A 72,089-nucleotide genomic window follows, 5' to 3' on the forward strand; every position below is an offset into this window, starting at 1 on the left:
CCAGGCACCCTCTGGACCCGGATAAGTCCAACAGGGCCCTGGGATTTCCCGCTTTGATCATAGGACTCTACCAGTCGTTCGGAGTCCCCGTCGCACCTAGCAAGGTGATTCGGCTGCCCATCACCCGAGCTTTTAATAAGAAGTATTGCACGCAGAGACAGGCCCAGGGGGATGCTCCGCAGGCCGCAGACGTGCCGCCACCTCATTAGGCTGGCCCAGCTGGATCATTTGATACGGAGCAGTATTTGCGGCATTTGGTTCGCCAGCAGGCGGCCAACCACCGGGCGCATGTATAGACCCATGATTGCCTTTACCAGTTGAGCCTCAGCCTGCAGAGCCAGGGTTTTACTTCTTTTCCATGCCCTACTCCGGATCAGTTCAGGGCAGAGGTCGCTTGGCCCAGAGATTGGCCGGAGGCACCAGCAGAGGCACCAGTAGAGGCTCCCGACGAGGCAAATGAGGCCCGCGAGGACGAGGAGATGACCGATTTACTTGATTTCTTAGGAGGGAGCGGAGCCACATGATTGGGAAATCCCTTGATCCGTATTTCTTTTTTGTTTCCATTTTTTCCTGTTACATATCATCTTATTTTTGTTTGACTAAGGGACTAACGTTTGTTTCGTGTTGATTGACTTTTGTTTTGTACATACATATCGTTTAAGTTGTTACGTCAATACTTGTTTCGTTGTTGTCAATAGTGTTTGTAGAAATTCCGGAATCGCGTAGAATTTTTTTCATTTAGGAACGTCGTCCTAAAAATAAAATGACTAAAATCATGATAAAAAGAGAGAAGTGTAGTGAATAAAATGTCTGCGTATATAAAGAAAAAGCAAAATGTGCATAGAAGGGTTTTTATAAAAAATACGTGTAGAGAAATTCTTGTGTGTGTGAACAACGAGTGTATATAAAGAAACCGTTGTATAACCATAAGTGTGCGTTGGAGAAAAACGAAAAATATCTTTGAATGTAAATAGGGTTTGACCGTGTGACGTGAAGAGAGAGAGTTCCAATGCATATACAGAAAGAGTTTGTTATGTACAAGAGTGTAGATATACAAAGAAAATTTCTTCATAGAGGACCATAGGTGTATAATTTTGTGAATATATAAAAATGAAACAAAAAGGAAAAAGAAAGAAAAACTGCGAAGGTCGACATGTTATAGTTAAGAAGTATAAATCATTCATAAAGAGCAAACGTATCTTCTGGAAACAAGGGACTGATGCTAAGAGTTTATTTTCTGGAATAAACTGAGATAAGAATGGATGAATTCATTGAACTGATGAAAGAACATAACTTGGAAACGTTGGGTCTGTTTGTGTAAATTCCCAACCGTAGTATCACAATGCCATAAATGGGATGCTTGAGTGCCCACCTGGCTGTAGCCATGACTAATTTTGCATGTTGTTTTCAAATCATCATTGTCACGCGTGCCTTATGGAATAATATGGAAGTTCGGCCCGAAATCGACACCTTGACACCCAAATTTGTTTTGCCCTAGACATCAAGATTGGGTTCCCACAATAAAAGACCCCATTGAAACACAACCTTAGACTTTTTGAACCTTGGCCTATAAAAAAGAATCCTCATTTCTTTCCCGAAGCAAAGGACAGCGGAATCTCCTCAAGGGAGAGCGAATAGAATGCTAAAACCCGATTTCCCAAAGAAAGGGATGGGGAAAGAGAAGTGAAAAGAAAGAAAAGGAAGAAATGGAAAGAAAGAAAAAGAAAAAAAAATGAAAATAAAGAAAAGAACAAAAGAAAGAAAAGGAAGGATTCCCGATCAAAGATCGAAAGGAAGTAAAAAGGGAAAAGAAGCAATTCTCGATCAATGAAAGAAAGAGAACGGAAGATCTTCAGACCAGATAAATTTCCGGCAAGGTAAGTGACTGCCGGCAAAGGAAAACCTATTTTTGGTGTCTCTTCCCTTCAGATTGCCATTCAAGGTCGTTGTCGACTGGCGATATCCCACCCCACATGAACAAAGAGGAAAAGACCGAAACACCCAGCTTCCTCTCCAAAAACACTACCCTCGAGAAAATCCTATTGGTCCGTAATCGTACGTTTGATCTTTGATTCGATAGGAAATCATGTGCAAAATAAAGTCATGGTGCAGTTATGGTTTGGGAATAGGATAAAACACTTGCCTGTGTGAGTTTTATACACTATGAGTGATTTATTTTCAGCTTAGCCCCATGTTTCCCCTGCATGTTCATTTAAAATCTAAAAGTTGACATCCTGCCCTTCATTCTCGGTTACAAGGAAGATTACCCTTGGCACAAGTATATTGTTTCTCTAAGTTATGGTGCTCTCGCGAATGATTTATTTTTCTTTGCAAAAAGAATGTTTGCCTTTTAGGTGGAAAAACCCGGTGGACCGTTCGGTCCTGCCAACAAACTTTTTTCCGGAGCCCTATGAATGTTATTGCCTAACGCTGTTCATGTGTCCTCCACCATCGAGTCTGGAGCCCCGCGAAGTTATTGCGTAGCGCTGTTCGCCAATTCTCCATTCTCCACTTTTTTTTCGGAGCCCCATGAATGTTATTGCCTAGCGCTGTTCATGCATCCTCCACCAACGAGTCTGGAGCCCCGCGAAGTTATTGTGTAGCGCTGTTCGCCAATTCTCCATTCTCCACTTTTTTTTTGGAGCCCCATGAATGTTATTGCCTAGCGGTTTTCATGTGTCCTCCACCATCGAGTCTGGAGTCCCGCGAAGGTATTGCGTAGCGCTGTTCGCCAATTCTCCATTCTCCATTTTTTTCGGAGCCCCATGAATATTATTGCCTAGCGCTGTTCATGCATCATCCACCTTCGAGTCTGGAGCCCCGTGAAGTTATTGCGTAGCTCTGTTCGCCAATTCTCCATTCTCAACTTTTTTTTTGGAGCCCCATGAATGTTATTGCCTAGCGCTGTTCATGTGTCCTCCACCATCGAGTCTGGAGCCCCGCGAAGTTATTGCGTAGCGCTGTTCGCCAATTCTCCATTCTCCACTTTTTTTCGGAGCTCTATGAATGTTGTTGCCTAGCGCTATTCATGTGTCCTCCACCATCGAGTCTGGAGCCCCGCGAAGTTATTGCGTAGCGCTGTTCTCCAATTCTCCATTCTCCACTTTTTTTTCGGAGCCCCATGAATGTTATTGCCTAGCGTTGTTCATGTGTCCTCCACCATCGAGTCTAGAGCCCCACGAAGTTATTGCGTAGCGCTGTTCGCCAATTCTCCATTCTCCATTTTTTTCGGAGCCCCATCATTGTTATTGCCTAGCGCTATTCATGCATCCTCCACCTTTGAGTCTGGAGCCCCACGAAGTTATTGCGTAGCGCTGTTCGCCAATTCTCCGTTCTCCATTTTTTTTCCGGAGCCCCATGAATGTTATTGCCTAGCGCTGTTCATGCATCCTCCACCAACGAGTCTGGAGCCCTGCGAAGTTATTGCGTAGCGCTGTTCGCCAATTCTCCATTCTCCACTTTTTTGGAGACTCATGAATTCATTGCCTAGCGCTGTTCATGTGTCCTCCGTTATCAAGCGCGGAGCCTCCGGTGACTGGGAAATATGTTTTTGTTATTTTCCGGATCGGTTCCTTCGCCAAACATGTGTATATGTGTATGTGTATATTATATTCGTTGTTCTTGTTGTTGTTTGTATTTTGTTTTGTGTTATGCAGAAAAAAAGAAGGAGTAGAGACGAGAGTCGTCATCACGGAAAGGGCAGGACGGACGAAATCAGTGTCTTATCTTTGCTTTCCTCTTATTTCCGATGAGAGGTAAGTAAAGAGGGGAAACTGTCATACCCTAATTTTGTCCGGGGATTATTATTTGATGATATACAACCTTTGATTGGCTGCTTTGAGATACTTGGCACCCTTTGTTGCGCAATATGTGAAGTCCCGAGACGTGCCGAAAATCAAAAGGAAGCAGGCTTACGCGATCCGTGAAAATTCTGTAATGTGACGGAAATCGAAAGGAGGTGTTTTTCGCAATCCGTGAGTTTTCGTAACTTCTTCGAAAGCTAAAAAAGAGTAAATACATAATCTGTAAGGATTTGTAACCTTGCGGAAGGAAAATAAGTATCGTTACGAAATTCGTAAAGTTTAGTAACGTTACGGAAAAAGAATTACCAAAAAAGGTAAAGGGGGGTGCATTTAGTAATGGGGGTACAAATAGCAATTAGGCTCACTTGGCAACCTTGCTCGCCTGGAGGAAGCAACCTTGCTCGCCTGGGCGAGCTGGGTGGCAAGCTCCTCCCCTATTTTAAGATAACACAATTTCCACAATTCTAAAAAATAGGCTATTGTCCTTCGAGACAAACGTAAGAGGTGCTAATACCTTCCTCAAACGTAAATACAAGTCCCGAACTTATAATTTTCATTTTGACCGGTTTCCTTCGGTTTTCCCGACGTTTTCCACAAATAAACGTTGGTGGTGACTCCGTGCATCTTTCCTCCTTGGGAAAGCGCACCCGTGAGCCTCGCCTCGCTCGCCCGCAAAAGGGCATGTTGCGAGAATGCATATGCTAATAACATCCTAATGGCTTTTAATCTAGCTACAAGTGCAAAAGTTTCTTCATAGTCTATACCTTCTTCTTGGTTATATCCTTTTGCTACATGTCTAGCTTTATTCCTGATTACTATACCATTTTCATCCAATTTATTTCTAAATACCCATTTAGTTCCTATGATTGGATAATCTGAAGGTTTTTCTACTAATTCCCATACATCATTTCTTTCAAATTGATTTAATTCTTCTTGCATAGCTACTATCCAATGATCATCTATAATAGCTTCTTTAAAGTTTTTAGGTTTTATTAATGAAACAAATGCCATATTATTGCATAAATCTTTAAGAGAGTGTCTAGTTGTTACCTCTTTTGAGATATCACCGATGATGTTGTCAAGAGGATGATTTCTTGAAGTTTTCCATTCTTTAGGAAGATTATCATTTTCTTGTGCTGTGTCATCTTGATCATCCTTGTCTTCATCATCTCTCTTTCTTTTCATATTTCTTCATTTTGAGTATCTTCCAAAGTATCTGCAATATCATCAACAAACTCCTTTCTCAGGGAGGTAATATTAGTTTCATCAAAAGTAACGTGTATTGATTCCTCAATTGTCATGGTTCTTTTGTTGTATATTCTAAATGCTTTACTATGTAAGGAATACCCAAGGAAAATACCCTCATCTGCCTTAGCGTCAAACTTTCCTTGGCTTTCTTTACCATTGTTTAGAACAAAACATTTACATCCAAAAACATGTAAATGTGCAATGTTTGGTTTTCTATTGTTAAAAAGTTCATATGGGGATTTCTTAAGAATGGGTCTGATTAAGGCTCTATTCATAATATAACATGCGGTGTTAACCGCTTCTGCCCAAAAATATTTTGGAAGAGGTGTGTCATTTAAAAGAGTTCTAGCAATTTCTTCTAGGACTCTATTTTTCCTTTCTACTACTCCATTTTGTTGGGGTGTCCTAGGTGCATAAAAATTGTGTTCTATACCATACTCATCACAAAACATTTCAAAATCATTGTTTTCAAATTCACCTCCATGATCACTTCTGATGGAGATAATTTTGAGATTCTTTTTGTTTTGAATGACTTTGGCAAGTTTTCTAAATGCATGAAATGCATCATTTTTATGAGTAAGAAATAAAGTCCAAGTATACCTAGAATAGTCATCAACAATTACTAATGCATAGTAACTTCCACCAAAACTCATGACCCTAGATGGTCCAAACAAATCCATGTGTAACAATTGCAATGGTTGAGTGGTGGAAACAATATTTTTAGATTTAAAATATACTTTTGTTTGTTTACCTTTTTGACATGCATCACATAACTTATCTTTTTTCAAATTTTAATTTAGGCAAACCAATAACTATATCTTTTGAAATTAATCTATTTAGATGATCCATGTTAATATGAGCAATTCTCTTATGCCATAACCATGGATCACAATCTTTACTTAAAAAGCATCTATCATTTACAGATTTTTGTTTTAAATCAATCATGTAAACATTATTTTCTCTAAAATCTATATGTTTAATATCTTTGTCATCCTCATGCTTAATAACGCATTTTTCAGAATCAAAAGATACTTTATATCCTTTATCACATAATTGACTAACACTTAATAAACTATGCTTCAAACCTTCTACAAGCAACACATTTTCAATAGGAGTAGAAGAACTCATACCTATTTTACCGACTCCAATAATTTTACCCTTGTTGTTGTCTCCGTATGTAACATGTCCACTTTTCTTGGGGGAAATAGTTGTGAATTTGGATACATCACCCGTCATATGCTTGGAACATCCACTGTCTATGTACCATTTCTTCCTTACAGAATCTTCTTTGTTATTCTCATCAGATTTTGTCATGAGACACAAGTTGACTTGGTCTTCATCATGATCTTTGAGCAACCTGTTCCTAAAAATACTTTTGAAAGACAAAGAATCTAAAGAGGCCATTAATCTTGAAATGGTTAGACTTTCTACAAGAAACCTGCTCTGATACCACTTGTTGGATCTAGTGGCCTCAGAATAATTTTGAAGGGGGGGGGGGGTTGAATTAATTAATCCTAAACCTTTACTAATTAAAAAATTACTCTTTTAAGGCTTTTACTAAATTGTTAAGAGAATGAGGAGTAGAAGAGAAACTTAACAGAAAGTAAAAGCAGAAATTAAATGCACAGCGGAAAGTGAAAGAGTAGGGAAGAAGGAAACAAACACACAAGAGTTTTTATACTGGTTCGACAACAACTTGTGCCTACATCTAGTCCCCAAGCGACCTGCGGTCCTTGAGATTTCTTTCAACCTTGTAAAAATCCTTTTACAAGCTAAGATCCACAAGGGATGTACCCTCCCTTGTTCTCTTTGAACCTAGTGGATGTACCCTCCACTAGAACTGATCCACAAGAGATGTACCCTCTCTTGTTCTCAGTCAAACCCAAGTAGATGTACCCTCTACTTGTACCACAAAGGATGTACCCTCCAATGTGTTAAGACAAAGATCTCAGGCGGTTAAACCTTTGATACTTTGTGAATGGGGATACAAAAGAATTCTCAGGCGGTTAGTCCTTTGAACACTTTTGTATTAGGGAAAGGGAAGAATCAAAAGAATTCTCAGACTGTGTCGTTTTGAATTCTTTGACAAGGAAGAAGGGAGACACAAAAGAATTCAGGTGGTTAGTCCTTTGTTCTTTTGGAAAAGGGAGAAGAGAGACACAAAAAGAATTCAGGTGGTTAGTCCTTGGTGAATTCTTTTTGGCAAAGGGTGAAGGGAATGAAAAGATGAATAACACAAGTTTTCAAGGTTTAGAAAACCAGAAAACTTCAGAAAGCTTTTGGTATAAAGAAGAAGAAGAAGTTCAAAGAGATTCAAGGCTTGTAAAGGATTGATTGGAAAAGTAAAGTGTGAAAGAATTAATTGAATTGAAAAAGCAAAACAAAGTCTTGCTTTTATAGACTCTTCATGTCTGGTCAAGAAGATCATTTAGAAGAGTTATAACTTTTAGAAAAACTTAAAACCAATTTGAAAAAGTCAAAAACCTTTTGAAGAGTTACATCTTTTGATTTATTAAGAAACAATCACTGGTAATCGATTACCAAATAAGTGTAATCGATTACACAAAGCTTTTATGTGAAAGGATGTGACTCTTCACATTTGAATTTAAATTTCAACATTCAAAGACACTGGTAATCGATTACCAAAACATTGTAATCGATTATAACTTTTTTGAAAATAATTGGAAAGTTATAAATTCAATTTGAAAACTTTTTCAAAACCATTTTGCTACTGGTAATCGATTACAACAATCTGGTAATCGATTACCAGAGAGTAAAAACTCTTTGGTAAAAGGTTTTGTCAAAAAAGCATGTGCTATTCAAAGTTTTGAAAATCTTTTTAATACTTATCTTGATTGAGTCTTTTCTTCATTCTTGAATCTTGAGTCTTGATTCTTGAGATCTTTGAACCTTGAATCTTGATCCTTGTCTCTAGACTTTCTTCTTGAGTCTTGAATTCTTCTTGATTCTTATCTTGAACTCTTGAATTGTTCTTGATTGATCTTTGATTCACTTGAGTTGTTCTTTGATTGATCTTTGAGCTTCTTGTCATCACCTTTGTCATCATCTTTTGTTATCATCATTTTTATCATCAAAACACCTTTGAATCATCTTTGATTCATCATGAAGCTTTGCTTCTACACCCCCAGAAGGCGGTGCCTTCTGGAGGAAGCAACCTAGCTCGCCTGGGTGAGCTGGTTGGCAAGCTTCTCCCTCTTTTCCCTATAAATAGGGGGAGGAGGGAAGAACAAAAATGTTCAACCCTTCTGGAATCTGAGAATCACTTAAAATTAGTGAAAAAAATTGTTTCCGTGAAGAAAATCCAAGCCGAGGGGCTTCCGTAACGCTTCCGAGACATTTCCGTGGGTGATTTCGCGAAGATTTTCCACCGTTCTTCGTCGTTCTTTGGTCTTCAACCGGTAAGTTCCCGAAATCGAACTTTTCAATTCATTATGTGTACCCTTAGTGGTCCCCACTTGTTTCGCATGCTTTTATTTTCATTTCATTTACTTTCCGTACCCCATTTTGACGTGCTTTAGTCATTTATTTAAGTCATTTTCTCGCCGAATCAAAAAATAAAATAAATTTCCACCGATCATTGGATTTGTAACATCTTTTAATTTCTGTTAAAATGAAATCCGACCGTTCAATCATGCCGTAACCACATTTAAAACCAAAAAGAGAGGCAAAATAATAATATAATAATCAAAAAATATCTTTTAGTAAAAATAAACAAAAAAATCTATCGGACGTTTTTCTTTGGGATTTTTCCTTCTTAATTGAAATTCACCAATAACTAAAGTGAAACTAAGGCTAAAATCAACTCACAAAATCAAGCTTTGTCCGCAAAAATCACTGAAAACCGTTTTAAGGTCCAACGCCTTAAACGATCCTCTTTGCTTTTATCGGTTAGCATGGACTGTTCGAAAGCGTAAAATCAACACATCACTTCACTGCCCTTTGGAAAGAACTACGTAGGTCTGATTTCCTCTTCGATGGAGGGTACGTAGGAGCAAAAGCCCCGCTTTTGTCGACCTCAAAAATAAAGAGACAAAAAATTTTATATACATGATTTCACACAACTCTAATCTAAGGCTGTTGTCCTTTGGGACAAACGTGAGAGGTGCTAATACCTTCCTCAAGCGTAAAGATAACTCCCGAATTTGGAATATTCTTTATGACCGGTTTCCTTTGGTTTTTCTAATTTTTTCCTTTCAATAAACGTTGGTGGCGACTCCGCACATTTTCCTCCCATGGAAGACGCACCCGCGAGCCTTAACTTGCTCGCCCGCAAAAGGGTAGGTTGCGACAGTTGGCGACTCCACTGGGGACTTTTTTTAAGTGAGTTAGGCCTATTTTATAAAAGAGTGGAATTATGAAACTTTGTGTGTGCGTTTTTTCTTGAATTGTGTAAAAATAATAAATGCTGTCTTTTCCACATTTTTACACCGCATTCTAAGTACCCACGGATTTGAGTAAAAAGGGGCCCTACACCCGGGTTCATGGAAATCTAAGGAGTGGAGGTGGATCTATGGTCATGCTAGGTCTCCGACTTGCTTGATAATAGTGAAACCTTGTCTTGAGCTTTCCCTCTTTATAATGTGTTGTCGCTGGTATTCCATACCGCCGCAATATTATTATCTTGAGTGATGATACCTCTAGAGAACTGCCATGTGAGATATGGATCGTTGGGAGTAGTTATTAGAGACCCATAGATATTATCCTATAGGTCCCCAAATAGGGGCATGGAGCAAGCATGCTCTGTACCATTTGTTTTCATGCATTCTTCTACGAATATCACATAGATTATAGTTTTGTTGTATATCTAGTGATATCTTGTCTCTTTAGAGTAGCGCGTCACTTTTTATTGCATACGTTGGGGCGCCGCAATGCCTAAAACGTAGTATTAAAAAGGTGGATCTTTTTCGGTCTTGTATATGTGAACTACCACTTGTTTTTCTTCTTTTCGTTTCATGCATGTGCATTGCATCATTCATATCAGAGCCTTGATTCACCCCTTTTTAGGTAAATGATGGGAACAAATCAAATCGGAAAAAGATTCTATCAAGTCAAGATTTAGGGCCTAGATGTCACCAGCCTTAAGGAGTTGGGACGGTTGATGGGACCCCTCCAGATGCAAGCCTTCCGCAAGGCTTACAGAAATATTTTAGATTTGACCATAGCAGAGGTATTCACAGAAGCCGTTGTATCCCTCACCCAATACTATGACCAACCATTGAGATGCTTCACGTTTGGGGACTTCCAAATAGTACCGACTGTTGAAGAATTTGAGGAGATTCTAGGATGTCCTCTTGGGGGAAGAAAACCATATCTTTTCTCCGGGTTTCTTCCCTTCTTGAGCAAGATTGCAGTTGTGGTCAGGGATTCGGTGAGAGAGTTGGATCGTGTAAAGCAAACTCGAAACGGCGTAGTGGGCCTACCGCGGAAGTACTTGGAAGGCAAGGCAAGGGATATGGCGAATCGAGAGGAGTGGGTCTCGTTTGAGAATATATTAGCTTTGCTAATCTTTGGGGTTGTTCTCTTTCCAAACGTGGACGGTTTGGTAGACCTAGCCACAATTGATGCTTTCCTTGCATATCACCATAGCAAGGAGAGTTCGGTGGTAGCTATCTTGGCAGACTTATTTGATACATTTGACCGAAGGTGCGAGAAGAAAAGCGCACAGATTATCTGCTGCTTACCCGCTCTTTCTGTATGGTTGGTTTCGCACCTATTCCAACAAGACATAAGGCACCCATGTCCGCTCCAAAGTCATCGCTCGTGTGTCAAAAAGAGAAGAGTAGATTGGGACCAATACTTGGCTGGGATAGGAGGCAGAACAATCAACTGGTTTCCTCGATGGAAGGAAGGAAAGGAAGGAGTTCTCTTCTCATGTGGGGTCTACCCAAACATTACGTTGATAGGGACGAGGGGTTGTATTAACTACAATCCCGCACTTGCTATAAGACAGTTAGGGTACCCCATGAGGGGAGCACCGACGGAAGAGAGCCTCTTGCCTTTCCTTGTGAGAGATTTCGGTGCGCAAAGTTTCAAGATTGTACAAAGAGTCCACAAGGCATGGGAAAACCCGTTGAGAAAAGATAAAGAACTTAGGGGCATCCGTAATGGCATCATCGGTGGTTATTATGAATGGCTGAAAGTTCATACACGAGGGTTAGATTGGCTCTCCAAGTTGAAAATTATCAACGAGGAGAACTTCGAAGCTCCGAAAGAGGATGAAGAAGTCCGACCTCTAAAAACAGAGCTAGGAAAGGCAAGACTTGCCAAAGAAAAATTCAAGTTAGTCGCTACAGACGTCCGAAAAGAGTGTGCCGAGTTACGAGAAGAAAATGCAGCTACTGCAAGAGCCCTTGAACAAGAAACCAAGAGGGCTCGCAAGGAAGAGCATGGCTGAGACAAATTCCGTGGAGCTTTGTGGGGCAGCAACAAGGAACTCAAGCTTCGAAGGGAAGAGAGAGACCAATCACGAGTACATAGCATGGTCTTAAAGGAAGAGTTAGCTGCTTGCTCAAGATCCAAGAGGAGTTTGGCCCAACACTTAGAAGCCATGGAGCAAAGCATGCTAGCTATAATAGGGCAGTACAAAGAGGAGTTAAACCAGTCTTTGGCTCATGAGCAAAAGCTAGTAGAAGACTTCGCACAAGCATATGCCGAGAAGGAGGCAAGAGGAAGGGTGATTGATGCATTGCATCAAGAAGCGACCATGTGGATGGATAGGTTCGCCTTGACCTTAAATGGAAGTCAAGACCTCCCACGACTACTAGCCAAAGCAAAGGCCATGGCCGAAGTGTGTTCAGCCCTAGAGGAAATTCACGGGCTAATCAATTATTGTCAACACATGATACATTTAATGGCCCATATAATTAGAAATCGTTAGGTTTTGTTGTAACACTTTTGTGAAATCTTGGCTAGATGAAAGCTTTTGTTCCATTTTTATAAAAAAGAGAAGTTATGAAACTCATCACGTTGTCTAAAAAAGGGTCTGGAGGTGGATCTAAGTGCTTCTATAACGGAAGTCATGCTAAAAATTCAAAAATCAATTGAAGACAATACTACGGCAGCCGCTTCCAACACAACTAGGGAAGCGAAACCGGTGCTACAGCCCGCAATGAACTCAGGCTGGGACAGAAGCACGACGGGTTTCAATCGGAGGTATAGTCCTCAAGCCTACCCTTATGGCTTGCCTCCAGACTTCATTCCCCGTACCGCTCCAGACGATTTAAGCCAAGCCCCTACCTTCGAGGGGCAACTCCCTCCTCATGGCAACTATCCTCTGCAGGAAGATGATGAAGGAGATGCCCATTTAGGCCCTCTACTTCCCCCAAGGGAACCGGCCCCCCATGAGTTACCCCAACCAAACATAATCTGCCATGCCCCGTCTCAATCCGCACCCATTAAAGAACCCGTTCCCATTTGAAAAGACAAGGGAAAGATTGATCTGCTTGAAGAGAGGTTGAGAGCGGTGGAAGGCCTCGGCAACTATCCTTTCTTGGATTTAGCCGATTTGTGTCTGGTACCTGACATCATCATTCCTCCCAAGTTTAAAGTACCAGATTTCAACAAGTACAAAGGGACGACATGTCCAAAGAGTCATCTTCAGATGTATTGCCAAAGGATGGGGGCATATTCCATGGATGAAAAGCTGTTAATGCACTTCTTTCAAGACAGTTTAGCCGGAGCAGCAGTGGCGTGGTACACAAATCTGGAAGCCTCTTAGGTCCGGTCGTGGAAAGACTTGGCAACTTCCTTCATTAGGCAGTACCAATACAACACAGATATGGCTCCTGATCAGAACCAACTTCAGAGCATGAGCAAACGGGAACATGAGCCCATCAAGGAATATGCTCAAAGGTGGAGAGACTTAGCAGCCCAAATCATCCCACCCATGACTGAGGGAAATGATCACGATCATGGTAGATACGCTGCCTACGTTATACTACGAGAAGCTGATAGGATATATGTCGGTCAACTTTGCAGACCTTATCTTCGCCGGAGAAAGAATCGAGTCCGGATTGAGGAAAGGCAAGTTTGAATACGCCTCCAACGCTGGCCCCAACAGCAATAGAAGAGCCCTAGTGGTGGGCACACGGAAAAAGGAAGGGGATACCCACGCGGTCACCACCGCCCCAACGTGGATGAAAACGCCCCAAAATGCCAAAAACTTATACCAACACAACCACCCGAACTTCTGGATCCGAGCCGAAAGTTCCCTCCTAACTCAAGTAGAAGGGCCTGCCACGACAGAAAAAGCGCATGCACAACACGCGGCTCCATCCACACCCCGGCCAGCCAATAATACGACTCCTAGCACGAGCTATGACAATCAACGACACCCCCCGAGAGACTAGTTCTCTCCTATTCCCATGGCATATTCCGAGATATGGTCCTCATTGTTGGAAAACCATTTGATGGTGGCCATACCCAGAAAGGTCTTCCAGCCACCATACCCCAAGTGGTACAATTCAAATGCCACATGTGCATACCATAGTGGAGCCCCCGGACACAACATTGATTCTTGCCTGCTATTCAAGTATAAAGTGCAACACTTAATAAATGCCGGCTGGCTATCATTTCAAGAAGAGGGCCCCAACGTTAAGACCAATCCACTAGCCAGTCATGGAGGAGCTAGCGTAAACACCATCGAAAAGGATAGACCGTCAGGGTCAAAGAGATTAGAAGATGTGGCCACATCCAGAAGATTCATCTACCAGTCGCTGCAGGCAGCATGCATGGTCTCTCATGGCAGAGACAAAAGCGACGAATGTCTATTTCATCTCGGGGAATTACACGACATGGAAACATGCCCCGCGGTGGAAGAGCTACTTCAACGGCTCATGGACTGGGGGCAGCTCAAAGTGTCCGAGAGAGGTAGGGAAGAGCCGCAGATTTGCACGCAGCCGGCAGAAAGGAAGGCTCCCCCAACTCCCAAAGCCCTAGTAATATGTTTCACTAGGAATATGACCAGCCCCAGGTCCGAGTACCCCCCGGCAGTGCCCAAGCTGATGCCATTTTCCTATCAAAGCAATAAGGTCGTCCTATGGAAATATACCCCTCCCGCTTTTGGAGAAGGGTCTATAATCGAGGTTGACTCCTTGTCAGCCAAGGTGACCAACATTACCGGCCTTAGTGGCGTAACCCGTAGTGGCCGGGTGTTTGCTCCCCCTCACTCAGCGGAATTGCCCTCCAAGGGGAAAGCACCCATGACCCAAGAGTCCGCAGGCGCAGCCACCCCCTCAAAAGAAGTGGATCCCCCGGTAGTAAAGGGAGTTGAAAAGAAGGAAGATCTCCAAGGAAGGGCGGTGACCTTGGAAGAGGCTCACGAGTTCCTTCATCTCATCCAACAAAGTGAGTTTAAAGTGGTTGAGCAATTGAATAAAACTTCAGCAAGGATCTCCTTTCTCGAACTGCTCATAAGCTCTAAGCCTCATCGTGCACTATTAGTAAAGGTCCTCAACGAAGCCCACGTAGCACATGACATCTCAGTCGAGGGTTTTGAAGGCATTGTTAATCACATAACTACCAATAACTACCTCGCGTTTACGGAGGAGGAAATTCCAGTTGAGGGGAGAGGGCACAACAAAGCTCTACATGTGTCTTTCAGATGCATGGACCATGTCGTCGCTAAGGTACTCATCGATAATGGTTCAAGTTTAAATGTGATGCCAAAGACCACCTTGGAGAAGCTTCCTTTTAATGTGTCACATCTAAAACCGAGTTCGATGGTAGTACGAGCTTTCGACGATAGTCGGTGGGAGGTGATGGGGGAAATTGACATCCCTATTCAGATAGGCCCCCACACTTGCAATGTGGTTTTTCAAGTGATGGACATAAATCCCACCTACAACTGCCTTTTGGGGAGGCCATGGATCCACGCGCTAGGAGTGGTCCCCTCGACGCTTCACCAAAAACTGAAATTCGCAGTTGGTGGACTCTTGGTGATAGTGTTGGGCGAAGAGGATATGTTGGTAAACTGCCCCTCCTCGGCACCATATGTAGAGGCAGCGCAAGAATCATTGGAAACAGCTTTCCAATCCTTCGAGGTGGTAAGTTGTGCCTCTGTGGAAACAAGTCCATTGCTACCTTGTTTCTCTAATGCGGCCCTGATGGTGGCGCGGGTAATGCTCAGGCACGGTTATGAGCCCGGAATGGGTCTGGGCAAGGACAGCCACGGGAATGCCGATGTGGTTGACATTAGGGGTAGCCCGCGCAAATATGGGTTAGGGGTATGAGCCCGGGAAACCTGGAAGAAGGAATGCACCATCAAGACTCCAGGCAGATAGGGCATGGCCCGGTCATGTTAGCCAGTGTTTCACAAATGTCGGGATAATGTTCGAGGAAGAGGTGGCGGCAATAAGAGGAGAAGCTCCACAAGATCCGCCGAGTTTCGTGCGACCGTGCCATCCCAATTTCCAACTGGGGAATTGGCACGTGACGAGCCAGTCGGAAGTCTATACCGCTGATTCAATGTAATTGGAGGCTATAGATTCCTTTCTCTTTTGTTTTGTGAAACCTACCTTATTAAATAGCAAAGAGATCTTGTTTCATATGTTCTTGCGATTCCACCTTTTCTCATGTCATTTTGCATGATTTTGTTTTTGTCTTGAATGGTATAGATATGAGGATCGATCCTTTGAGGATTCTAACAACGAGGGCTTGATAATCGATTTTGACCGAGAAGTAAGTCAAACAATAAACGAAGAAGAGGAAGAGGATGTCCTTTTACCGAAGTTGGAGAGGTTGATCGCTCAGGAAGAACCCGAAATGAAGCCTCACCAAGAGGAAACTGAACTGATAGACTTAGAGACCGGAGAGGGAAATAAAGAAGTGAAAGTAGGGACCGGTATGACCGCACCTATCCGCCAAGATTTGATAACCCTTCTTGAAGAATATCAAGACATCTTCGCATGTTCGTACCAAGACATGCCCTTACCACACATTGATATACTAGTAGATAATACGGCTAAGTTCGCCCTTTTCTCATTTATGGATGGTTTCTCAGGGTATAACCATATAAAAATGGCACCCGAAGATGTGGAGAAGACCACTTTCGTCACCTTATGGGGAACATTCTGCTACAAAGTTATGGCCTTCGGGCTAAAAAATGTTGCGGAAGAGATAGAAGTCTATGTAGATGACATGATTGCCAAATCACTCATGTGTAAGCTGTAAAGAGATATGGTAGCCTTATTCCACATGCCATGGTAGCCTTATTCCACGACATGATGCATAAAGAGATAGAAATCTATGTAGATGACATGATTGCCAAATCTCGGACCGAGGACGAACACCTCATCAATCTATGTAAGTTGTTTGGAAGGTTGCGAAAATACCAACTGAAACTAAACCCCGCCAAGTGCACCTTCGGGGTAAAGTCAGGGAAGTTGTTGGGTTTTATCGTGAGCCAGAAAGGGATAGAGATAGATCCCGAGAAAGTGAAGGCCATTCTTGAAATGCCAGAGCCACGCACGGAGAAGCAGGTTCGAGGTTTCCAGGGCAGGTTGAATTACATCGCGAGATTTATCTCGCAACTCACCCCTACCTGCAAGCCCATCTTCAAACTCTTGCATAAAAACCAGGCGGTCCTGTGGAATAGCGACTGCCAAGAGGCCTTCAAAAAAATCAAACAGAGCCTCGCGAATCCCCCGGTGCTCATGCCGCCTGTAACAGGAAGACCTCTTTTCCTGTACATGACTGTGTTAGACGAGTCTATGGGGTGCGTGTTAGGTCAGCATGATGACTCTGGGAAGAAGGAGCAAGCCATTTACTATTTAAGCAAGAATTTTACCACCTGTGAGATGAATTACTCAATGTTGGAAAGGACGTGCTGCGCCTTGGTATGGGCATCACATCATCTTAGGCAGTACATGCTCAGTCATACCACTTGGCTTATTTCCAAAATGGATCCCGTGAAATACATCTTTGAGAAACCGGCCCTCACGGGACGAATCGCTAGGTGGCAGGTACTACTATCTGAATTCGATATTGTGTATGTCACCCAAAAGGCGATAAAGGGAAGTGCCTTGGCAGATTATTTGGCCCAACAACCCCTCCAAGATTATCGGCTAATGCACCCTGAGTTCCCGGATGAAGACATCATGGCCCTATTCGAAGAGAAGCGGACGCACGAGGATATAGACAAATGGATTGTTTGTTTCGATGGGGCATCTAATGCTTTGGGCCATAGAGTAGGGGCAGTCCTTGTATCCCCAGATGATCAATGTATCCCTTTCACGGCTAGGCTGGGTTTTGATTGTACCAACAATATGGTTGAATATGAAGCGTGCGTCCTTGGGATTCAAGCTGCCATTGATTTTGACGTGAAGTTACTCAAAGTGTATGGAGACTCGGTTTTGGTAATACGTCAGTTGAGAGGGGAATGGGAAACTAGGGATCAAAAATTGATACTCTATCAAACTTATATCTTGAAGTTAGCCGAATTCTTTGACGACATTTCTTTCCACCACATACCTCGGGAAGAGAACCTAATGGCTGATGCATTGGCCACCTTGGCATCTATGTTTCAACTTGCCCCACACGGGGATCTGTCGTACATTGAATTCAGATCTCGGGGCAAGCCGACACATTGTTGTGCGATGGAGGAAGAGCAAGATTGGAAACCGTGGTATTTCGACATCAAACAGTATGTCAAGAACAAAGAATACCCACCAGGGATTTCCGACAATGACAAGAGAACGTTAAGGAGATTGGCTACTGGTTTCTTTGTGAGTGGTACCGTCCTGTACAAACGAAACCATGACATGACCCTCCTGCGATGCGTAGATGCCAAAGAGGCAAACCACATGATCGAGGAGGTCCATGAGGGTTCGTTTGGGACGCATGCCAATGGGCATTCTATGGCCAGGAAGATCCTTAGAGCAGGTTATTACTGGCTCACTATGGAAAGCGATTGCTGCACCCATGTAAGGAAATGCCATAAATGTCAAGCGTTCACAGACAAAGTCAATGTTCCGCCACATCCTCTAAATGTCATGTTCGCCCCTTGGCCTTTTTCCATGTGGGGGATAGATGTCATAGGGGCCATCGAACCCAAGGCTTCGAACGGTCATCGCTTCATTCTCGTGGCGATAGATTATTTCACCAAATGGGTCAAAGCGGCTTCCTACACCAATGTCACGAGGAGCGTGGTGGTCAGATTCATAAAGAGGGAGCTGGTTTGTCGGTATGGACTCCCTAGAAAGATCATTACTGACAATGGCACCAATTTGAATAACAAAATGATGCAGGAAATGTGCGAGGATTTCAAAATCCAGCATCATAACTCCACCCCTTATAGGCCAAAGATGAACGGGGCTGTGGAGGCTGCAAACAAAAATATTAAGAAAATTATTCAGAAGATGACAGTGTCGTACAAAGATTGGCATGAGATATTGCCTTTTGCCCTGCATGGATACCGAACCTCGGTACGAACTTCTACTGGGGCAACGCCGTACTCCTTGGTTTATGGGATGGAAGCGGTACTCCCATTTGAGGTAGAGGTCCCTTCCCAGAGGATACTAGCGGAATCGGGCCTAGAAGAATCAGAGTGGGCTCAAACACGCTACGACCAACTCAACCTTATTGAAGGTAAGCGTTTGACGACCATGAGCCGTGGGCACCTATATCAACAAAGGATAAAGAACGCGTTCGACAAGAAGGTGCGCACGCGCAAGTTCAACGAGGGGGACCTTGTGCTGAAAAAGGTGTCCCACGCTGTTAAAGACAACCGAGGGAAGTGGACCCCGAATTATGAAGGGACTTTTGTTGTTAAGAAGGTTTTCTCCGGGGGGGCCTTGATACTCGCTAACATGGACGATGAGAAATTGCTTTCGCCAGTAAACTCGGATGTCGTCAAAAGATATTATGCCTAGAGCGGCACTAAAATAGCCATTTCATTCGCATGTATAGGTTGATAGCGCTTGACCAAGAAGGGCCTAATAAAATGAGTATCTGTTCTTTTTCACCACTGATAGCGTTAGTCTTTGTTTTCTTTAAAATGTTTATTTCTTGGATCATAGGGGTGCCACGAGCGCGAATTTAAAGAAATGACCAAAAGTAAGGACATGCGCATGCATTTGCATCTTTTTATCTTTTAGGACCTACAGTAATGCTGCATGGCGCATACAATCCAGGGCATGAAGAGAGGTAAGAATTCCTTTTTTTAAAAAAAAAATGCAGGTTAGCTCGCCTGGGCGAGCACCCCCTGCACGAATTAGATAAAAAGGGGGTTGGGGTGAGTTTTCTTCACCCAAAACTCCCCCTTCACTCAAGAACTTCATTGCTCACAGAAATAGCAAGAGAGGCAGCCCCCCCAAGCTTCCATTGCAGGGTTTTTTGCTTCCGCTTTTGCATTTTGATTCGCTCCTTACAAGTAAGTGCACTCTCCTTTGGTTTTTTGCTTTCCATTTATGCCTTTTATGCTTGAATGGTATATATTTTGGCCAATTCCGTGAGACAATTTGGGGCAAATTTGTGCTTTGTTTCTTTGAATTGAGGGGTTGTAAGGGATGGCCTTAGGCCTAGGTTGCGTTCTGAAATAATGGGGCAAGTCACATTGCCCCTATTCCCTTGTTATTGGCACCCAAAAGTGTTCCCACCAAGTGCTCGGTGAAATGCCTCAATGACATTTGGGCATGGTTTTGTGAACTTTGGATTGTGGGGCTGTTTTGTGTGTATAGGGACAACATGTAGAGGTTTAAATGAATGCCCAAATTAGGGGTTTAGACCTAGGAATCCAAGACTTTGGTTTTGAGTGCAAGAAAGCATAAAAACAAAGGCATTATGATAGGGATTTCCCTTTAGGCCAGCAGCTGATTTTTGGGGCTGCACCATGATGTTTGCCTAGTTTGTTTGAGATGTTATTCACCATGTACGTGTATATATAGAATAGGTAGCAAGAGACAAATACCCTTAAAAAAAACGTGTATATTTTGAATAGATGGTCAAGCGCTTTATAAATGTACAAATGTTTGAATGTGGCACGATAATGCTTCCCAAAATGAACATATAATGTGGAATTGCCTTTCAAAGTGTAGATAGATGGCATGAAAATTCCTTTTCAAATAAATGCAAGTGTGTGCACGACATGAAATTGGCTCTCAAATATGCATGTATGTATAAATAAATGTGAATGAAACAACAAAAACCTATGTTAATTTGTATGTTAATAAAATACTTTGAATGTGCGTATGTAATTTTTGGTAGCAAAATACTTTGAATACAAACATATGTAATTTTGGCACAATGCCTTGAGCATGCATATATGAGTTCTTTTCAAAAGAATATGTGTGGGATATAAGTAGCTAGAATATTTTGAATATCCTTGTATATTGATGTAGATAGCATGATATTTTGTGCATATGCGCGTTCATAAATGTTTTTCTTCAGGGAAATGTGTGCACAAGTTTGTTTTAAGTCGAAAAGATTAGTATGTCGTTTTTGCTTTAAAATAGCATTTCCTTGTAAATTAACTTTCCAAATGTTTGTCCTCGCAAGAAATGGCTCCGAAAAAGCTTTCCGCGAAGAGATCTAGGAGAGACGCCGCGGCTGAAGGGACCAGTGCCACCCCCGAGTTTGATAGCCACCATTTCCGGAGCGTCGTGCACCAGCAGTGCTTCGAGGCCATCAAAGGATGGTCGTTCCACAGAGAGAGGCGCGTCCAGCTCAGGGAGGATGAGTACACAAATTTTCAAGAGGAGATAGCTCGCCGACATTGGACGTCGCTGGTGACTCCCATGGCTAAGTTTGACCCTGAGGTAGTCTTGGAGTTTTACGCTAATGCTTGGCCCACAGAGGAGGGAGTGCGAGACATGCGTTCATGGGTGAGGGGTCAGTGGATTCCTTTTGACACAGATGCCCTCAGCCAGTTCCTGGGTGACCCGCTAGTGTTGGAGGAAGGCCAGGAGTACGAGTTCAGTCAGAGGAGGAACAGGGCCGACGGGTTCGACGAGGAGGCCATTGCCCAGCTGTTATGCACACCGGGGCAGGGAGGCGAGTGCGGATCATGCGCACCAGCATGACCACCTTGACCCAGATGTGGATGACATTGCTGATCAGCAATGTCTTGCCTAGTGATCATAACTCCGATCTCCCTCTGCCGAAGTGTCAGCTTGGGTATGCCATCCTGACAAGGATGAGCGTCCACGTGGCTCAGTTGATTGCTGACGCCATCTATTTGTTTGCAGGTATGCCACCCACCAGGCACCCTCTAGACCCGGATAAGTCTAATAGGGCCCTGGGGTTTCCGGCATAGATCACGGGTCTCTGTCAGTCGTTCGGGGTTCCTGTCACCCCCAGCAAAGTGATCCGACCACCGATCACCCGAGCCTTCATTGAGAAGTACTGCATGCCTAGACAAGCATAGGGTGACGCACCTCAGGGCGCGGGAGCACTGCCACCACCTCCTCAGGCCGGTCCTGCTGGATCACTAGGCATGGAGCGTTATCTACAGCACTTGGTTCGCCAGCAAGCGGCCAACCACTGCGGACAGGTGCAGATACACGAGTGTCTCTACCATTTCAGCCGCAGTCAGCAGGGGTAGAGTTTCACCCCATTTGTGTGCCCTACCCTAGACCAGTTTGCGGCTGAGGTCGCATGGCCGGGAGACTGGCCCGATGCCCAGGCAGGGGAGGAGCCTACAGGATCCCCCGGTAGGATGGACGAGCCCCGCATGGACGAGGATATGACTGACCTATTCAATTTCTTGGGAGGAAGCGGAGCCACATGACCATGGGATCCCCAGATTCATATTCTTTTTTATGTTTCATCATTTATCATTTGCATGTTATTTTATTTCTATGACTTGAGGGACTAACATTTGTTTTTGTTGTTTCGATCGTCATTTGTTTTGTGCATACATTTTGTTTGGATTGTTGCGTTAGTGCTTATTTCGTTATTGTCGATAATGTTTGTTGAAATTCCGGAACCATGTAGAGTTTTCATTTAGGAACGTCATCCTAAAATAAAACGAACAAACGTCGTGATAACACCAAGAATAGAAAAAGAAAGAGGCGTTGTGAACAAAATGTCCTATCTGTATATAAAGAAAAGAAAAGAAATTTTTGTATATAAACAATGCGTGAAAAGAGTTTTTGTATATAAAAAATGCGTGAAAAGATTTTTTGTATATAAACAATGTGTGAAAAAATATTCTTGTGTGTGAGCAATGAGTGTATATAAAGAAATTTTTTTTATAAAAAATGAGTGTATATTGAAAAAGGAAAAAGAAATCTTTGAAAAGGAATAGAGGTTTTATATAGACCATGTCGATATAAAGAGAAAGAGTTTTTCTATGCGTGTGTATATAGAGAAAAAAAGTTTTTTTTCGTGTATAGGAACGTAGGTGTACAGAGAAAAAAGCTTTTCTCATAGATAACAATGGATGTATAGTTTTTTGCAAACATGCATAAGAAAAAATGAAAAAAAAAAAAGAAAAGAGAAAGAAAGACCTCGAAGGTCGGCATGTTATGGTCATAAGGAAGCACAAATCATTCGTAGAGAGCAAACATATCTTTTGGAAACAAGAAATTGACGCTAAGAGTTTATTTTCCAAAATAACCGAGATAAGAATGGATGGATTCGTTGAACCAATGAAAGAACATAATTTGGAAACGTTGGGTCTACTTGCGTAAATCCCAAGCCGTAGTATCATAATGCCATAAACTGGATGCTTGAGTACCCACCTAGCTGTATGCATGACTAATTTTGCGCGTTGTTTCCAAATCATCATTGTTACGTGCGGCTCGTGGAAATAATATGGGAGTTTAACCCGAAACCAACACTCTGACACATGAATTTGTTTTGCCCCAAATATCAAAATCGGGCACGTGCGGTGAAAAGACCATGTTGAGACACAACCTTAAGCTACCTTGAACCTTGGCCCATGAAGAGAATCCTCATCCTTCCCCCCGAAGAAGAGGACAGCAGAATCTCCTCAAGGGAGAGCGAATAACGAATGCTAAAACCCGAATTCCCAATCAAAGATAAAAAAAAGGGAGAGAAAGAAATGGAAAGGAAGGAAAAGAAAAGGAAAAGAAAGATTTCCGATCGAAGATTGGAAGAAAGTAAAAAGGAAAAGATCGGAGGTAAATAGAATAATTCCTGATCAATAAAGGAAACCAAGAATGAGAACAGAAGGTCTTCGGACCAGGTAAATTTTCGGTGAGGTAAATAACCACCGGCAAAAGGAAAACCCATTTTGAAGCGGTTCTTCCTTTGGGATTGCCATTCAAGGTCGCTCCCAACTGGCGATGTCCCGCCCCACATAAGCAAAGAGGAAAAGACCGAAACACCCAGTTTCCTCTCCAAAAACACTACCCTCGAGAAAATCTTTTGGTTCGATAGGAAATCATGTGCAAAATAGAGTCATGGTGCAACTATGGTTTGGGATTAGGGTAAAACACTTACTTGTGTGAGTTTTTATACACTATGAGTGATTTTATTCCCAGTTTCAGTTTGACCCGACGTTTCCCTTGAATGTTCATTTAAAAGCTAAACGTTGACATCCTACCCTTCATTTTCGGTTACAAGGAAAACTATTTTGGCATAAGCATATAGTTTCTCTAAAATATGGTGCTCTTGTGAATGATTAATTTTTCCTTGCTAAAGCATGTTCGCCTTTTAGGTGAAAGAACCCAGTGGACCATTCGGTCCTAAAATCAAATCAAGTCCGGAGCCCCACGAATTGATTGCCTAGCGTTGTTCGTGCATCCTCCACCATCAAATCTTATTCGAGCCCCATGAATTGATTGTCATTCATGTATCCTCCGTCATCGAGTCTGGAGCCCCACGAATTGATTGCCTAGCGCTGTTCGTGCATCCTCCACCATCAAATCTTATTCGGAGCCCCATGAATTGATTTCCATTCATACATCCTCCACCATCAAGTCCGGAGCCCCACGAATTGATTGCCTAGCGCTGTTTGTGCATCCTCCACCATCAAATCTTATTTGGAGCCCCATGAATTGATTGCCATTCATGCATCCTCCACCATCAAGTCTGGACCCCACAAATTGATTGCCTAGTGTTGTTCGTGCATCCTCTACCATCAAATCTTATTTGGAGCCCCATGAATTGATTGTCATTCATGCATCCTCCGCCATCGAGTCCGGAACCCCACGAATTGATTGACTAGCACTGTTCGTGCATCCTCCACCATCAAATCTTGTTCGGAACCCCATGAATTGATTGTCATTCATGCATCCTCCACCATCAAATCTTATTTGGAGCCCCATGAATTGATTGTCATTCATGCATCCTCCACCATCGAGTCCGGAGCCCCACGAATTGATTGCCTAGCGCTGTTCGTGCATCCTCCACCATCAAATCTTATTCGGAGCCCCATGAATTGATTTCCATTCATGCATCCTCCACCATCGAGTCTGGAGCCCCACGAATTGATTGCCTAGCACTGTTCGTGCATCCTCCACCATTAAATCTTATTCGGAGCCCCATGAATTGATTGCCATTCATGCATCCTCCACCATCGAGTTCGAAGCCCCATGAATTGATTGCCTAGCGCTGTTCGTGCATCCTCCACCATCAAATCTTATTCAGAGCTCTATGAATTGATTACCATTCATGCATCCTCCACTATCGAGTCCGGAGCCCCACGAATGGATTGCCTAGCGCTGTTCGTGCATCCTCCACTATCAAATCTTATTTGGAGCCCTATGAATTGATTGCCTAGCATTGTTCATGCATCCTCCGTTATCAAGTACGGAGCCTCCGGTGAGGGGAAAATACGGTTTTTGTTATTTTCCCAATCGGTTCCTTCACCAAACATGTGTATACGTATATATTATGTTATTTTTTGTTTGTTTTGTTTTGTGTTGTGAAGAGAAAGAAGAAGGAGAGACGGGAGTCAATTATTTCAAATCGTTTTGGGTTAGAACTATTGTGATTGAGATCAATTAAATCCCCATGATGGGCAAAGGATGGTCTTCGAGAGTCATCATAGATTAATTACGGAAAAGGGCTAAGAAAGACGAAATCAGTGTTTTATCTTTGCTTTCCTCCTATCGTCGATAAAAGCTAAGTAAAAAGGAGCAACTGTCATACCCTAATTTTGTCCGGGGACCATTGTTTGATGGCATGCAACCTTTGCTTGACCGCTTTGAGGTACTTGGCACCCATTGTTAGGCAATTTGTGAAGTTCCGTGACATGCCAAAAGTCAAAAGAAAGCATTGTTGCACAATCCGTGAAGTTCCGTAACATGATGGAAGTCAAAAGGAAGCATTGTTGCACAATCCGTGAAGTTTCGTAACATTCCGGAAGCCAAAAAAGGGATGATTACGTAATCCGTAAGGTTCCGTGACATTATGGAAAGAAAACAAGTATCGTTACGAAATTCGTAAAGTTCCGTAACGTTACAGAAAAAGAATCAGCAAAAAAGACAGAGGGTGTATTTAGTAAATAGGGGGTGCAAATAGCAACCAGGTCCACTTGGGCCTTCCAGGAAGTTCCCCTAGAAGGTGGTGCCTTCTGGAGGAAGCAACCTAGCTCACCTGGGTGAACTGGTTGGCAAGCTTCTCCCTCTTTTCCCTATAAATAGGGGGAGGAGGGTAGAACAAAAATGTTCAACCCTCCTAGTATTTGAGAATCACTTAAAATTAGTGAAAAAAATTGTTTCCGTGAAGAAAATCCAAGTCGAGATGCTTCCATAACGCTTCCGAGACATTTTCGTGGGTGATTTCGCGAAGATTTTCCACCGTTCTTCATCGTTCTTCGTTCGTTCTTCGTCGTTCTTCGGTCTTCAACCAGTAAGTTCCCGAAATCGAACTTTTCAATTCATTCTATGTACCCTTAGTGGTCCCCACTTGTTTCGCATGCTTTTATTTTCATTTCATTTACTTTCCGTACCCCCTTTTGACGTGCTTTAGTCATTTATTTAAGTCATTTTCTCGCCTAATCAAAAAATAAAATAAATTTCCACTGATCATTGGAATTGTAACATCTTTTAATTTCTGTTAAAATGAAATCCGACCGTTCGGTCATGCCGTAACCATATTTAAAACCAAAAAAAAAAGGCAAAATAATAATATAATAATCAAAAAATATCTTTTAGTAAAAATAAACAAAAAAAATCAATCGGACGTTTTTCTTTGGGATTTTTCCTTCTTAATTGAAATTGACCAATAACTAAAGTGAAACTAAGGCTAAAATCAACTAACAAAATCAAGCTTTATCTGCAAAAATCACTGAAAACCGTTTTAAGGTCCAACGCCTTAAACGATCCTCTTTGCTTTTATCGGTTAGCGTGGATCGTTCGAAAGCGTAAAATCAACACATCACTTCACTGCCCTTTGGAAAGAACTACGTAGGTCTGATTTCCTCTTCGATGGAGGGTACGTAGGAGCAAAAGCCCCGCTTTTGTCGACCTCAAAAATAAAAAGAGACAAAAAATTTTAGATACATGATTTCACACAACTCTAATCTAAGGCTGTTGTCCTTTGGGACAAATGTGAGAGGTGCTAATACCTTCCTCAAGCGTAAAGATAACTCCTGAATCTGGAATATTCTTTATGACCGGTTTCCTTTGGTTTTTCTAACGTTTTCCTTTCAATAAACGTTGGTGGCGACTCCGCACATTTTTCTCCCATGGAAGACACACCCGCGAGCCTCGCCTCGCTCGCCCGCAAAATGGTAGGTTGCGACAAGATACCAAAAGGACGAATAATGAGCCCTATGAATCTTCAAAGGCTTGAGACAAAGCATCCGCCACTGTATTGGATTTTCCTGATCTATACTTGATGGTATAGTCATACCCGAGAAGATGAACGAGGTACAGTTGTTGCTCTGGAGTTTGGATTGTTTGATTCATAAGCTTCTTCAGACTATGATGATCATTCAGAATGATGAAGGAATGACCCAAAAGATACTACTGTTATTTCTTGATGGCGGTCGTAATTGCAACCAATTTTTGAACATACGCAGATGCTAGGCGAAGCCTTAGACAAAATTGCTTGCTAAAAAATGCAATAGGGTGACCTGACTGAGAGAGGAGAATTCTCATCCCTGTACCCGACACATCTGTCTCCACCATGAATGACACTGAGAAATTCAGAAGTTGTAGAGTTGGCGCATAACTCATGGCGTCTTTCAGCTTCTGGAAGGCGGTCTGAGCTTCGGTTGTCCAAACCAATTGAGGAGTGGTCAATAGATGAGTCAAGGGGGCTGCCATGATTGCATACCCTTTGATAAAGCGGCGGTAAAAACCGATGAGGCCCAAAAACCCGTGGAGGACCCTGAAAGTCCATGGGGCTGGCCATTGTTGAATCGCATGTATTTTATCCTGAACAGGTTCAACTCTACTAGTCGACACTAAGTGGCCCAAGTACTAAATCTGGGATTGCACGAATGAACATTTAGATAGTTTGAGGAAAAACTGGTCCTGTTCCAGAGCACAAAATGTTTGCTACAGATGCTAGAGATGGTCAGTCCTCGTCTTGTTGTATATAAGGATATCGTCAAAAAACACAATGACAAACTTGTGCAAATAAGGCCTAAAAGTGTCGTTCATTGTAGCTTGGAACGAGGATAGGGCATTGCACAATCCAAAGGGCACTATGCGAAACTCGTAATGCCCATGATGGATGCGAAACATCATTTTGTTGATATCCTCCTCCTTCATCAAAATTTGATGGTACCCTTGAAGCAAGTCAAGCTTCAAGAACCACTGTGCTCCTCCCAATTCGTCCAACAATTCATCCACCGTGGGGATAAGGAACCTATCCTTGATGGTGATGGCGTTAAGAGCTCGATAATTAGCATAGAAATGCCAAGACCCATCGTGCTTCTTCACCAGTAAGACCAGAGAGGAGAAATGACTCATGCTTAGTCTGATGACTCCATTCTTCAACCTAGAATCCAATTGGAGTTCAATTTCCTGTTTCTAGAAATAAGGATAGCGATATGGCCTAACATTCACTGGTTTTGAGTTTGGTTGAAGATTAATTGCATGATTCATGTTATGGGACAGAGGTAATGATGTTGGAACTTGAAACAAATGTTGGAATTGCTGAATCATGGTCCCTATTTTAGGTATTGGTGTGGCAACTTGGATGTTTGGTTGAAGGGGGCTCAATGCGGAGATGAAAGAACTCACTAGCTCCGTAAGTTTGGACAAGTCGACGTAGCTAGTGAGCCATAATTGATTTTGCAGTGCCTTTGCGTTCCCCTTTCAATTCAATAACTCTGTCGTCAAGAAGGAATTTCATGGTGAGGTCATTGTAGTCTATTAAGACTAGACCCAATGACTTCAACCATTCTACTCCTAGTATGAGATCAGCACCACATAGCGAAAGGACATGGAAATTGACCAACAATTGCTGGTCCTGAACCTGGAGAGTGATGCCCCTGCACCATTGATGGCACTCGAGCTTGTGGCCATTGCCCACCATGACCCTTAGAGGTTGAGTGGGTTAGGTGGGCAGGCCCAATGCCAGAACTAAACATTCTTGGATAAAATTGTGGGTACTACCCCTATTAATTAATATCCACACCAGCTGACCATTTAGGTGGCCTAATAAGCGTAAGGTCTCAGGAGCCATGTGGCCTGAAAGTGTGTGTAGGCTAATTTGGGTCGGGAAGGGTTCATTTCCTTGTCCTTCATCACAAACCTCTATAGAAAGGAGCAAATCCTGAGGAGAACTATCATCGTCCTCTGCAATTAAGAGGAAGAGTTTGGAGGCGCACTTGTGACCACGACTGAATTTCTCATAGCACTTAAAACACAGACCATTCTCTCGACGAAGGGCGAGTTCTTCTGACAACAATCGTTTGAATGGGATAGAAGGAGGTTTTGGTGGTGTCAGTAAGAGACCAAGTGCTGGTGGTGAAGGGGAGGCCCGAGGAAGAGGCGGACCTGAAGAAGGAAGCATTATCAAATGTCATCGAAAGGGCTAGCGGGAGTCATTTATCTTTTCTTCCTAGAGATGGGCCAGGGTCGTAGCCTGCACCATAGTCAAAGGTTGCAAGGCTTGGACCTCCCTTCGGATTTCCGGTGCTAATCCAGAAACGAAACATCTAAGTAAGAAGGTTGGTGGAAGACCAACGATACAATTGGCAAGAGATTCGAATTCAGAGAAATACTCAGTGATTGTTCCCCTCTGTGTGAGCTTGAATAAGGTATCGGTAGGATCCTCATATTGGGAAGGGGCAAATCGAGCCTCCAATTCTTGCAAAAAACCAGGCCATGATGAAAGTTGGTCGTTCCGCGACATCCACTGGAACCATGCGAGGACCGGTCCTTCCATATAGAAGGAAGCAATCGTGAGGCGGTCGAGTTCTGGTGTGTCGTGATAAGAAAATAATTGGTTGATCTTAAAGATCCAACCAAAAGGGTTTGATCCGTTAAACCGAGACACTTCCAACTTCATACGAAGAGAGGAAGTTGACGGGTGAAGTGGATTGAGATTGGCTGTGGATAATGTCGGCGAATGCGAGCTTGTCTCCAGATAACCTTTTGACAAAGGTCCTCCAATTTGTTAGATAAGTGGGCAATGACATCCTTGATGTGATCCATGTTGGACTTGGAGCGGGAAGATTCTGCCATCATCAATGAAAGCACCAAGATGATGCATACATGGAGAGAAAGCTAGTAGAAATATCAGAACCAGGTAAGGAAGTTTGCCAAATTTATGCCTCCTTTATTGCTCAACCAAAGGTTACAAATATAGGGAGCGAAAGCAAAATAATAAACTAAGAAATGGCTCTACTAATCCACTACTAACAGAAAGATAATCCACTACTAATAGAAAGGATAAGCTAGCACTACTCTACTACAACAAGCACTAACTAACGGACAAGCATATTTTTAAAAGATCAAACTAGCATATTGCCCTGAATTCAGACATAGTCTGTTAAGTGTCTTGGAGTGATAATTCTTCTTTTGGGCCTTTCACTCGTGCCACCCTGATGCTTGACTATGGGCCTATCAGGTTCCCTTCATTAACTACCAGGATAGGTGAATGATAATTTTGTGAATGAAAATTGGCATTTGAATCAATTAGCATATACTATTCCACAATCCTTGCTAGCGATTCACATGGCATTTTCAAATGATACAAGTCTTGGATAAGAATATACAACGCACTAGAATGCTCTTGTTGACAATATATGTTGCCTCAAATCTTCATTAGTGAAGATAAAGGTGATGTTATTATTTAGAGCCTAGCTTCAAATGTTTATGATGCTATATCTGCTTCTAGTTGGCTCTCCCTTGATATGTCCACTTAAACTACCCGTGGAGATTTTTTGCATTTGATATGGTCCCTATAATTACCAGAGAATATAAGAATTCTTCTTCTAGCTCACTTTCCATGGAGCCATTACCACTAATGAGTTTCTTTTGACCCTTGATATGTCCATTTTTCGTCATATTTCTCTTGACTCTTTTGTAATAGACACAAAACTGGTTGTGAGAGCATCCTTCATCTTTTATGCGGCTATCCCGAAGCTCTTCAAATTTGGGATAAGGTGGGCATGCTTACAAGATCAAAATTTATAGTGACCGGCTACAAACAATGGATGAAGACCCAAGATACCTCTAAAGATGGTTCATTATTTTCTACAACTTGTTGGTGCATTTGGAAGTCTAAGAATGCTTTAGTGTTTGATGATAAAGACTAGTCTTGCTAGTATATCACAAACCACATCAATTTGCTTCATAATGATATCACTTCAATGTTGGGTGCCTCCTCATTTATCCCTTAGAGCACTCTAGTCAATTGGAAACCCCCTTTGGAGGGTTGCATAAAAATTAACATAGATTGTAGTTCTTTTTGGAATCCAGGAGCGTTGAGGTTTCTATTCAAGATTGACTTGGTCAGTAGGTTTCAAGATTATTTGGATCTTGTAGGCATGCTACAAACCTCTTTGCTAAGCTCTTTGCCATTCAGCAAGGGTTACAATATGTGTAACGTTGTGTATTTCATAATGCTTCATTAAGAGGTTTTACTTAAATTACAAAAGTAATTGAATTTAAATTTAAGTACTTGTAACTAATTAATTAATTATGAGGTTATGGTTTGTGGTGTATATATCGATATTTATGCTTAAACTAGATTATATTTGTGATTAGCCAATTCTATAGTGTTTGGGCCTAGGTGAGTAGACCTTGAGTAATGGGAATAAGGTGAATAAGTTTAGTTGGTTGTGAGGTACAAAGAAAGACAATAATAAGAGTCACAAACCCTTCAATAGACCTTTTCCAAATATGAACCAAAAACACTAAACACTCGTATTTTACTCTCTTTTTTCTCTCTAAGCAAACCCTTCAATGGAGAGCTTGATATCTTGTTTTCCTTGCTCAAGGGACCCTTTTCTGTTGTTTCCTTCTGTTGGTGGCTGGTTATGGTGGTAAGGAACTCCTCTTCTTCCCCTTTCATCTTCATCTTCGTGCTCTTTTATAGAGCACCCTTGGGAGCTCATAAAAGTGCTCATCTTGAACCTTGAGGTTTTAATGTTGTTTTTTCTTGTTTTTGGGGTTTGAGTGTTGTTGTTAGGGTGGAGGAAAGCCCTCTTCTTGAACCCAAAGCCTTCTCCTTTTTAATTTCTATTTCTCAAAGTTAGACCCTTGGTTTATAAAGGTAACAGAAACTAAATCTTGGTTGATCTTGATTTGGAAATTCTTGATTTAACATTGTATTTGTTCAACTGATTGTTGATTTAGGTTATTTTGGACATGCATTGAGTATTGGAATGAGTTTTAAATAATTTATAAGTGATTGGAGGGGTTAACCCTAAAATTGCGAGTTGTAGAGTATGCAGACTCGCTAGGCGAGTTGTATATCAGTGTATCACATATAATTTTACTCGTTGGGTGAGTTGTGTGATCCTATAAGTGATCTAGATGACTGAATTTAGATCAGTGATCTTCATAAAATTTGTAGCCCCGGATGTTATCTAACTAATGAATTTTGTCTCATCTAAAAATATTGTGCATAACTCTAGAAATGATCAAATTAGTGAACAAATGTGAAGTTGTCGGTAATAAGTAAAAGTTCCATATAGATTGTAATTTTAGGCATAGTATGATTCCAAAATGGGTCTTTGGGTAAACATAAAAGTTGGATATAATCTTCTTAGTTTTTAAGTGAGACAAGAACCAACTTAATTGAGTTAGTATATCTTTATTTAACATGTTTATTAGCTATGAAGATCATAGGTGCATAATAGAAAATGAATGAGATAATAATCCAAAACTTATGAGATATTTTGATAACCTTAAACATGAAGTATAAAGTTTTTATAAATGGTAGAGTGATACATATTTATGATGTGTGGTTTGGTCTAGGATTTAATTATTTCTAAGTTATCATGTTGTTGAGAAAATTATATTGATAATGAGGTAATTATGTTAATTGATGAATGTCTTGAGTTGTGTTGGTTGATTTCTTGATGATGATGATATGTGATATGGTTGAGATGATAATATTTTATGATTAGAGTTAACTTTATTTTTAGATCATGAGATTCACCTTCATATGAGTTTTTGGTGAGTTGTTTGCAAGAATTCAAGGTGTTGGAATGTCTTGCTATGCTTATTAAACTATAGGTTGTTTCATGTGTGTGATGAGCATATGAATGATAAACTTATGATATTATAGCCTCTTATAATATTGTATTGGTGAATGAATTTTTTATGACATATGATATTGATTTGCATAATCATGACATCACACATTGATAAATGACATTGCATGTGAGTAGGCGCATAAGTTAGGGGGTGCTAAAAAGGCCCTTAAGCTACTACAGAAGGTTGTCGGTGGTGGCTAATGGTTAAAGAGCCTATAGAATGGATGGGTAGAAAAATTCCTAAATAGGTTAAGGTTATTGTAACCCTTACCAGAGATAAGCCATTATCCACACTCATCCATTTTCAATAAAGCCACACTTTCTCCATAAGGTTTATTTGAGTCTCCCTGAATGGTTAAGGTGTGACTATGTTAAGGGATGTACTTGGGTCAATTGCTCAAGGTAAAATCTTCCAAGAGTAAAGAGTTAACATGATATAACATGATAGTTAGACATGTACATTGATAATTGTGCCTTGAGAATGATGTTTTACTTGATGAGTTATGGAAATACTTTGATGTCTGATGATTGATGGACTGATGATGATGACGATGTATGATTATTAAACCTTTATATAATGGTTGATGAACTGATGATTATTATGAGATGTCATGTTATGAGAACTCTAACACTCATGTTTTATGTATGATTTCTATATATTATGTTATATATGTGATGATAGTAAATCATGCTTTAATTGTTAAGTTTTATCTTCTTGTAGTATTTTTTTTTTGTAAGTTTTTCCTTGCGTTGTTATACGTGTGATTTGTGTCTGTGATGACCTTGTATCTGATGTGCGTAGGAACAAATGGTTAAGAGGTGACCCTGTGTCTTCGTAGACTTTGTAGATATGCGTACCTGGATGTCAAGATGTGTTTTCGTCTCACCACTAGAAAAATTGTTTTCGACAATGACATATCAACAACAGTTATACAAAAATCGTCTTAAAAAAAACAGTGACATTTTTGTAAATAATTACAATCTTTTAAAGACGATTCTCTCAAAACCTTTTTTGAAAATGCATTAAGACATTGATTTCTTCAAGAACCAATGTTTAAAGCAAGACTTCAATGTTAGTTTTAAAAAATGTCTTCGAAAGGATATGTTTTGACTTTTAATATTCTCACACAATCTCGCTCACTTCGGCATGCCTCTCTCTCACTCGCACTCTCTCACATTCTTCAAGAATCGTTTTCTTTGCATTTTCAAAATTCACTTGAGCTTTGCTTGCAGACTTCACAAACGGACGCTCACCACTTATTCTCATCGATCACTTTAGAAGCTATTGCACCCTTCCCAAATCCAACTACTTCGATTCTAATCCCAACCAATCACAGTTTGATTTTCCCTTTCTCTAATTTTTATTTCTGACATTATTCTTTCTTTTCTGAAGGTCACCTTGTATTATTGGTGGTTGATTAAAGCCAGAAAAACGACTTCCAAGGAAAGTGTTTAGTCGTCGCTAGTGTCTCATCGAGAAAGTAAGCCTAAGACTTCTCGCTTACCTTCCTTCGCGTTAACATTTTCACACCTCTGTTTTTTCACCTTAAAACGTGCGTGTTTAATGTATTGCCTGTGTTGTATTTGAATTTCTTCAAGCAGGGTCGTATTGCCAATGCAGAATCCACAAAATGGGGAAAAGTGGTGTCGGCCACATTGGTGGCTGTGGTTATTGCCTTCAGCTCTGACATGTCATCCCTTGCTGATCTCAATAAATTTAAGGCTGAAATGAGGGGTGAATTTGGAATAGGATCGGCTGCATAGTTTGGCTATGTAGACCTCAAGCTTGTTCTGTTTCCTTCATTCTACTTTACTATCTTCTTTCGGGTTATGAACTATTATGGGAAACAACAATAATAACTGAATTGGGATCCTTTATTGTTGTGTAGGAAAACAGTGCATGTCAATGAAAATTTCATGTAATGTTTTGTTTCAATTGGCCGTGTTATAATAAAAAAAATTACATATGCAACATTCATCTTTCCCTGTTCCTTTAGTCAATGTTCCTTTTTTCGTTGTTTCTATTGTACATCATATATAGGTACAAGTATGAGTTGGCTCGACACCATAGTTTTCATTCTTTTAATGCAACCTTGTCAAAAAGATTATACTTCTCTAGTGTAAACATTCCAAACTCAAGATTTTTCAATTTTGTAATATTTTTCAGCATCCATTGGTCCCTCAAATTGATGTTTTACTTGAGTTCTGAATTATCAATTGTAGTACTGGAGGCATTACTTGTCAGATGCAAGTATTGAACTCATAAGCATACTAGGAAACTAGCTAAATTCTTCTATGCAGTTAACGTATAAGTGTATTTCAAATTAACATGAGTTAAGCATAGTAGAACAATGCTACTTCAATTTATTCTAAATTGTCACTTCATAGCAAATTATGGAATCTAATAATGTATAAATTTGGAGTCCTCTATTCATAATCATTCTAAATGAATGATATAGAAGAGCTAACATTTTTGGTGAAAAACACCAAGATCGTCCTCTATTCATATGAAGTGTTTATGGAAAACTTTATCCAAACAGGACGATCTTGGTGATTTTCACCTTTCCCTTTCTATTTGATAAGCCTTATTTTAAAATTTTGGTAATTATATGATGTCTATAGTGATCTTGTAAGAGTCAATGTTTATGGTGGTTATTGTTCCTCCTTTTATTATGTATAGTTTGTATGTTATTTCAATTTGATATTTTTTACTTGGTCCTCATTTTTCTTGATTAGTAGGTTTTCCAATGTTTTTTATTTGGCTTTCCTCTAGACTGGGAAAGCTATGCTCTAGATTGCTTCAGAGAAGAATCTACCACTAGCACTGATTTAGGTAGTGTTATTCCTGATAATGTACCAACTAGTTCTCCAAAAATTTTATCTGATGGTAAATATTCAAACAATGTTTGTAAATGATTTGCATTTATGTTTAGTCATTTCTTATACTTGTTTGGTGTTTTATCATTTCCTATCTATCCAATCTCTATATGGATATTTTAATTGTTATGGCGTGGAAAATTGGTAAATATTTTAATTGTGTAGCCAGCCCAGAAGTAAACAACTGAAATTGCTTGTCCATCCCTATAAGTGCCAAGAAATTATTTTTCTCTAGTCAGATACAAAATGTAATTAAGCTACAAACCTATGGTAGAACGTCAGATTTTCAAGATAAAGGTTACATACACAGAAAGTGTTCCATTTGGCAGAATTTCTCCTTCTTGATCAATTTTGGTCAACGTTTTGCGTATGCTTCTAATATGAGCAGTGGATGTGCTAATTGTTCTAATTATCTATTCATGCAGTTTATATGCAGGTAGTTATACATATTAAAAAATAAAAATCTTGGGGAGTAACTGCCCCCAAACCTCAAAACCTAGATCTGTCCATGTCCATAAAAACATTGTCCATAGCTGTCTGTGGATTTGATTAAGCCAGACATGAAACTAATAGGATAGAAGAGTATTTCATAATTGGTGCTTATAAATATTGATCATACTTGAAATGGTACCTCCAAACATATATTGTTAGGAACAGATTTGGCAAGTTCTGCTTCATCCAATTTTGCTCTATTTGTTGCAGAAAAGGCTTCAATATCTTCCATGCTGGGGGAACCAGGCCTATAGGCAAAACTCAACAATTAAGCCAGGCATCCCCTACTAATTCCAGCAAGTTCAGCAACAGATTAAGCATAAATGGAATATTAATTCGAGCCACAAATTGCATTGTGTGAAACACCAAAAGGTATGCAATAAGGGAATTGTGTAGAATGACATTATGATTACAATTATTTAATGGAACTTCATTCTTTCTAGCAACCATGTTAGGACCCTGATATTGATGCCAATTTAGTATTGTTGCCAAAATATATAAACATTTGCTTCTTCCATTTGTTAGGTGATCAATTTCATATATAATTTATATTCTCAATTGCAAGTAGTAAGATTAGGTCTGAATCAGTTAATTATTACAAACCATATGCACTACATAACAACTAAGCATTGACAAACCTACAATTCCTCCTAATTTCCCCCTCATTTCTTGTAAGAACATTGATGTTTCCCATCTTAATCATAGATTTAGCAAATGAAGCAAACAAAAGTTTTTCATTAGAGGCATAAGCCCGCACCTGCTCTGTAATCTTTCCATGTAAGTCATGGATGATAAGAACATTGTATAAAACTAACAAGCCTTTCCCTTCAAGAATATTTATGAAGTAGTAATTGTCAAATCTTTTTGGTTTGAAAATCCAAGGGTGCAAATTTTTTGTCCCTTCCCTCAATAGGGCATATGGACTGCAAGATTCTCGCGAAACTTTTGTATCGTTTGTAGTCATCATAGCCATAGTCATATTCCTCTTTTGCATCATATACCCTCAACCTGAAGCTTAGACATCTTGGTCTTCCTATAGTATGGCTAGATGTATTTTGTCAACCAGCAACTATACGTGCTTAAACAAGAGTTGAAGCAAGGAATAAAACTAGAGTTATACCAAATTGCATCACAGTACTCATCGCCACTTGAGCCTCCTAATATACAAGTGGTAGCTGCACGTGTGAGAACCAAGGGGAGTTGTGCTGATGCTGACACAATTCCATCAGCTAAAGAGCCTTCTAATCTGCACGTTGACACTATGGGCTTGTACGTAGTTCATGACCAGTGTACTAAACTAGTTGCATTGGGAAAAGTGTATGATAGTATGTTGACCATACACAATGTCCCTTATGCAGATGATGTGGTTAGGGTGAGTGTTGTCAAAGTTTACCACGGTGATGCTCAGGTCCTTTTTTTGACATCAGAGATTCAATTTGTGAGGCAGGTCGTTGGGACATTCGTTGGGTGGCCGACACATCTTGTGAAACCTGTAGCTAATGAGGTATAGTATTTTCCCTCTCAATATTAATTGCAACGACATTTTTTTTGAAAGTTATCGCAATTGAAATTTCATTAAACATGTAGGACTTACAAATGTGTATGCCGAAAAGGGTTACATCTGCAGGAATGGACACTTCAGTGCCTACAGTTGATCCATTGGGAGAATTGGTTAAAAACCTTTTTGATGTTTACCAAAAGTCATTTGAGTTTCCATGGGATGGGGCGAAATTTGGGATTCCTAATGTCAAATAGGGTTTTTTCATCACACACGCAAATGTAACCAAGATAATTTTAGGTGACAAATGTTTGAACATATCCATACTATAGTTGTGGACCATGTAAGTTAATTTTGTTTAGTAGCTGTTCAAATTATATATTAACTAATAATTGATGTTGCCTACAATATAAAACTTACAAAATTGACGAAATTTAGTTGAAATAGGTTCATGAATGATTGGAGCACAAGCTTAGGTTATGGATCACTGTATGGTTTCCTTGAACCTCAGTGTATACACAACGCAAGGGACAAACGTCAAGAATTTCATCAAAACATTCAAACATGGGTCAAGGAATCACAATGACAAGTGTACCTAGGAGCTTATCTGAATCAGTAAGTCCACTTGATGTTGAAGAATGTTTACAAAATACATTATAATTGCGTAACTAATGTTTTTTGTCTTCAAGGCACATTGGCAACTTATTGTTCTATGTCCACAGGACAATATTGTTATTTAGTTGTGTTCTTTGCATAAGAAGCCTGATGTCAACATCAAGGGTGCAATTAACAGGTTACTTAGTAAATTTAAAGTCAAATAATGTATAACAATTATAGTGGTTAAACACAATGTTTTTAATATTATATACATTATTGGTATTTTGAAACTAGTGCAATGAAGACATTAACCAGTAGTTTGGAAGGAAAGGGATATCAAGTTGGACCTCGGTGGATTGAACCAAAGGTGTGTCATTATGTCTTCAAAATTTCTTTTGAGTTACTGCCATGTGTTACTTTCATCATTGTAGATTTAGTAAATATATTTCATATCGCATTTAGAGCCATGTTCAAACCGGAAGCTATGAGTGTGGATATTATGTGATGCATTGGATGTGGTGCATAGTAAGTGGTGGATTGAAGAATGAATGGAATAGAGTATGTTGGCTCTAACAATTTTTAATTGTTACTTTTGTATGAAAGTCTAATTCAATGTTTTATGAACCATGTGCTTTCATATTTTCATTTTCGCAGTGGTTTTCTGATGCAATGCCGTTAGACAAAGAGACCATGACAACAATTCGCAACAAATGGGCAGCATATTTTCTACAGATTAAAAACATGGAATTTAGCAACATGTAGATGAGAAAGATGGAATTTTTGTTTCACACTAGACATTTGGATTGTTTACATTTTTTTTATTATGCTCAGTTGACGTTTATTTTAGTAGTGTGTACAATGTGTTTTTATGTGGTGCTTACTGTACATTTTTGTCCAATGACCCAATAACCACATGTTGGATTTCTTTGTACAAATAATTTGTTGGATGAAACGCTTCCTCAATTGGACAAGATCTTTTATCATTGTTTATGCTTCACTATTTTGGAAATTTTCTTGTAGAGGTCGACCGATCTTTTATCATTCTATTCCTTAAAGAGAATACTAAATTTCAAAAGAAATTACAGAACAATGAGTAGATGTCAGGTCTGAAGCATCTAGTAGATGGAGCAAAGCAGCATCACAATGTGAAGTAGATCCAGCAGTTTACACCCACCAGCAGATTATGATACTGCAGGTCGTGCAATTGGTGGATGTCCTATTTATGTTAGGTACAGTGATGTTTTATGTCACATCTTTTTCTTAGATGAACTTGGCACAAATTGTAATGTGTGATTTTGTATTTATGATGTTTTTTAACAGTGACAAGCCAGACAATGACAATTTTGATCTTCTGGTAAGTAATGTTAAGATAAGACTTAAGTGGTTTGTAGATGGAAACTGGAGGTTTCAGAATTCTAGTGCTGAGCAACTAGTATTGTATTTTCAATTAGGTTAGAGGAATCTCATTGCAATTTGCTAGTTGGAAAATAACCAGTTATGAATTTTGCTTTGTTTTTAAAAGGTTTCATAGGTTTTTTTATTTTTCAGTGTTTTTTGTTATCTCTTGGACCTAGTTGATTTCCCTTTATACTACTGCACCTGCAGTTAGTTTTTAATATTCTCTGCAACCTACTTGTAGTTGTACCTTGCTTACCAACATGAACTTTTTAGGTTAAGTGGTTCTTTGACTTGAGACATTTTTTTTTGTCATTGTATTTATTAAAATTTCGAGATAAGAATTAGCTTTGACTTTGACAAAATATGAGTTAATATTTATTTGTCTAAATGTGCATATCTGATTTTTTTTCCCTTTTATTTTACATCTGCTTATTGTTGGATTTTTTTTTTTATTATTATTATTATTTCCACCTTTAGTCACTATTAGTATATGTGTTTCTAAATTTTTGTGAGACCTTTATATCCTTGTTTTTGTTAGAGCTTTTGTAAGTCTGATACTGTCATTTGTTACCTACTTTTAATTATTTCTAATTTTACAAAGGTGACGGTCATTCAGATTTTGATGCTTATGCGCCAAAGGATTTGCTTATTGTGACAACGGGATCTCAAGTAAGTACTTTTAAGGCCCTTTAAAGACTGTCTAGTTCCATTGACTTACAAAAGTTTATGGCATTTCACCAAATATGTGCTATTGTGTTAGGCAGAGCCACGTGCTGCCTTTAATCTTGCATATTTTGGAAGTAGTCATTCTTTCAAGCTGACAAAGGAAGATATTGTTTTGTATTTAGCTAAGGTATGATAATTGCATTGGGTATTTGCCTGGTTGATTTATCTAAAGCACATCAAGTATAGCTGAAGGCTTGTTTAGGAACACTTAAATTCTTTGAAATAATTGTATTCTTTTTAAAGCTATCTCAGGAAGCTGGCAAAAAAATGATTATTTCCTTAAAATATGCTATAATCTAAAATGCACAATGGACTACATTAACCTTTTGCTAATGAACCAATACCAGTATATGAACTTGCAATTTACTATTTTTACTTTCAAATTTAAATCCATTCTTTACCAACTTCTAATTTTTCTGGCTGACCTTTTGCTTGTGTTAGTTGTTGAAATTTTTTCTGGGTGAAGAAAAAAGATAATTATGAAAATTTCTATCTACTAATGTGTTGTTACTGAGTTCTTTGCTTTTTATATCATTGTTAGGTTATCCCTGCTAATGGGTCTCATGTTATGGAATTGCTAAACAACATATCAGAGATTGGATCAACTATAGTTATGGGGAAGAATGAATGTATGCATATGTCTGGTCATGGGTATCGTGGAGAATTAGAAAATCCTGTAGCTGTTCTTGCTAATGAGATAAACACAAAGTTTTCTGGAAAGTTAAATGTGGATGGGATGTCGACATTGAGAAAAATGGTGGATGGACATGAGAAAGAAAATCAGAGAACCAAAATGCAAATAAGAGGTAACATCAATTTACATTTGAAGAATACATTTAAAATTGTGGAGGTCTTGTTGGTTTGCATTTTGTTTGTTTATGTGCAATTGAGCATTTTATATAAAGGTGAATAGGTCATGTTAATTGTATGTTTTATTCATAGATCAAGCAATCTCTCAATAATATGCATTATGATGCTAAAACAAAGATTGAGAAACAAGATAGAATGATAGGAATGCAGAATCTCCTCCTGGTATTCAAGAGACCAGGGCTATCCCTCCTACTCCTACTGTAGGCATTCATGAGACCTGACCTCTCTTTAATCACAATGTTGATCACTATTGATTCCCTCCTATTACTTAGAACCTGTCATCTATCGTATTCCCTCCTTTTGGGATTGAGAGGCAGAATAGAGACATCATGGGGCCAAGCCTGCTTTGGTACCAACTTGAGAAAGTTTTAGAGAATTACTAGCAGAGAATTAATTTTTTGAATAACTCGAGTTACTCAGTTGATCTAGTAATTACAATTTTGTATTTACAACGAGATTAATGATGATTATAGTTCCCAAGTACATGCATTGTATATTCTAGGTACAGGAATAGCCATGCACATGAATCTGAACATAAATTGCTACAGGTTCCAATAGGCATTTAACTACTAATTCCAGCAATGCCACTATCCACTCCAAGAGTCCTCTGTGGATCATTAGTTCTGATAATATTACTGAAGTACCCTAGACTAGAAAACTAAAACTATTTTAGAGCATTGAAACAAAAGACTTCAACTTAAGAAACCTGGTTTCAGGAAAATGACATATCATGTCTCATAAAAGAACCTTAGTTGCATACAATTATTTAGAATAAGATTTCAATGCTTGAGAATAACATGCCAATATTGAAATACAAGGAAAAAGAATCCACTTTTTTAGATTTCTAGAAGAGGTATTGTCCTGGGATTACCTGTATGGAACCTGAAATGCAAATTAGAACCCAGATTTTTTGAATAGTGATGCATAGGTTGCCAGGTCTTCCTCAGAGAACTATGGTGGCAGGTAGGGGTGGAAATGAGCCGAGCAGCTTGTCGAGGGCCTTTGGCTTGACTTATGTAAGGCTCGGCTTGTTTACCATAAAGGCCAAGCTCAAGCTTTTTAAAAAGCCTCTTTAGATAAAAAGGCCAAGCTTAAACTATAAAAAAGGCTTGTTAAACTTAACAAACCGGCTTGTTTAACTAACAATAATAATAATAATAATAATAATAATAATAATAATAACTTTATTTTATCAAATCTTATCTTATTTAGATTTTATTTTATCCAGATTTTATTCCATCTAGATTTTATTTCATCCAGATTTTATTTCATCCAATCTTATCTTATCTTGTCCAGATTTTATTTTATTTCGTTTATGGTCTTGGACTTAAAATAGATTTATGAGCTTTGGGGCTGAGGACCTATATAACAGCACCAAGGTTTTAGTTTAGAGAGATTTTTTTGGAGAGGAGAATAATTCTAGGATTTTAGAATTCCAGTTTTTATTACTGTTCATGCACACTTTTCACGTAGAATAAAATTCATTTTCTGCAATTTCGTTTCGGCTTCAATCTACAGTTTCGTTTCTACTGATTAATGGAAGGCTAAGTCTCTAGCATTGTTTTCTCTTGAGGATCAAACGCAGTTCTCTTTGAGGTTTTGTTATTACTATTGAATACTGATCAGTTTTTTTTCTTCACCAATTACTTTTTATTTGTTGCTATTAATCCATGCATGCTTAGTGCTTGATTAATTGTCTATGCGCTTAATTTACGTTCATGCTTAATGATCAGTTTCGTTCATGATTAATTGGTGTATGTGTTGTTTAGTCACATAATGACAACCTTATCTTAATTTTCGCTTAGTAATTTAATTTAGGGTTGGATTAAGTGGTTGAACTGATTAAGGATAAATTCTCGTAACCTAAGATAAGAGACTTGCTTGTGAATTAAGGGAAAAAATGTTTTAATTCTGTTATTTTCTAATTCAAATTTGTTTGCTGTTTAATTTACAAAAATAAACAACCCCCCAATTGGTTACTATTTTATTACTATCTATTATGAACGTTTGGTTGACCATTGCTTGTTGGGAGACGACCTAGGATCACTTCCTATATACTGCATTTTTAATGTTTATTTGATTCGGGTATGGCCTTGATCAATAGTATATAAGATATGGCTTGAGTAGACTAAGATGAAATTATTGTAGATATATTTTTAAAAAAAATATTTAATATACTTATATATTCAAAAATTGGATTTAAAATTGTTAATTTAACTAATAATAACTTTTGTTTAGCTATATTAGTGTAAATCATCTCTAATCCATACATTTTTTAATATTATGCTCTTTTTATTTTCTTTTGATATACTTTGTACTTTAACGACTTGAATTCAATATGATTTTGTTTATCAATTATTTTTGGATTTGTACATTACTTATACGAAATTTTATAAGTTTCTTTTTTTAGTTAGTATTTCACTAGGTTTTAAAATAATTAATTAATCAAAGACGTCTTTAAGCAAGCTTTTAAATAGGCTCATGGTCCAAGCCAGGCTTTTATGTAAGCCGAGCCGAGCCTTAAAAAAAAGCCTATGACAGGTAATAAGCCAAGCTCAAGCCTAATAAAGCTTGGCTTGGCTTGGCTCATTTCCACCCCTAGTGGCAGGGCAGTAGTTGGGTCATACAAATCCATGATTTCCTGATTATCACCTATTATTGGTATCTCACTTCTAGAGAAGAATGTGTAGATGTTCCTTATAACTGACTTAACATCAAAGCGAACAAAATCTGCTTCTGCCCTCCCAGCCTCCTGAATATTGTTAATCATTAGTTCATACAATTAGCCTAAGTTTTCACTAGCTTGAATCAAAAGGGTGTTGTTTTTTCCCTTTGCATTTGATATAACCACATAAGTATATGAGATAAATCAAACATGACTTTAGTTTTCTATCTTGGTCTCTTTATTATGGGTTTGCTTATATTTGAGACAAGTTTTAATGGAAAATTTGGTGATAAAATTTGTTAATTTCAGAATTGTCTATGAATGTATTATTCTATAATTCTTGAAACTCGTGTAGTTTGTTAAGTATGATAGATATTACTCAAATTGTGTTGTATAGCGCATATATGTTGTTGCATACCTTGGTAATGCTTAATGAATCCAACGGACCCACGACATCATCAACAAGGTCAAGTAAGTTTGCTTTTTGTGGCTCCGCGGGATGCTCAGAAAGTCCATAACCTCTAAAATCAAAGGCAATAGCCCGGTAGCCAGCATTTGCTGCAGCAATCATCTAGTGCCTCCATGTATACCATATTTCTTGGAATCCATGTAAGAAAACCAGTGCCTTTTGACTTGCACCAACAGAATTATCACTAAAAAAAATCACACATTTTAAGATGGTTCTGCCAAGAACCGTCTAGTACATTCTAAGAAGGTCTTGATCCGTATGGGTTTTTTTGTTGAAGAATTTTTTTCAATTTTTCTTCTAAATTTGTTTTTTTTTTTAACTTTTGATTTGTCAATTGTTATTTAAATTGTTTCGTAGTGTAATGTTGTTTTGTAATGTTAGTGAAATTTTATAATTTTTTCTGATTTATATGTTAATTATTGATTTTATTTATAAAAAATATATTAGTTATTATTAAGATTAGATTAGATTGCTAAAATTAAGATTAAATTGGGTAAATAATTAATTTTCAATATTGTTATATTATATTTGTTTCACTTTTAAAAAAAATCAAAAAAAATATTTAAAAGATATTGAATTTGTTACTTTTGAAAAAATATTGAAATCATAATTAAAAATAATTTAAATTTTTCAGTTACAATAAATATTTAAACGAAAATTTTTAATAATTAAAATTTGTTATAAAAATATTGAAACATAATTTTTAATTGTACAATAAATCTATTAGTTATAAAAATTATGAAACCAACATTTAAAATATGATAAGATTTTTAGTTTAAGATAATGATTGAAATAAAATTTAAAAATATATTTGATTTAGTAGTTATAAAAAATATTGAAACCAAAATTTAAGATATGATAATATTGTTAGTTTAAGATAATGATTGAAATAAATTTTAAAAATATATGTGATTTAGAAGTTATAAAAAATATTGAAACCAAAAATTAAAATTTAAAATATGATAAGATTATTAGTTTAAGATAATGATTGAAATCAAATTTAAAAATATATTAAATTTGTTAGTTATAAGAAATATGGAAACCAAAATTTAAAATATGATAAGATTGTTAGTTTAAGATAATGATTGAAATTAAATTTAAAAATATATTTGATTTTGTAGTTATAAAAAATATTGAAACCAAAATTTAAAATTTAAAATAAGATAAGATTGTTAATTTAAGATAATGATTGAAATCAAATTTAAAAATATATTAAATTTATTAGTTATAAGAAATATGGAAACCAAAATTTAAAATATGATAAGATTTTTAGTTTAAGGTAATGATTGAAATTAAATTTAAAAATATATTTGATTTTGTAGTTAAAAAGAAATATTGAAACCAAAATTTAAAAGTTAAGATATGATAAGATTGTTAGTTTAAGATAATGATTGAAATCAAATTTAAAAATATATTAGTAGTTATAAAAAATATTAAACCAAAATTTAAGATTTAAAATTTATTTATTAATCCATGTTTTAATTTTTTTTAAATTATTTTTTTAGAAATTTTTTATTCATTTAAATTATTTACAAAATTTGATAATTAAATAAATTGATATTTAATTGAATGATGTATTTAGATGTTTATTATAATGATTAAAAATTAAATAAATATGATATTTAATTGAATGATGTATTTAGATTTTTTTATAACAATTGATAATTAAATAAATTTGATATTTTTTTACATCTGTAAATACTTATTAAATCTATCATTTTTATATGTAAACAAATTAATTATTATATAAAAAATAATCATCACAAAATTTATTATGTAAATTTACATATACATTAAATATAAATTAAAAATTTTAGTGTTATATACAGCGACACTATTTGTTTATAACATAACGAGTCTATTAGCTCAGTTGTTTGAGTGTTCTATTAATAATGCAAGTGACCCGTATGTGCATACAATTTTTTTTGCTTACCTTTCCTTCTCCAACGACGAAAACCAACCAAAAATCACCGTATACTCCTAACAAACGCATGTACACCACCAGAGACCAAATACGCTTCCAAACCTCCCTTAACGGAAGCAAATTACACTAAGTGACGAAAATTTTATGGAAAAAAAATGGCGCTGCAGAAATAAAAAAAATCCTACTTCTATTTATAACCGAAATATGTATTTCATCAAGTGCTCCAATCGAATTCTAAAAACATTTCAAAATAAAAAATAAGTTGTAATCACTTAAAGTACCTTATAATTACTAACAAATGACAAACTTACCTTAAACCATCTCCATTTATTTTCCATCGAGCCCTCTAGATTATAGTCATGGAACTTCAAATATTCTTTGTTTACTTTCATTATAGCTCGTAGGACATTCTTGAATTGCCTACTAATTGTTTCCATGGATCTACAATAATTAAAATGTACAACTCTATACTTTAGGTTGTGAGCAAGGATAAGCAAAAACATTGCCACGGCTTCAGCTACTGGAACATTTCTTGTTTTTACCAATTGTCCTTTCTCTTGTAAAATTCTACAAAGCTTAAAAAATGTCTTTTTACTGACCCTTAATTGTTCAATGCAATCAGTTTTTGTTCTCCTGTATAGACGATTGAGGAAACTATGTCTTTCTAATTCCAAATTTCAAACAGGTTCCTTAACAAAGTACTTGTCATGATAACAAGTCAGTGCACCCAAAAGCATAGTGACAACACTAACAATAATGAAAAATGTTTGTTCAAGTTCTTCTTCCTCCTCTTCATCTCTTATACGTTTTCTTGAAGCAACTGAAGCATCAACTATACTACTTTCCATTTCTTGACCATCCATACTATATAACTAAAAGAAAAGTAATATAATAACAAAGGATGTTATTAACTTTAATAAACTATTCACAAAAGCTCTATGACAAAGAAAAAAAAAAAGAAAATAACAAATAGTATATATAATGCATAAAATTATGGGTAAAGTTTTCTTTCCCTTAACTATGAGGCACAACAGAATTATTTACAATTAGATATATAGTTCTATTTCTCACAATAATTAGAAATTCCCACTTATAAATGTTTAAATCTGTATTGAAATCCTAGTGCAACAAGTTTATTATACATTAAAAAATCCTAGTGTTGACAATTGCATCTTAGAGAAATGCTAGTAGGTAGTACCTGCATCACAAATTAGTTTATAAATTTTGAATGCCTAACTGGTATCTAATTAGTGGGGAACAATGTTTGATGGTACTGCACTACTGCTATATGATATTATGCTCTTCACAATTGAGAGCTCATATATGTGTACTGGTATGTGATATGTTTCATACAAAATTGGATAATTTGTCAAAGCATTTTTACCAAAATTATAAGCAATATTTTTATGGTCATTTTGTACACAATACTTCTATACTTCTAACCCATTTTGATTGCATGAGTTAAATTTGATAAGCATGTCAACTTTAGTTCATTTGTATCAACATTGTATTTGTATGGGTGATATCTGGCTTGGTCATTTGAGTAACAGACTTACTGCACTTAATTGACATGAATAAGTCAATAAGCAAACCATTTAAGCATTTGAGAAATTATGAGACTTATATATACCTCTGACCATAAAAAATAAATAAATTCGGAAAACATTTAACAACAAAAATAATTTATGCTCTTTGTAAAAAAATGTTTCAAGAAATGCTAGCAGGTCCTTACATACTTGGATTAAACTTTTTGAACATCATTCTACCAAACACGATTATTTGCCTAACACTGATTTAACTACTTTAAATAGCATTCTATTACATGAGTGTTCAGTTAATTAATTCTCCTTTTGTGAATGTGATTTTTTAGTCTGGAGTACAGCAAAATTGGGGATTTTAATTATGTTGTTGCTGCAAGATTAATTTATTTTAATATAACCCTTTTTGTAGGCAAAGACAATGTAGGTAGAAGCAGCCTACACGTATTCTTAATATGTTTCTTTCCATTGAATTTTTTTATTAGAATTGTTGTGACAAAATTTTTCTTTAGCTTGAGAAGTTTTCATGGCATTAGATTGGAAATACTATGATTTTGTGTCTACTTTCCCCAATTTCAAGTTGGGCAATTTCAAGTTAGAATGCCTCTAAGGCATGTATGCATTGGTTTGCTATGTTACCTATATATGAACTTTTGTGTGGTGTCACTGTCGTGTCTGTTGCTTGGTTCACTGATGTCTCCCTACTTTTGCTCTTAACAATTAAAGGTTGTCTAATTTTCACTTATAAACTGTAAGTTTTTCCTTGAAACAGCAAAAATAACTTCTGCCAACTATACCGTCACATACCTTGTCTCTTCTCTTTCTCTTGTAGTAAGATGTGAAAGCCTTCAATTATAAACTGAGAAAAGTGATCTCTCTCTCGCTCCTGAAATGTAAAACCATAATTTCAGGATAAGAAAAGGAAATCAAGCTTTATTAACTACTTTGCAAGCAAGTTTGCTAGTATCAATGTAAACCTCAGCTTACATAGAAAGCTAAATATATAAAGCCGAAATAGTTTCAAGTTAGACAGCTTATGAGTTCATGGAAAAGTATCTTGCTTAGTTATAATTATCAAAAGAGAACAACAACATGTGGTTTGGATTGAGGATGTATTGATGTAGTATAGTTTATCAGAGTCACACACTACCCTTGTAAACCCTACATGGCATAACAACAACCAAGCCTTTCCCACTAGGTTGGATCAGCTACATTGATCAAACAATGACTTGTTTTAATATTTTTGACAAACCATTAATCGCTAAATTCTTTTGAATGATTTTGCGTATAACTTTTCGTAGTCTCTCTCCATCTCTAGTGACAAGGATACCCTCCATCTTATTTGCTCTCTTTATAGGAACATCTAGAGGTGTTCTCAGCTCTCTAAGACACAACAGTGACACACTCCACCAAAAGCATTTAGGAGCAGCAAAGAATCATTCAGATCTGCTCTACCACTGTAGTGGCCATTATAGCAGGAATTAACAACCCGGTAAAATATCTCTACATTTAATATTATACTATCAATTTTGCTATTTTTTTGAATCAGAAACTGATCCAGCTTCAAAGCCTCTTATTCTCTGGCTCAATGGAGGTCTGTAGATGGAACTATGCCTTAAGGTCACTACAACAACATGCAAAGAACAACATAAGATCTTATAGCCAAGCTAGGAAATTGTCCTCTGCATCCTTTGCTGCGGTTTCCAATAGAATACTCAACAAAAGAAAGGAGATGTGATAACAAATTGTATAATGTATTTGTTACTTAGATGCAACATCATATCTTATAATCAAACAAACTCAAATCCAAATCCAACATAGTTTGGTGAAATGCAACCTACAAACCGTAGATTATAGACACAAAATGCAAATTAATGAAATCAAATAGTAAAAACAGGATTAAAACAAAGATGAACAAGAAAAAATCCTATAATACTTAGATGAGAGAGCGAGAGAGACTAACCAGAGATAGAGAAGTTGTGTTTCAGAGAAGAACATGTTGAGATTGAGTGTTGTTGCAAGAGAGAGATTCAATGAGGGAGGAGAGAGAGATTCAATGAGCGCACAGAGAGATTGAGCATAGAGAAGGGTGAGAAGCTGTTGGAAGAAGAAAGAGAACATGTAATTTCAAATTCTTTAATTTTTGAAAGAATTTAAAATCCTAATATTTAAGTTAATTAAAATACTTTACCAAAATACTGAAATTTCAATTTCTCTTCAAATTTTTTATCCAAACATCTTATTTAACTGAAAAGTAATTAAAATTCTTTAAAAAATTGAATTCTCCTATTAAATTTCCCCATCCAAACATACTATAAGGATATTTTTAACATTTTAGAAAATTGTTAGGCGCCCCAAACAATTCCCTATTTTATTTGGCAAGACCAAAAGTGAGAGACTATTATCTGTGCTTGTCCCACGTGTTATCATTTCTAATAGTTGCAATATATGTCACCTAATTACTAAATTGAACCTTTCTAATTTGTTATTTTAAGGTTAATTCATGTACTTTGTTAATGTAATTTTTTCCATTATTAATTAATCAAAAATCAGGTTAAATATAAATTTTAAAATAATTATACAAAAGTTAACAACTTATTATAAAGTTATAGATTTAATGTGCATTCTAGTTAAATTCTAAATTAAATTGTAAATGATAATTAATTACTAATTTACTATTTTGGTCTTATAATTTTCCAACTTATTTCCTCCACATTTTTTCTTCTATCCTTTAACCATTCGCTACATTAAAGTGAATCTTAATTTTTTTCATCAAAGTTAATAGTAGTTATGCTTTTGTATCACTTAACCACTTATCCTCTATGTATATTATATTTTTTTGTAATCTCTGTATATTAAATTAGCATAAAAATATGAAACTTATCTATAATGATAATGCTAAAAAAATATAATCAATAATCTTTAAGTTCAAGTCAGTGTTAAATGTTTGAAAAAAAGTAGTGTGACCTATAATGGTTCAACTTGAATCAAACATAATGACCTCTTTATGGTCTAGAATCTAGACAAAAAATTATGTAAAATCTTGGTTAGTTCCTTGTTTTCTTTTTTATTTTTATTATAAAAATATTATTTTTAAAGATGGTTCAAATATGTTTTTGGTCCATGTAAAAAAACTTGATCATTTTAGTCACGACAAGTTTTCATTTTTTTTTAATTTTATTCCCTGGAAGATATTTTATTCATTTTTAATTTTTATAAATTTGTATTTTTTAATTTTGATCACTATAAGTACAAATTTATAGGACTATAAATGAAAAAATTAAAATCTTAAAGGGAATAAAATTAAATAAATGAAAAATTGAAAAAAAGGGATTAAAATTGAAAAAAAAATACAAACTTAAAGGATTAGAAATGAAGAAAAAACTTAAAAGAACTAAAATTAACAATTTTTTTTATTTTTGATGCATGTAAGTTTATTTTTTTAATTTTGACTTAAATATATTTTTGTTTCATATAAGTTAGCTCTTTTTCATGTTTTGTCCGTGTAATATTTTTTTTTTTTCATTTTTAGTCTTTGTAATTTTATCGATTTTCAATTTTAATTCATTTAAGATACTAATTTTTTCATTTATAGTTCTCATACATTTGTGTTTATAAGATTAAAATTAAAAAATATAAACTTATAAAGACTAAAAATAAATAAAATATCTTACTGAAATAAAAATTAAAAAAACATAAATTTATAGAGACTAAAAAAAACTTACAGTGAAAAAATGAAAAAACATTAACTTTTTAAAACTGAAAACATATTTAAGTATGTAAATCGATGTTTTTACATTCTTGATCCTTGTTATATTCTATTTTTTTATAATTTTCATAAATTTATATTTATAAAAATCAAAATTAAAAAAATACAAATTTAAATAAACTAAAAATAAACAAAATATCTTACATAAATTAAATTGAAAACACACACAAAAATTAGAAAAATAAGCTTACCATCAACAAATATAAAAAATGGTTACAAAACGAAAAGATATTTAAGAATGTAAAGATTTGTATGAAACTTTCCCAACCCTCTTCATTCCCAAATGTTGAGACCCACCCAAACCTGGACGTGAGCGTAGCTACCAGAACTGAAGTGATCATCTCCGGCGAACCTCGACTGCATCTCAACCTGTGTCTCTTCGAATTGTTTAACTTTGAGGTCTTCGAAGGACAGGACCGTGTAGAGACATTTTGGGGGTCTAAGACAAAAATGTTAAATGGGTATTTTTTTTACAAGAATTTTAAAAAGACTTAGTATATTATATAAAATATCAATTTTTATATTAATCTTTTAGCTTTTTTAGCTGCAAAATCATTTATGAGAATTTTATAATCAAGCAATTTTAGCACTTCACTTTCAATAGATAAAATAGCTAACACATTCAATCTATCTTGTAACATTGTTAATTTTAAATATGATTTAAGCAATTTTAATTTTGAAAAACTTCTTTGAGCTGTAACAACTGTTAGAGGGATTGCCAAATTCTATATGTAATGTAAATATTTGGAAAAGAATCTAAAGTTTTAATATAACTCAATACTTCTATTGGTGTGCTAATTTCTTCTCTTAATACTTTCAATTCTGAAAATAAATCAAGACCATCAATATTAAAGTATTCATTAAACCTTAAAAACTTTTCAAGATTAATACAATATTTTTTCAATTCATCCTCATCTAAAGCTTTAATCTTTTTGGAATCAAATTAAAAATAAAAAATAGTCTCATATTGTAAAAATTGTTCAAATCGTGTCTCAATAGAATTAATTAATTGATCTAATATGTATAAAAATTACTCAATACGAAAAGATTCTTCAGGTGAATGTGTGATCCCATTACTAATATTTTCATCAAAATGAGATTTTCTATGAATTTTACAATTTTCACGAAATTTTGGCTCTATATCCATTTCGATAGCCATTTTTTCTGTGGATTCTAAAGCCAATGCAAACCCGTTTTTCCTATAATGTTTTAAATAAGTGATAAGACCTTTTAAATGATCTATAGCAACATCTATATGCATATCTTTTTATTGTAGAATTTTGCTAACAGAATTGACAACAAACAAAATATCATACCAAATATTCATTCCTAATAAAAATTCAAAATCTTCAAGTTAATGAGTTGCTAAAGACATGACTTCACTTTTTAATTTAGGATCTTCACAATTTTTTGATAATTCAGTCAAAGCATCTCTTACGCGGGACGCTCGGATGTATGTAGTTTATAGGCGTTCAGAATCTAGACGATGTCAAATTCAGAGAGATTTAGCTGCGGAGACAAAGTTTGATCAATAGACAACAGGTTTCATTCAAGGGAAGGAAAATAATAGATTTTTTTTTATGAACAGAAGATGAGGAGATGAAAAAACATGAAGAATAGAGTCTGGAGAGTGAGATACGTTAGTTAGGGAATTAGGATGAGTTAAAGGAAAATTAATAGGGATTTACTTTTTTGGGTGATATTGGTTAATTTTTAAAACGATGATATTGATTGACTAATTTTTAAGGGAGAGAGAGATTCTAAATTATTTTATTTTGATCAGTTAAAATTTATTAATAGTTAGTAATAAAAAAAATTTAGGGACCTAAAAAAATGTTTTTTTTGGGTCTTAGTTGATGTCTAATTTGTCTTGCATCTTGCACGGTCCTGCTGAAGGACATGCCTCTTTCACATGCACGACAATGAAAATTGATTTATCTTGTCTTTTGTGTTGAGTGATGTTCTTTTGATATCATTTTGTCATTATTTGAATGGTGTTTGTTATCATGTGGATTGTTACAGTAGCTTTGGTGCTAACTGCTAAGCAATAATATTAGATCCTTCTTTCTATAAATTACTCGAGTTAATGTGAATATTATATTATTTCCTATAACATTTTATAGATTCTGAAATATCTCGGATGTAACTCTCTATCTTCATATACACTTTGAAACATCACAAGGACAAAGATCTACTAAGGTTCAAACTGTGAAAATCCTGAAGGTGTGGTTTTATCTTCGTCATGGTATAGGCTATTATTGTGTTTAGTTATTTTTTGCCATTTATTTAATCTTCTGTTTCCCCATTTGCTTTTTATTATATTAAGTTCAAAAATGTCCATTAGTCATTAATTTGTCTATACATGTCCATTTTACCAATCGTCTTTGCTTCAGTATCATTTTAGTCGCTTCTGTTATGGGTTTGCAATAACAACACCGCATTTTGTTTTACCTGAAGCCCCTCTTGTACAAAATTCTTGAGCTTAGATTCTTAGTTCAGAACACTGGGTATGCCTCAGTTTTAATGTGACTTACTACTTTATTTTATCAGAATGTCATGGCAGTAGCTTATATTTGGTGCAGAATTGTATCAAACATAGACCATTACACTTCTTCTGTGCAATGATAGTTTAAAATAAATAAATTAAATTATAATACGGAAGAAGAGGAAATTTAGACAACATGAGATATAGGAAGAGTCATTAGACAACATGATTGACAAATTTAGAGTGCATTCTTATGAGATTTTGTAACTTCATGACTTGTTAAACATGTTCACACCCATTATGAAAATATATCATATGATATACATTTTGAAATTGCATCTGCTACCTTTGAAATGTCTGCAAAAGCAGCATTCCATTCCAGATTGGGTCTATAATAATAACGCAAAGCTGAAGATTAACATAATATTGAAGCACTACACAAATGTCTTAGGTGCTCCAAATAATATCATGCTTTTTCTGCTAAGAATGTTGGGAATTCAGGAGAGGAATACTCTGTTCATTCTTGAAAAAATCTTGGGGGTCAAACTCTGTCTTAATTTGTGCCAATCTCCTAAAGTTTCCCTTAAAGTACTTCTCACCCCAAACACTAGCTTTTGAGTAGCTTGTGTTGTCATGCTTGTTTTTGCCTAAATCAAGATCCTTATAGTTGAAATAGGCAGCTCTTGGAGATTTTGAGACATAAGGAGTCATGTATTTATAAACCATTTTAGCCCATTGTAGATGCCTCTTGGATGCTTCGTCACTATTGACTTCCCAGTTGACCAGGTATTGTATGTTGTACAAGTAGCCCTTTCTGTGGGGAAAAGGGATTTCAGATTCTGAAATTTCATTCATTCTACCACCATAAGGTTCCAATATCAGGAATGCTATTTCTTCTTCTAGAAGCAGTTTCCAAGCTCCTTCTAGACCAGATTTTGGTATTGGCTCCTTTACAAAGTCAGACTTGGCCTTGAAAGATCTTTTAAACATGGTAGTTCTGTTGAGCAAGAGTTCTAGAGGGTCCTCTATGTCATATCCAGCTATGAACATCACTGATTGAATCCAGCTCATTTCAATGCAGTCTTTGGCCTGCAATCCCAATTCTGGGAAACTCTCATTCATCAGTGGGATCAACCTGTCTATTCCTCCAAGGAAAATAGAGTTGAAGGTTGCTTGGAATTTTTTTGATTTGTCATGACCACTAATTCGAGCAATTACTCTAATGACAAGATCCTCATGCGAGTCATGTGCTATATATTGCCACCTGTGAATGAGATTGGTGACTCCTTCCTCCAGTGTTCTCCCAACGTTGAACCCGATAACAATAGGTGGAACTCTGACCAACCTGATCTTCCATGCAAGGATGACTCCAAAACTAGCAGCATCACCTCCTCTGATGGCCCAGAAAACATCTTCTCCCATTGATTTTCTATCACGAATCTTCCCATTTACATCTATGAGGTAAGCATCAAGAACATGGTCTGCTGATAGGCCATGCTTCCTCAACATCAGACCCTGTCCCCCTCCACTGATATGTCCCCCTATCCCTACACTTGGACAGGTTCCTGCCGGAAATCCGTGCACTTTACTTGCTTTTGAAATTTTGTAGTAAAGTTCACCTATTGATGCCCCAGCCTGAACCCAAGCTGTTTCATCATCAAGGTTAATGTCGATGGAACGGATGTTGATGAGGTCAACCATCACAAATGGGACCTTACCAAGGTAAGATAGCCCTTCATAATCATGGCCACCGCTTCTAACTCTGAGCTGCAGTTCAAGTTGTTTGCTGCATAGAATGGCTTCTTGAATTTCTGATTCATGGAAAGGTGTTAGAATGATAAGAGGCTTCCTTGTGGAACTAACCCATCTAGGATTTTGTGCCAATGAATCCCAGACTTGGGGATATAGCGAGGAGGATGAGGTGAAGGTTATTTTTTCAATGTATTCAGAATTTCCATCAAGTTGGGTTAACAAGCATTCCCTGAATTGCTTCTCAACTGAGGTAGAATCTGCACATGAGATTGGAAGAAGCAGTATCAGAAACACTGCACAATAACCAAACTCCATGTTTACAATTACTTCTGTAACTTTAGTTGATTATGTTTCATAATTCACACATTTATATACATCATAGCTCAGTGACCATTCTCATTTTTATAAATAACATATGAATATCGGTATGTTTTAAAACAATTTACCAGTGTAGGTCCGTTTTAACTATTGACCCATTAAAATTGTTATGTTAACTAGCAAATTTAAGGAGAACATATTGGTCAAATATGTAATTTTGATCAATCAATAGTTAAAACAAATCCATGTTGGTTAATTGTCTTAAAACAGACTTATTGATATTTTGTTTATAAAAATGACGCAAAGTTGTCCATTAGCCTATATGCAATTTATGTTTATATGAAAAGGTTAAATATTGAACTAGATAAATGCTAACGCTATTGTAATAATAATAAAAAAAAAAAAGGCTGACCATGTTGTAATCAATCCAAAATTAATATTATGTTGATTTGAATGTGCGAGCCGTTTACTATTCCATTTTGCTGCTTGAGATATTGAAAGTAAATAAAATCAAAACGTTTTAATTAAATCATTAAAAATTATTTTATAAAAGGCAAAAGATACACCATACATGGATGACGAGAGAAATAAAATATTTACCGATAGTCTATTTACGATAGTCTTTTGGTCATGGATCAGTTATGGTCCGATTGGATGGAGGGAAAAAAAATAAGAAAGAAAGAAAATACGAATAATGATATATATTTTTTATTGTTTGATTGAAAAGAAATAGAAAAGAAAATGAAAGAAAGTTGAATTTGCAAACATAAAAATTAAAATTTTTCTTTCCACTTATTTTTTCTCTTAATTCAAATTTCAATACTTTCTTCTCTCATTTTTTTTTCTTTCAATCCAAACATAGGGTTAAGAAATAAAAAAAAATAATAGAAAAAAGCAAAATCAATAGAAAATGACAATAATGCTAAACACGCACGCAATAACGTAAGTTCATTGATGTTCTTGTCTAGGTTGCTACTAGTAGTATTTATAAAAATTAAAACCTTTTAATTAAATCTCTAATTAATTTATACAAATCAAAAGATATATGGATCACGAAAGAAATAAAGTATTTACTTATAGTGTTTCCGTCATGGATCACGAATGAACTAAAAAACAAAAAGTTAGCAAAAATAGAAAATGACAATAATTCTAAGAATGCACACAGTAACTAAAGTTCATTGACGTTCTTGTTTAGGCTAATATGGTAATGGTACTATTTATAATTATTTTGCCAAAAGTCGAGATTGGGTTTATTTTACATATTATTTTAAAAAAATAAGTTTTATTATTTTAATATTAATTAAAATTACAATAAATTTAATTTTGACCGAAGTATTAAACTTTAATAATAAAAAATTACCAAAATATCGTTTACACTTTCATTTCCTAAGAATACAGCAGTCTTTTCTTGTATTAAGATATACACTTTTCCTCCTTAACAAACACAAATATATTAGATGTTATTTTCAAATTCTTTTATTATATAATAATTTTATGACTAAAATATCTATTACACTCTCCTATCTTATATAAATATTATTATTTTATTTTCTTATTTTAAGAAATACACCACGGTTTTTACTACATTTTTATAAAAAATAATAATTTAAGTAAATTACACTAACCACTCTTGAAATTTAATAAAATTATACAAACTCTCCCTTTGCATTAACCTTCTAGTGTTTTCCAAACAATTAAGTATTTTTTAAAAACTAAGGAAACTAGTGTAGGAGTAGATAAAAACATAAAAGCTCAAGGATAATTAGTGTAATTTCCTCCAATAATTTCTATAAAAGCATAAATTTCAACAAGAAAATCATTTGCTAATATATATCTATAATTTATTTTTACAAAAACGTTACTAAATTATTTGATTTTTGTAATATATTTTCTGTCATAAATTCATTCTCTATTAATCATAAAAAAATATTCTCTATTGAATGCCATTTTTAGCCTTTTTTTTATGAACTAATGGCAAATTTGGTTAGACATTTTGTCACTCCCAAAGTGTTTTACTTTGTCTACAACATCTTACAAAAAGAAGCAATGATAATGCGTAAATAAGAAGCAATGCTAGGGTATCGAGTGAATGAACAATAACTTGATAAATTAAAAATAATTTATTATAATTTTAATTAAAAATATATTTAAAATATTTATAAGAATATTCCTTGTTTGTTTAAATTAGATGAGCTAAATTGTATATTTTTACAATACCTATGAGCTCAATGGAATAAGAGGTAATTTAATATTTATATTTTTTTATCATTACTAATTTTCATCGGAGAACCTGGTTGGGCACCTTCAATGGATTCTATCCTCCTAATCACGTTTTCAACATTCACAAGGCTTGACTTGAGATCTTACTTAAATGGACTGAATTCAGTATCATCAATGATGTTATTATTAAGAAGAATTTTTTAAATTAAAATATGTTTTATGTCCCTATATTTTCATCAAAATTAATTTTAGTCCTCGTAGTTTTAAATCGATCAATTTTGTTCTTATATAATAAAAAAAAGTGGATTTAGTCCATATGCGTTAAAAACCAAGGGACCAAATCCACCTATTTTTTAAAATATATGGACCATGATCTAAAATTATAGGCACTAAAACCAAATTTGATCTTTTTTTAATTCTTGTAGGCACCTAATTTTATCCAAACATTGTCGAATATAAAATTTGTTTTATTGGAAGAGACAAAATCCACTCCAATGATCTTTATGATTTGGATAAGTTTCCAAGTTTTTTTTAATTTGTACCAAAATTAAATGCCTATTCACGTATATTACTTCCTCAATTTAAAAAAAATGCTCCTTTTAATCCCTCTTTATAAAAAAAATTCTCATTGATTTTGGGGTTACTAAGATATTTATTTTTTTAATGCAGATGGACTAGAAAGAGAATTTTTTGAAATTAATAGACTAAAAAGACAAATTTAAATTTGAGAGACTAAAAGTCCCAAATCTCAATATCAAAAATCTATTTAAGCCTATATTTTATTTGTAATTATTTATAAGTAAAAAGAAATTGTATGTAATAAAATGTATCATTATTAATAAAATTGTGAGCGTAATCTTTATGAAATATATTTTTATCATACTTATATAAAAGAATTTCTATTTTTTTTTAATCTAGTTGAGTCCACAAAATGTGAGGACCGAACCTAACTCTAATAAACTTTTGAGACCAACTCATCAAAAATTTTAATTATAAACAAAAATCAACGTTATGAGTCAAAAATTAAATCCATAATCACATATTTAAAGAATAAAATTATCTATCAATCATGTCAAATAATGGTTACTCTTGAAATTTTCATAAAGTCAAATTTTGATAGTAATACATGGCTTCTAGGAATAGCAAAAATATCCACATATATGGATTTTTATAGATAAAATATGTAATGGATAGAAGATGGATAATTAATTGAATATCCAGTCTCCGCAGATAATTTAAATGGATATGTCTGTACTCGTCAATAAATATCGACGGAAACAGACACATTTATATATCTATTTATTTTTATTGGATTTGTAAGGTTGAAATATTGTTCCTTATTAATTTTTGTTTGCACTTATAGAATTGGGTTATTTTAGTTTATTGATTTTTATTTAACCTTATGGAATTGAAATATTTTAACATTTAAATTTAGTCTTTAAATAATTGAAGTATCCTAATTAGTGTAATTGTATAAAATTATAAAAATAATTTTCTTATCTTTTTTAACTCACTAAATCGATCTCCCTAATTCACCACCAGAGTTTATATATATATATATATATATATATATATATATATATAAAATTGACTATGTGAGTACTGGAGTAAAAATTAGACAGGATTGATAAGGAAAAATATTAACCGTCACATATCTGATTATTTAATTTTTTTGCAATTAAGTCTAAGATTTGAGTGAAAGGTGAAAAAAAAAAAAACCCTTTAACTTAACCCTGCTATCAAAGCCCTCATCCCCTCAACACCCTCCGCTGTCTGCGCCGCACCTTCCACCGCCTCTCCTTCAACCTTGTCACCTTCAGCAACAACGCTCATAGAAAATACAAAAAGAGCGACCTTGCCCCGGACGAGTGCGAATATGACAATGAAAATGGCCAGATCTGGCCTCCTCACCAATGGATCCCTCTTTAAGGCATTTCTTCTTCATCCACATTGTGCAGGAAAACCAGAAGACCATTGTTGCATATCCCCTCATGAAATATGATTGTAATTTTTATAATTTTTTTATAATTCAATTCTGATATTATTTTTGTATAATTTCTTAAAATTTTAAAATATTTTTGTTTTATATTTATTAGTTTCAGAATTCAAGTAGCATTGTCCTGAAGTATCTTAACTCAAATAAGTATATAAAGCAATTCATTTGGAAGTTGACAATCATGTTTTATTACTGACATTTTTTTCATAGTCTTGATTTATAATTTTTATTTATTTTGTATACATTAGTTATTTTATTTTAAAATGTCAACTTGAAATTTTAAATTTGGTTATTCAAAACTTAAAAAAAAAAGTTGATGCTTTAATTGAATCACAAGTGACTCTAGATAGATTTATTAAAACACATAAAAATAAATCTTAAAATATAGGTAATTGCTTATTGAATGAACAAGTTAACAATGTAAAAATTGATGAAAATGAAAATAGAGAAGAAGTATTGAGTATGAAAGATTGAATGAATTAATTTTAATATCAATTGAAAAAGAAATGTTAAAGGAAATTGATTATAATAAATTAATAAATAACTTTACATCTTTAAAAGCTTCAAAAATAATTTTTCAATAAAAATATAAATATTTAATAAAAATTTGTGAGGTTCTCGATTCCTTTCCTGAAGCTCATAAAAGTCTCATGGCTGATGAAACAGAATCACTAGTTTCGTTTCCTGAAGCTCATAAAGGTCTCATGGCTGATGCTTCTAGCTCAAATTTTACCCCTCAATTTGATTATATTACAGAAGATTACAACATGGGATTTACCCCTCGTGAAAAAGTTATCACCCTAGTAGATTTAACTCTTGGAGATAATATAAAATCAAAAAGGAAAAGGTTGCCCATAGAGCCGACTTTTAATATGTCATCTCTTCTACTAAACATAGGAAGTATTGACCCCCAATTACTTCCTAACTAAATATTCGCAGTGGACTTCTGCTGTTATAAGACACTATAGAGTAAACCATGAAAGTCATGTATCCAACAACCAAGACATGATAGCAAGAGCTGAAACATATATAGGAGATATAGCTAGAGCCTGTTGGGAATCTTTCAAACAAACTTTCCCATAACAAATCAAAACAAATCTAGTAGACCCTGGTCGTCCAAACATCTACAATTTTTATAGCCTAATACAAAGAATTTTTACAGCCAATCTGTAAATGATGGAAATACCATCAAATAAAAAAGCTATCTAGGAAACCTAAAAAGACTCTCTATAAGTTATTTCAGTAAAATAAAAGAATTTACCCAAGATTACCTAATGTATGCCTCTATAGTAGGAGGATTTACAAATAAATCTTTAGGAGAAAAATTATTCTTAAAACTCCTGGGTAAATTAGGACAAAAAATTAGAGATAGTTGGAATGATGACCAAATTGACCCAGTCATGAATAATCTAACTGTCAGAATCCAACACATAATGAAAGTGATGGAAGATACATGTACCAACATAGCCATTAACAAACAAATAAAAATGGCTGATTCAGAAATTTGTAAACAGATCTACACTCCTCAACAATACCATAAAGAAATTAGGAGAAAAAGACCTCAGTACAGACCTCCCAATAAACAACCTTCTAGGAAAAAGAATCCAACCCGTAGGTATTCAATTAGAGCCTCTAATTCTAGAAAACCTACTCTTAACAAATAAAGACATGTTAGGAAACTTAGAGATAATAAAACATACACAAAACAATTAGAATGTTATGCTCGCCACCAACTAGGATATTACTCCAGAGATTGTCCAAACAAAACCAATCTGTTTACAAGAGAAGCAGAATTGATAAAAAGCTATAGGATGAATCTTATCCCCATAGATGAGACAATCTCTACTCACTCAGAAATATATTCAATAGTTAGTTGGTCTGACTATACTTCTGAAGAAGAAGAACTTAATAAAGATTATAAAATTCTAAATGAATTCACTAGAAATAAGTATACTAATCTATACCCAGTGGATGACAAATACAATTAGTATGGAGAAATCCTTGATGATTTAGGATACAACCTAATGTTTAAAACAGAACTAAATGATTGTGAACATGAAATACAATTCCACATAGGACCAAATCATAAGGAATGTCATTTCTATAAAAGATATCCCCATAAAACTTTAAGAGCTGATTATAGTCTATGCTACAAGAACTTTTGCAAAACTTGCGTACAAACGGTTTTGAAAACAAAATTTTAAATTTTAAGAAAGAAAATGATTATGGAAATAAAATCATGAATAATAGGATTTCCACTCTGGAAATCAGATTAAACCAAATGGAAAAAACCGTAGATTTTCTTAACAAAAATTTTGAAAAAAGTAGAAATCCAAACTTTTCTGAAATACAAGTGGGCTTATGGCACTACAAAACAAAGACTGCATCCCCATAATTTGCAATAAAAATAAAAATAAAAGCCTGCATATTTTGGTTAAAATAATTTTTCCTAAAATAAACAACTTGGACCAAACTGAAGTAATTTTGCAAGCTTTGGTAGATACTGGTTGTTCTTTTACTTCCATGTGCAAAAGTGTTGTACCCCAACATAATTGTTTTAGAAGTAATATAATAACCAAAACCAGAACAATGTCTGGAGATATAATAACAAATGACACAAAAACTAGAAATTTTACTATTCAATTATCTACAAATTGCGATATTTTTGGCAACAAAATCTTTATCAATAAAGTAGATGTTGTAGACTTGCAACCGGCCAAAGAAAAAATGATTTTAGGACTTGATTTTATCGTACACGATAACATATCAGTCACTATTACAAAAGACTACTTATTAATTTCTACAAATTCACAAATGTCCCCCATAATAGACGAACTCACATCAGAGTTACGAACAAAGTGTGGTGATGCCCCCACTACTAATGTTAGTGATCAATGTCCTTATGACACCCTGGTAGCTGTAAAATAAAAGAATCAAAAAATTATGGTAGGATAGGAACTTTAGGAACATCCCATGATCCTTAACATGAAAATATTTTAGAAAGTATAAAAATAGAAACCGAGCTACAATATGAGTTATCCATAGCAGAATCTGATTATAATTCTGTCAAGATAAAAAAAATCATAACTTTCGATAATATGCAACAGATTATAGACAAATTAAACAAAATAAATATAATAGGAAAAGACCCTACAAAATATTGGGAAAAGGATCCTGTTATATGCAAATTAGAAATTATAAACCCAGACCTGATAATTAAAACTAAAGATATTCAGTATGGGAACTTCGAACAAGAGGAATGAAAAAACCACATAAAACCCTCTTGGATCTAAAAGTTATAGTACCTAGCACTAGTCCTCATAGAAGCCCTGCGTTTATTGTTAATAAACATTCAGAACAAAAAAAGAGGAAAAACTAGAATGGTTTATAACTACAAAAGACTTAATGACAACACTCACATAGATGGATACACTATTCCTTCTAAGGATGTGTTGATAAATAGGATACAAAAAGTCAAATGATTTTCTAAATTTGATCTAAAATCTGGATTTCATCAAGTTAAGATGCATCCTGATTCTATAAAATGGACTGTCTTTTCTTGTTCATAATGATTGTTCGAATGGAAAGTAATGCCTTTCAGATTGAAAAATGCACCACAAATTTTCCAAAGAAAAATGGATAATATTTTTGGAAATTACAAAGAATTTACTTGTACATATATAGATGATGTGCTAGTCTTTTCAAGAACTAAAGAAGAACATTATTTACATCTCAAACAAGTTCTTCATTTATTTGAAAATTTTGGCTTAATTATCTCAAAGTCAAAAATGGAGATTTGTAAGACTCATATATCTTTCCTAGGAACAAAAATAGGAAACGGAAAAATAAGGCTCCAGCCTTATATCTCCCAAAAAATTCTTAGTTTCCCGGATAAAATGGAAGACATAAAAACCCTGAAAGCTTTTCTAGGGCTGCTTAATTATGCAAGAAATTTTATTAAAGATCTAGGAAAATACACAGGTATTCTTTACAACAAAACATCTTTGACTGGTCAAAGAAATATCAATACGGAGGATATAAAATTAGTCCAAAAAATAAAAGAAATGGTTAATAATTTGCCATATCTATCTTTACCACTAGATTCTGATTATTTGGTCATAGAATGTGATGGTTGTGAACAGGGATGAGGAGTCATCCTAAAGAAAAAGAAAAATAAATATGAAAAAATTCATCATGAAGAAATTTGTATATATGCCTCACGAAAATACCACACAAAACCACAGGTATACTCAACTTCTACAGATTACGAAGCAAATGTCGTAATAAATGCTTTAGAAGGATTCAAACTCTTCTTAATTAATAAAAAGGGAAATTACCATAAGAACCGATTGCGAAGCAATAGTGGCTTATGGTAGCCAACAAATAAATACTGACAAAAAGTCTCACAAAAGATGACTTTTATTCCAAGAGGATGTTTATCATAAGGGAATAAAAATAAATTTTGAACACATAAAAGGAGTTAAGAATGTTGCTGCTGATATTCTTTCTCATTTTGCAGGGATACAACAAGATGAAGACTTGTAAGGTCTCATACCAAAATATAAAACAAAAAAAATGAAGTTTGGCAATCAGGAATTGCCTGTACTTACAAACGAGTTTCACTACCCTGGTAGGGAAGCTGTCAACGACAAATTCAATTGCCTTATTGATAATATTTGAAATATTCCAAAACATACAAACAATAATGAGCAATTTGTGTTTTCAGTGAAAAAGGGCATAATTTGTGCCTTATGCAATTTCTGCATAGCAGATAACCAAGGAGTCCCTCTCCTTACAAAAGCCTCCCCTTCCGGGAAAGGTTATACAACTTTCGTCCTGTTATCAGGACCCCATAAAGGTGTTTATACCAATTTTAAAGACCTTTGCCTTGCAAAGGAGGGTATTCAAAGCCCAATTTACAAAGGATTTTATTCTAGGGAAGAAGCAGAAAAAGCCCTTGAACTAAATACTACAGACATCAATAAAATAAAAAAAAGGCCCTTGAGCCAGAAAACGCGATTATAGTCATAAATGCTGACCAAACCAAGACCAACCACAAAACCTATAAGGACTCAGTCAGTCCAAATATCCTCGGACCAATAAATGGCTTGAACCTAGACAATTTCAAGAAAATACAGAACTTATTCACAACAACCAAACCCAAATCTTGGGTCTCTACATAGGCGTGAATGTTATTTCAACCAAAAAATTGTATGCACCAATAAAACCCCATTCTGTGAAGACAAAACCAATTGTCCTTGCAAAATAAAATTCATTTTCAGAAAAGTCAGATTAGACCTGGACCAATTTAAGTCCTTTAGATATGAGGACTTAACAATTTCCACAAAGAGTCTACTGGACTACGGATGCTTGGAATCAATCTTGATTCCTCCATCATATAGGTTTGAAGGATTTAACCCCTCAATTAATGAGGCTATAAACCTAATACAGGAAGAAATGATGGATTACATTGCCATCAAAATAACAACCTGTCCGAACAATTTTTCTGCTCAAAATTACCCCTGCCATGTTATGAAACTCCTACCGGAGGATCATAGAAACTTTCCCTATCTGTTCAATGACGAATATGAAAGTTGGGATGTACAGGGTAACACATAGTTGCACACACACTGGAGAACACTAGAAAAATAAGTGAGAGAAATAGAAAGGAAAAAGTTTGTAATAGTGCTTTGTGCAATAATATCAAGCTTCTTTTCGGATCTTCCCCCTCTTCCCCTTTTGATCTTTTTCGTCAATCTGTAAGTATAACATCTACCATGTCTGGCTAAATTCTCCGAAGGCACCCTCAAGGGGCCTTAGTTATCTTCATTGAGAAAATGCGAATATGATTTAGAACCCAGATGTTTACTTTACTTTTGAATTTTTTTTTTGTTTTTTGAAAATCTAGGATTTGTAAGCCTGCAAAGGTTTGCCCTTGACATCTGTTTTTGAAAAGCAATGAAAATCCTAATGTTTTTGAAAATCCTTTATGGTTAGGCTGGTGCTTTAAGGAAAATAAGATCATCGTAACCCTAAGAGTGTGGGCTGGTAAGGATCTTCCGTACTCGGTTTAATATCCAGAAAACCAATAAGGATCCTGTATTTGTATTTAAAAAAAAGTTATTCTATATTTTTCTGAAATGAGATAACTTATAGTATTCACTTGAGGAGTGTCCTTTATCCATCTAATTTGATTTTTTCTTCCGCTTATCGCTTACTCTTTATTCTTAACTGTGTATTTTATTTATCTGTTATAATATAATATAAATCTAACTAGGAGGCTCTATCATCTTTGTTGATCTATATTATATTATCTTACGAATTATCCTTTGTTTTTATGTACTACTATTTTATTTTTTTTACCTTTTCGTTATTTAAAAATACAATCGACTCGGTACCTCATTGATCTGATTTTTAATTAATTAATAATGTAAAAAATTACATTAACAAAGTACAAGAACTAACCTCAAAATAATATAATTAAAAAGGTTCAATTCAATAATTTGGTTGACATATATTGCAACCATTAGAAACGATGACACGGTGGGACAAGCACAAGTAGTAGTCTTTTATTTCTTGCCTTGCTAAACAAAATATCATCTCGTGCAGTTTATGCTCCATACTTGTTTAGGTACTCGTTAAGTGAATAATATATGCAAATATTAAATATTCGCAGGTATGAACAGTTATTCGTGAATATTTTTAAATTAGAGCTGGTCCAATTTAGAGACCTAAAGCGAATTTTAAAATGAATCCTGTTTTAGTCTAATAATTTTTTTAACATAAATTAATATTTTTTATTGAAAAATTATTTTTGGAGCTTTTAACGATGTAAAGTTATTTATTAATTTATTATAATCGATTTCCTTTAACATTTCTTTTTTAATTGATATTAAAATTAATTCATTCAATCTTTCACACTCAATACTTCTTCTCTATTCTCATTTTCATCAATTTTTACATTGTTAACTTGTTCATTTAACAAGAAATTACCTATATTTTAAGATTTATTTTTATGTGTTTTGATAAATCTATCTAGAGTCACTTTTTGTGATTCAATTAAAGCATCAACTCTTTTTTTAAGTTTTGAATAACCAGATTTAAAATTTCAAGTTGACGTTTTGAAATAAAGCAACTAATGTATACAAAATAAATAAAAATTATAAATTATAAATCAAGACTATGAAAAAAATGTTAGAATAATAAAACATGATTGTCAACTTCCAAATAAATTGCTTTATATACTTCTTTGAGTTGAGATACCTCAGTGCAATGCTACCTGAACTCTGAAACTAATAAATGTAAAACAAAAATATTTTAGAATTTTAAGAATTTATAAAAAATAATATCAGAACTAAATTATAAAAATTACAATCATATTTCATGAGGTATATGCAACAATGGTCTTCTGGTTTTCCTTTTTTTCTCGGAGCACAATGTGGATGAAGAAGAAATGCCTTAAAGAGGGATCCATTGGTGAGGAGGCCAGATCTGGCCATTTTCATTGTCATATTCAAACTCGTTCGAGGCAAGGTCGCTCTTTTTGTATTTTCTATGAGCATTGTTGCTGAAGGTGACAAGGTTGAAGGAGAGGTGCTGGAAGGTGCGGCGCAGACAGCAGAGGGTGTTGAGGGGATGAGGGCTTTTGATAGCAGGGTTAAGTTAAAGGGGTTTTTTTCACCTTTCACTCAAATCTTAGGCTTAATTGCTAAAAATTAAATAATCAGATAATAATATGTGACGGTTAATATTTTTCCTTAACAATCCTGTCTAATACTCCAGTACTCACATAGTCAATTTGATATATATATATATATATATATATATATATATATATATATATATATATATATATATATATATATATATATATATATATATATATATATATATATATATATATATATATATGGCAGCGGAATGGAGAAGGAAGAGAGAAAGGAGACGTCACTTCAAGGAGAAGATGAGTCTAGAAGAAGCTCACCACTATAGGAGGTCATGGATAAGAGCTTGGAGGAAGAAGGAGATGAATGAAGGGAGAGGGAGAGAAGAGCACGGAATTTTATGTTCTAAAAGAGCTTTGAAATCTGAAGTTTAATTTTCAAATCATCAAAGTTGAAAAAAATGCACACACATGACCTCTATTTATAGCCTAAGTGTCACACAAAATTGGAGGAAAATTTGAATTTCAATTCAAATTTCACTTGAATTTGAAATTGAATTTGTGGAGCCAAACTTTGGAGCCAAAATTTCACTAATTATGATTAGTGAATTTTAGTTATGGTTCCGCCCACTAATCCAAGATCAATTCCAAGATTCTCCACTAAGTGTGCTTAGGTGTCATGAGGCATGTAAAGCATGAAGGACATGCACAAAATGTGACTATATGATTTGGTAATGGGGTGTAGTAAGCAAATGCTCACCTCCCCCTCTAATTGGATTGGGCTTCTACCAATTCAATTAAATTTATTTTCAACCACACACATCAAATAAATATTCACTTAGTGCATGTGAAATTACAAAACTACCCCTAATACAAAACTAGTCTAGGTGCCTTAAAATACAAGGGCTGAAAAATCCTATATTTCTAGGGTACCCTACCTACATTATGGAGCCCTAAATACAAGACCCAAAATTAATGAAACCTTAATATAATATGTACAAAGATAAGTGGGCTCATACTTAGCCCATGGGCCCGAAATCTATCCTAAGGCTCATGAGAACCCTAGGACCTTCTCTTGCATCTTTGGTCTAATCTTCTTGGAGTCTTCTATCCAATGCCCTTGGGGGGTAGAATTGCATCATTCCCTCCCCCTTGAAAAGGATTTGACCTCAAATCCAGAGGTTCTTGAAACTCATTAATTCTTTCCTCAACACCTGTAAAAAGAATAAAAACATATGTATTAGTGATGTTGGGTATGTTAGAGTACGGTAAGGACTGAAAACCCCTTTCTCGGCCATCTTCCCATAAGAGAATATAGTTCCTCACCAACTCAATGAGTGGTGCTACAAGTATAGAAAAATATGGGACAAACCTTTTGTAAAAGTTTATTAAGATATTGAAGCCCCAAATTTCCCTTATACTTGGTGGAGTAGGCCACTCAGGAATGACCTTTATTCTCTTAGGGTCCATGGGAAGCCCTTGATCACTATTTAAAAATCTAAGAAAAGTAATGGAATAAAACATACCTTTTTCTTTATTTTCATGTTGATTATTCCTACAAAAAATTACGACAAACCTAAGGTGTCCCATATGAGCACCTAGGTTTGTATTGAAACAAAAAATTAGAACAAACCTACCTAATGAGTCCCTATGTACACAAATCATGAAGATGTTGGGTGCATGAGTGATTTTACAAAAGAGGGTTGCACCACTCAACATATTCATCATACCACCTATCATAGGGATTTGGTGCCTAATAATACTTATTTTAGGCACCAACAAAACACAAGGATTTAAGCTCTTGCAAACTAAACCCTTATCCAACAACTCCTTTACTTGAGGAATAACCTCAAGCTCAAGAGGTATGGCGGTGCTAAGGGATGTTTCCCTTGATAGGAGAAGGTAGAAAGATTGTTTAAGAAGGAATGCTATTTTAATATCACCTTTTGTTGCAAAATGATTTTCCTTCTTAACAATCTTCTTGGAAGAATCCTTTTCCTCCTTTTCCTTCCCCTTGGCCTTTGAAGACAAGGCCTTACTATCCTTCTTTTTCTTTTGTTTTTCTAGTTTTTCTACCTCATCCCTCTTATCTTTCATAGTTAGTTGATCTTTGGCCACCTGTGAAGGTGTTTGAGGATGCAACACAAATTTAGTGCCAAGATGGGTGAGGGTAATTTCATTAGTTAGGCCATTGTAAATGATCTTCCTATCAAATTGCCATGGCCTTCCTAAAAGAATATGTACAGCCTCCATGGGAACTATATCACAATTAACTTCATCCTTATATGTCCCAATAGAGAAAGGTACCTTCACTTGTTGGTTAACTGTCATTTCCCCTTGCTCATTGAGCCATTGAAGTTTATAAGGTTTTGGGTGGGGAATGATAGTGAGGTTCAACTTGGAAACTAATCTTGTGCTACAAAAATTGCAACAAGATCCATTATCCACAATGAGAGAACAAGTTTTATCTAAAATTTTGCATCTTGTATGAAAAATGTTCTCTCTTTGCGATTGAGATAGATCACAAGATTGACCTCCAAGAAGCCTTCTAACCATTAAGAGGTCACCTTCTTCGTGGGGGTAGACTTCCTCACTAGACTCTTCATCCCTTACTTCATCTTCACTTCCACTAGAGGAGGGGCAAGAAGTAGTCTCCTCTTGACTACTATAAATGTCTTGACCCCTCATGATCATGGTTTTCTTTGTGGGGCATTGAGAGGCAATGTGACCTGTCCCAAGACATTTGAAGCATTTAATGTTGCTAGTCCTTTCTTGGGAACTAGTCTTAGGGGTGTATTTCTCTATGGTCTTACCCTTATCTTCCTTGGGTTTTGAAGGTGCAGCCCCCAAAATTCCATGGGCTTGGTCCTTCCTTGGATAAGAGTGAGAGCCATTATATTTTGAAGAAGGCTTTCTTTTAAGTTGTTGCTCCACTCTTATACAAAGTTGGACTAGCTCATCTAGGTCCCTATATGGAAGGAGTTCAACCTTGTCCCTCACTTCCATATTAAGCCCACTAAGGAACCTAGCTATGCTTGTTCTTTCCTCCTCCCTAAGTCCAGCTCTTAAAAGGAGTAGTTCCATTTGTTGTCTATATTCTTCAACGCTCATACTCCCTTGTCTAAGCCTTTGGAGCTTGTCCATAAGCTCCCTTTCATAGTAGGAGGGAATGTGCCTCTTCCTAAGGACACTCTTAAGATCATTCCAATACTCTACTGGAGGATCCCCAGGAATCCTTCATTCCCTAACAAGGGAAGTCCACCAATAGAGGGCATACCCTTGAAAGCTAAAGGTAGCCAATGGAACTTTTCTCTTTTCGCTAATATGATGGCAAACAAAGAGTTGTTCAACCTTCATTTCCTAATCTAAGTAGGCCTCAACATTATCTTTTCCATGGAAATATGGAATGTTAACCTCTCGAGGCCTTTTATCATTTTCTTTTCTTTGGGAGTGATGTTTAGTATGTGAACTATGGCACCCTCTATAATAGTCACTAAGTTATTCACTTAAACTCTTGCAAGAGTCATGACTACTATAGGAGGCATGTTTTTCTCTTTTCATTTCTTTCATTATTTTTCTTCTTTCTTCCTCTCTTATTTTCTCTCTTTCATCTTGACTTATTTCTTCCACTCTTTTTTTACCTTTTTCTTTTCTCTCTTGTTTTTCTTTCCACAACTTAAGGGATCTCAACTCATCTAATATCTTATACAAGGGGTCCTTAGGAGTAGAACCCTCACCATTAACACTAGATGAAGAATGAAGACTCATGTTGGTTCCTAAGTTATGGTTCTTTCTTGTTGGGGGTTTGAAAAAAAGGTAAAAGAAACTATGGTAAAAACTAGCCAAAATAAACACTAAAAGAGGTGTGAAAGATAAGGTAAAAACTAATTGGTAAAAGGCAAGCTATCTAGGCGGTTTGACAATGGAGGGTAAAAGAAATAAGCTATGAAAGTAAGCAAGAAATTAAAGTGCAAGAAATGCAAACTAGGCGGCTCCTAAGAGTGTTTGGATGACCTCATTTAAGGTTCCCAACAAAACACTCACTATCCTAAGGGAAAATTGCCTAAAATTATTACACACAAATGGAAGTAGGGTGACCTAGCGGAGGCTCCCAACTTACTTCCAATGAAAGGCCTTTTTGTTACAAAATTTGAAATCAAAGCAAATTGCCAATTATAAAATTACA

The 72,089-nt window shown here is 35.9% G+C and overlaps 2 protein-coding genes and 1 long non-coding RNA gene across 17 annotated transcripts; 1 reads left to right on the forward strand and 2 right to left on the reverse strand.

Annotated features, from left to right (window-relative positions):
* The first annotated feature begins 33,714 nt into the window (after positions 1 to 33,714).
* On the forward strand, positions 33,715 to 44,483 carry LOC102667161 (ribonuclease J). Of its 15 annotated transcripts, none has more exons than XR_001387874.3 (14): positions 33,715 to 34,127; positions 34,249 to 36,387; positions 37,055 to 37,284; positions 37,374 to 37,519; positions 37,603 to 37,856; positions 37,961 to 38,128; positions 38,236 to 38,306; positions 38,405 to 38,477; positions 39,196 to 39,339; positions 39,431 to 39,464; positions 40,110 to 40,177; positions 40,269 to 40,361; positions 40,776 to 41,040; positions 44,167 to 44,483. XR_001387874.3 is itself a non-coding variant. In XM_041015145.1 (7 exons), the coding sequence occupies exons 4-7, from the start codon at positions 39,294 to 39,296 to the stop codon at positions 41,145 to 41,147; spliced, it is 579 nt and encodes a 192-aa protein (XP_040871079.1). In that variant the 5' UTR covers positions 37,863 to 38,128; positions 38,236 to 38,306; positions 38,405 to 38,477; positions 39,196 to 39,293; the 3' UTR covers positions 41,148 to 42,365. The 15 variants fall into 15 exon arrangements, 1 of the variants encoding a protein (XP_040871079.1); XR_001387876.3 differs by having other exon boundaries at positions 40,273 to 40,361; XR_003266752.2 differs by having other exon boundaries at positions 40,125 to 40,177.
* A 2,255-nt stretch (positions 44,484 to 46,738) lies between these two features.
* Positions 46,739 to 48,590, reverse strand: LOC121174828 (uncharacterized). Its single transcript, XR_005891255.1, has 2 exons — positions 48,508 to 48,590; positions 46,739 to 47,034 (listed from the first exon to the last, which is right to left on the reverse strand). It is a non-coding gene; the product is annotated as an uncharacterized lncRNA (long non-coding RNA).
* A 5,593-nt stretch (positions 48,591 to 54,183) lies between these two features.
* On the reverse strand, positions 54,184 to 56,163 carry LOC100794074 (berberine bridge enzyme-like 22). Its single transcript, XM_003522785.5, has one exon. It carries the CDS (start codon positions 56,019 to 56,021, stop codon positions 54,435 to 54,437), a length of 1,587 nt encoding a protein of 528 aa, XP_003522833.1. The 5' UTR covers positions 56,022 to 56,163; the 3' UTR covers positions 54,184 to 54,434.
* Between the last annotated feature and the right edge of the window lie 15,926 nt (positions 56,164 to 72,089).

This window comes from Glycine max, chromosome 4, assembly GCF_000004515.6.
Source record: "Glycine max cultivar Williams 82 chromosome 4, Glycine_max_v4.0, whole genome shotgun sequence".
Lineage (NCBI taxonomy): Eukaryota > Viridiplantae > Streptophyta > Magnoliopsida > Fabales > Fabaceae > Glycine > Glycine max.

Excerpts from the sequence above, each read along its gene's own strand:
- LOC102667161 (XM_041015145.1), top strand. The coding sequence starts at position 39,294 with ATGATACTGCAGGTCGTGCAATTGGTGGATGTCCTATTTATGTTAG. Across the intron at positions 40,178-40,268 it reads TTGTGACAACGGGATCTCAA|GCAGAGCCACGTGCTGCCTT; the intron begins GTAAGTACTTTT and ends CTATTGTGTTAG. Across the intron at positions 40,362-40,775 it reads TTGTTTTGTATTTAGCTAAG|GTTATCCCTGCTAATGGGTC; the intron begins GTATGATAATTG and ends TATCATTGTTAG.
- LOC100794074 (XM_003522785.5), bottom strand. The coding sequence starts at position 56,021 with ATGGAGTTTGGTTATTGTGCAGTGTTTCTGATACTGCTTCTTCCAATC.